The 72,089-nt window shown below is 37.7% G+C and overlaps 3 protein-coding genes across 6 annotated transcripts; 1 reads left to right on the top strand and 2 right to left on the bottom strand.

Moving 5' to 3' along the window:
- The first annotated feature begins 1,422 nt into the window (after window positions 1-1,422).
- Window positions 1,423-6,550, top strand: TUBB1 (tubulin beta 1 class VI). 4 transcript variants are annotated; one of them, XM_043986421.1, is made up of 4 exons: window positions 1,423-1,592; window positions 4,144-4,245; window positions 5,180-5,315; window positions 5,452-6,550. In XM_043986421.1, exons 1-4 carry the CDS (start codon window positions 1,536-1,538, stop codon window positions 6,519-6,521), a joined length of 1,365 nt encoding a protein of 454 aa, XP_043842356.1. In that variant the 5' UTR covers window positions 1,423-1,535; the 3' UTR covers window positions 6,522-6,550. The 4 variants fall into 4 exon arrangements, with proteins under 4 accessions (XP_043842356.1, XP_043842354.1, XP_043842358.1 ...); XM_043986419.1 differs by having other exon boundaries at window positions 4,144-4,252; window positions 5,205-5,315; XM_043986423.1 differs by lacking the exon at window positions 4,144-4,245 and having other exon boundaries at window positions 5,213-5,315.
- A 10,151-nt stretch (window positions 6,551-16,701) lies between these two features.
- On the bottom strand, window positions 16,702-23,340 carry ATP5F1E (ATP synthase F1 subunit epsilon). The gene is made up of 3 exons (XM_043986020.1): window positions 23,182-23,340; window positions 20,040-20,166; window positions 16,702-16,873 (listed from the first exon to the last, which is right to left on the bottom strand). Exons 1-2 carry the CDS (start codon window positions 23,211-23,213, stop codon window positions 20,043-20,045), a joined length of 156 nt encoding a protein of 51 aa, XP_043841955.1. The 5' UTR covers window positions 23,214-23,340; the 3' UTR covers window positions 16,702-16,873; window positions 20,040-20,042.
- Window positions 23,341-25,732: 2,392 nt separating this feature from the next.
- Window positions 25,733-45,953, bottom strand: PRELID3B (PRELI domain containing 3B). The gene is made up of 6 exons (XM_043987549.1): window positions 45,795-45,953; window positions 32,191-32,359; window positions 30,082-30,171; window positions 29,380-29,450; window positions 29,160-29,262; window positions 25,733-27,568 (listed from the first exon to the last, which is right to left on the bottom strand). The coding sequence occupies exons 1-6, from the start codon at window positions 45,824-45,826 to the stop codon at window positions 27,449-27,451; spliced, it is 585 nt and encodes a 194-aa protein (XP_043843484.1). The 5' UTR covers window positions 45,827-45,953; the 3' UTR covers window positions 25,733-27,448.
- Between the last annotated feature and the right edge of the window lie 26,136 nt (window positions 45,954-72,089).

The raw sequence follows: 72,089 nt of genomic DNA, 5'->3' as shown, positions 1-72,089 counted from the left end.
CCCAAAGCACATAGGGACCATTAATAGAATGAGAGAGACTGGGGATAGTGTGGCAGATTTGGATGTATAAGAAAGGCAGCCATAGTCATGATTGAGGAGCTCCTCAAATTGAAAAATGATAGGGGCAGCTGGGTGGTACAGTGGATAGAGCACTGGCCCTGGAGTCAGGAGGACCTGAGTTCAAATCCGGCCTCAGACACTTAACAATTACTAGCTGTGTGACCCTGGGCAAGTCATTTAACCCCAATTGCCCCACAAAAACAAAAACAAAATTGAAAAATGATTTAAATTTGCAATTGAAATTTAAGGCCAGATATTCACCTGTTGTTGGATAGGAAGATATACTATGGAAAGGTAAGAAAATGGGCAAGACAATGATATTCCTTTTACGATGTCTATTTCTACCCACTCTATCCTGACCCTGAGAGTGCTTGGGAAACATTGAAACAAGGAAATGCTGGTAGTGATTTTATTGCATCATAGACTTGGCCCATTTTGCCACACATGAAGAAACAATTCAAAAGGTCACTTTCCCATAGTCCTAAGTGGCACAGGGGGGCTTTGCACTCACATTCTCTGACATCAAACCCTATGCTCTTTCTACTGTATCACCTCCTTGTTCATTCACCTTTTATCCTTCAGGGTCAGAGCACACATGAATTACAATTCTCTCTAGAATTACTGGTTTTCCCACACGCAAAAATATTTCTTTGCCCCAAACCAGGCCTCTTTCTACTCCTTTCCACTCTCCATTTCCTTATATAATAAGTTACTGTTGTGAGCCCAGGTTCCATCCTCACTAAATGTCAATAAAACAGAACATAAGAAACCCAAATAAAAATCTCACCTCAAGCTAGAAATTGAAACTTGGGTTTGTAATCAATCTGACCTTTTGTTAATTTATTTAGTAGAGACAGCAGATGCAATGAAAGAGGTTTAGAGGCTGAGGAACTTTTTTTTTTTTAAATCCCTTTATCCAAGCAAAATAGGGCAAAATCCTCCACCCCCTTTCAAAATTGTTTTCTAACTGGGTTCAGTAGCAAAATCAATGAAATCTGCAGATAAAGCTTGTCCATCTAAAGCCACTAGAGGAAAGTCACAATAATTTCATACCACATCAGTAAGCATCCTTCAAATTGTAGTCTGGGAGATAAAACCCAACATCAATGCTTCAAAACAGCTATGGCCTCCATACAACTACCAGTACTGATGCAAGTAATGGTATACATCGAAGCATTTTGCTTTAGACTGGGAAATGACTGGACAATATTGAGTGTAACAGTAAGCAACAGAAAAGGAAAAAACACCCCCTTCTCAAAGAAAGATAGGCAGAAAAGGAGGGGGGTTGAGGGGGATTCGGAACTGGTCACACCCTTGGTGCTAGTTTTGGAAGGCTAGTTTGGTCACTACAAAACACTCATTGGAAATGACTCTCGTTGCTTCTGACAGATGAGTTTGGGAAGAGTAGTTCTCCCGGAATTTGTAGATTTCATTAGAATCTCATAACTTTGGTACAAGACCAAAAAAACCCAAACATGCGTGAAATTGTACATATTCAGATTGGCCAATGTGGGAACCAGATCGGATCCAAGGTAAGTTGAGTTTGATTATGTATACTCTCTTTCTATGATTGATGAATAGTATGCAAAGAATGTGAGCCCAGCACTGCTGCATAATATTTACTGATTAGGCCAGTTAGGAACATATCCAGGATGTGAAAAAAAGAAAAAATGTAAGACTGGGTTAAAAAAAAAAAAAGCTTGACAATTAGGCTAATTTAATTTGTGCCTAAATTTGTGTAACATGCACATACATGATACAATACATTTTATATTAAACCTTCTGTTATATTGATGCCTCAACAGGTAGTATAGTTTTTTTTCTCACATTTGAAAAGTAATTTATCTCAAAATCAGTTTCTGAAAGTTGGTGGAGAAAGTATGCCAATCTGAAACACAAATTTTGCTGAACAATACCTGAATTAGTGTTTTACTGTAGTAGATTTTGGAAGACAATTTTCATTCTTTTTCTCCTAACAAATTTCACCAATATTTTTTCTATTTAGTTTACTAATATTCAGCACCAAAAAAACAGGCTCAAATGTCAAATGTTACATTTTAAGATGGCTGATTCTAATGAGTACCACCTGGTACATTCATTTTTGTTTTTACTTAAGTGATTTGAGCACAGAATATTTGAAGGTTTGCTTTTTATTTCTGTGACCCTTTGAGCCAAGTGCACTTTAAAAATGGAGCAAAGAATTTTCCTGTTAATAAAAGTCTGAATTATAGGGCCGACTCATAGGACATTTAACACTAAAATACAGACACAGGCGGGTGGGGCTGCCTTAACCTCACAGTTCTGAGGTTCAAAGATAAGGGGACAGAGGACCACAAGGGAGTGGAAGCTCTAGATATGGCCTTGTTTCTTTTTCTAGAGCAGCACTGTGGTCTAATGGTCAGTGCACTAAAGAATGGGTATTATTTTGATTCTATTAAAAAAGGGTAAATGCACATTTATTTTGTGGTACTTATATAATTCATACTCCTTTTTAGCCTTCTCCAAGGAACAGTATGATAACTTGATATCTTATCAAAAATACAGCTTTATAATTAGAATTATTGTTATTTTGGAAAGAGCATAGATTTGGAATCAGAAAACCACCAATGTTCTATCACTTTGTAGCTATGTGACTTTGAACAAATGAATTAACTTCCACTGACCTTAGTTTCTTCACCTACTTTTTTTTAAATGGTCACTGGCACAAACAAAACCAATGCAAACAAGATTAGAAGGAAAGCAGAAAACTGGGAAACAATTTTTACAGTGCTTTGGATAAAGGCCTCATATCCAAAATATATAGAGAATTGAATTAAATATATAAAAATACAAGTCATTCCCCAAATGAGAAATGGTCAAAGGATATGAACAGGCAATTTTCAGATGATGAAATTAAAACTACAGCCATATGAAAAAATGTTCTCAATCACTACTGATTAGAGAAATGCAAATTAAAACTACTCGTAGGGACTACCTCACACCAATTCAATTGGCTAATATGACAAAAAAGGAAAATGATAAATGTTGGAGAAAATGTGGGAAAATTGGAACACTAATGCACTATTGGTGGAGCTGTGAACTGATCCAACCATTCTGGAGAACAATTTGGAACCATGCCCTTTGTGCATGTGCATACGCATTGATCCTTCAATACCACTACTAGGTCTATATCCCAAAGAGATCATAAAAAAGGAAAAAAGACCCACATGTACAAAAATATTTATAGCTGCTTTTTTGTGGTAGCAAAGAATTGGAAATTGAGGGGATGCCCATCAATGGAGGAATGGCTAGACAAGTTGTGGTATATGAATATAATGGAACACTACTGTGCTATAAGAAATGATAAGCAGATGGATTTCAGAAAACCTGGAAAGACTTACCTGAATTGATGCTGAGTGAAATGAGAAGAACCGAGAGAACATTGTACACAATATCAACAAAGAGATGGTGGGAGAAAAATTTGGAACTCAAAAATTATCTTTATATGTAATTGAGAAAAATAAAATAAAAAATAAATAGATAAATGTATAAATAAATGAGTAGATGGACAAGTAAATAGAGGAATGGATGAATAAATGAATGAATGGATGACTAAAAAAATAGATAGAGAAAGAAAGAAAGGAAGGAAGGAAGAAAGGAATAAAGAAAGAAAGAAAGGCATTGGGCTAGATCAGGGCCTGAGAAATTTTTATGCAACGCCAGGTATAGGTATATAAAATAGGTATGCATAACCTTTTTCTGCTGCCAAATTTTTTGCAACCCCCACATTCAGTTACTTGACCCCATATGGGGTTGTAACCCACATTTTAAGAAGCCAGGGATTAGATGATCTTTAAGGTTCCTTTGAGCCTTAATACACTATAAGAGAGCAAGGGCTTCAACATGTAAAGATCAGGGAGGAAGGATAGTCCAGGAACAGAGGGAAGCCTATGCAAAGGCCAAGAGGATGAAGATGGAATGTTGTGCTCTGGGAAACATAATTAGGACAAATGGGATGAACCTGGAGCATATGGGATGGGGGTAGGGAGAATAATGTGAAATACTTTGGAGTCATGAGTGCATCTATCATCTTTCTTCTTTCAGTTCTGGGAAGTGATTGGTGATGAGCATGGGATTGATGCCACTGGGAGCTACCATGGAGACTCAGCCCTGCAGCTTGAGAGAATCAATGTTTACTACAATGAAGCCTATGGTATGCTACTGCCATTCATTTCCACTAACCTCCTTCCTCCCAGGGGTCAGGCAAAGGCAGATAAAGGAAAAAGCAAACATGCTACAGTATAAACTCAAAGGATACCTAAATGACAAGTCAATCAATTGACAAGCACTTATTAAGTGTTAACAATGGCTAGGCAGGCAGATTTCCAAAACAATAAAACCAAATCCCAAGCCCATAGGAAGGACTGGGAGAGAAGTATCTGAAACTACCTTGCATATAGTAGGCACTTAATAAATGTTTGTTCAATTGGAGACAAAGCCCAAAAGTATGCTTAAGATATTTGAGCACTGTCACTTTTTTATGAATTGGTTAAATATTAGAAAGTTTTCCATGAAGAGGTAATCATATCCCCTGAATTGGAAATGCTAGAGAATGGAAAAGGAAATCATTGGAAAATGATAATTTTTGGTAGAGAGGCAGTGTTGTATGTAAAACAAAAACTACTAGATTTGGAGTCCAAAGGTCTTGACCTAATTAAAATGGCACCTCTGATGCTTACTTTACTAGCTATAGAGCACTGGGCCAGTCTTCTCTGATTTTTAAGCGTCTAAGACAAGACTTATGTACCAAGTTAGAATCTGGTTGGGATCTGCCTTGATGATGGAGTTCCCACACTGATGAAATGACATACCATTTTAGAGATTTTAAGCAATTTTGTTTTATAGAAAAGAATAATAGGGATGACTCTGAAATCTCTTCCTATATAGTTTTCTGGAGTCCTGTGATCCCAAGTAGACTAAACTCAAGGGCAGGGATTAGTTTTGTCTTTTTCCCCCCCTTTGGTATCCTCAGGGCTTAGCATCATTCATGACACAGAGTAGGGGTTTACTAAATGCTTGTTGATTGGTTATCTACATAAACATCAAATGGATCTAAGCTAACAAAAACAATAACCTTTAGAACTGTTTTTCTCTTTCCAAACCAGCTAAAAAGTACGTGCCCCGAGCTGTCTTAGTGGATCTGGAACCTGGTACCATGGATAGCATTCGGTCTAGCCGATTAGGATCCCTCTTTCAACCTGACAGTTTTGTTCATGGTAGGTGTTGCCAAGGCGTAGACTAGAATAAATGTAAATGTCCCCGAATGCTTAATAATACTGCCATCTTCTTTTCACTTGAATTTTCTTATGCCTATCTTGGGCGTAGTAACTCTGAAAATTTCTTTTGCTGCAGGTAATTCGGGAGCTGGCAACAATTGGGCAAAGGGACATTATACTGAAGGAGCTGAACTGATTGAAAATGTGATGGATGTGGTCAGGAATGAGAGTGAGAGCTGTGACTGCCTCCAGGGTTTTCAGCTTGTCCACTCGCTGGGGGGAGGGACTGGATCCGGGATGGGTACTCTCCTGATGAATAAGATCAGAGAAGAATATCCAGACCGGATTTTGAATTCCTTTAGTATCATGCCTTCCCCTAAAGTCTCCGACACAGTTGTAGAGCCGTATAATGCTGTTCTTTCCATACACCAGCTCATTGAGAACACTGACGCATGCTTCTGTATCGATAATGAAGCTCTCTATGATATATGCTTCAGAACCCTGAAGTTGACAACTCCCACCTACGGTGACCTCAACCACTTGGTGTCCTTGACAATGAGTGGGATCACCACGTCCCTCCGCTTTCCTGGTCAACTTAACGCTGACCTGAGAAAGCTGGCGGTGAACATGGTTCCCTTCCCCCGGCTCCACTTTTTTATGCCTGGCTTTGCCCCATTGACTGCCCGTGGCAGTCAGCAGTACAGAGCTCTCTCAGTCTCTGAGCTCACCCAGCAGATGTTTGATGCCCGCAACATGATGGCTGCCTGTGACCCTCGCCATGGCCGCTACTTAACCGTAGCCTGTATTTTTCGAGGCAAGATGTCCACCAAGGAAGTGGACGAGCAGTTGCTCATGATACAGACCAGAAATAGCGGTTATTTTGTGGAGTGGATTCCCAACAATGTCAAGGTCGCTGTGTGTGACATCCCACCACGGGGGCTAAACATGGCTGCCACCTTTATAGGGAATAACACTGCAATTCAGGAGCTATTTATCAGGGTTTCTGAGCAGTTCTCAGCTATGTTCAAAAGGAAGGCTTTTGTCCACTGGTACACTGGTGAAGGGATGGATATAAGTGAATTTGGAGAAGCAGAAGGTAACATCCATGACTTGGTATCAGAATATCAACAATACCAAGATGCCAAAGCAATCCTGGAGAAGCATGAAGAGGCAGAGGAAGTTGAGATAGAACCAGAAGAACAGTAAACAGTGGAATAAGAGAAAAAATGCTTAAATGTGAGGTAACCACTATATCAAAGATATAATAAAGAATTTTGCTTAGCATAATTTTTGTTATTTTAAAAAATCCTTTTTGCTTTGTGTTCCAAATATAGTGAAGAAAGGACATCAATTATTCTTTTCTTTGATGGGGGTTGAGGTGGGGTGGGGAATGAAGATGGAAAACAAATAGACTAAGGCATTGAATTCCTAGCACTAGCATTTACCGCATCTAGGAGCTTATAGTTTAACTACAAATTAATATGGTAAATTTGTTGATAAACATTATAACTATTCTTTTAATATTTACCAAATGCCTACTATATACAATGTGCTGTGTTAGGCAGCAGTGGGGCTGGGGGTGGGGGCCAGACCAGAGTCTGGCAGGGAATCATTGCAGTTTGTATCAACTCCAAAATTCTTTGGGGATATAAATTCTAATCTACAAGAGGTGTATTGGGATTCTTGCTGTTCACCCTGAGGTAGTCTACCTTGAACCTTCTGCTAACTCAGCTTTGTCTTTTTTTACCTTTCTGATGACTACCTGAAACCTCAAAGGAAATAAGACAACCTAATTGTTAGGTTTCATTACAATTAAGTAAATATGTATTGAAAGTGTATTTAAATGGACACTATTGGTAAATCTGATTTGTAAAAATCATGTGTGCTGGCTGAAAAAAAATTTGAGAAAATAAAAAGACTACCTCTAAAGCACAGGTAGCCCCCTTCAAGGCATTTAAATAGTCTTAGATTACTAAGTAGTTTTTAGATTTTTAAAAAATATTTTGGTCATGATAGAGTAGATTCATTAGAATGCTCCATGCATTTTAAAAAAATTCTTGATCTACTTTTATTTATACTCAGAAAATGTTTTGCAATCAGTTTGACTTTAGAAAAAGGAAATAAATCTACAGACACACACAAATGTAGCAACTACTGAAATTTAGGAATTAAGCAATTGCCTAACATTATAATGTACTTCTCAGGAGCTGAAAACATAATCTCTCATTAGGGAACCTTTACACTTAATTGCCGAGATTGCCACAAATGGCAGCAGTCTGAGATACTTTTAACTATAACACAGTTTTAATCTGCTCATATTATAATAGGACTAAATCCACTAGAGCAAAATCAGGTAACTTAAAACCTTTTAATTACATTTAGCTGTCTCTTCCAAAGACAACTGCAACAACCACTCCTTTCCATACTATAAAGACCATAAGTTTTTCAACATTACCACTTAATTATGCTACTTGATTCATGGACAGCTGATGATTTTTAAAAAAAGACTCTCTAATCTTTCTTACACTGAAAATGTATGATTTGCTTTTGTAATTGTCTAGAATAAATATAGGAACAGCAGGAAGTAGAGGGGTGAGTGAGTGGTGCAATCTGACAAAAATGGTTTTTTTTTGTTGTTTTTCTAAAATAAGACACCATGGTAACACCAAGGCAAAGGAAGTCACGAAAAAGCTTGCCAAGCAAGTAAGACTGACCATCAGCATTACTAATATCATCAGTATTTACAGAAGTCAAATCTAGTGACTTTATTTTTTTTCCCTTTTTTTGGCAGGGAAATGAGGGTTAAGTGACTTGCCGAGGGTCACACAGCTAGTAAGTGTCTGAGGCCAGATTTGAACTCAAGTCCTCCTGAATCCAGGGCTGGTGCTTTATCCACTGTGCCACCTAGCTGCCCCTCAAATCTAGTGACTTTAAATCATTTTCTATTTGTAGAGGAAACATTGTAGACACAATGTAGAGGAAACATCGAATTAAATTCAATAAATTAAAGGATTCACCGTCCAGATTATTGTTAGAAACTAAGGGAGATAAAAAAAAATAAATTAGACAAAGTCCCTTACCCTCAAAATCTCACAATCTAATAGTGAACTTCAAATGTATAAAAGTAATTGGTGCCAAATGTATTATTAAAAATGTCTAAGGGATGTACAATGTGCTTATGTACAACGTTCAGAAGAGGAAAAGGTGACATGTTCTGTCAGGGTTAGGAAAAGCTTTATGGAGAAGGTAGAATCTGACCTGAACATTGAAGAATGGATAGGAGGTGGATATTAGGGTGAGAAGAAAGAAAAGGTGGGGGGAGGGAGTCAAGGAAATTTCAGGCATTGGCATAGGGAACAGCAGAAGCAGAGGCATAAAAAACCAATCCCTTAGAATATGTTTAAAATTGTCAAGTTTGGTTGGGTCATAATAGATGAAGTAAAGTACTAAGATAAGGATGAAAAGAGAAGTTAATGTCACATTTTAGGGGACTTTGTGTAGCAAGGTAAGGAGTTCATTGACGAGGCATATGATGGGGAGTTGTGGAGACTCTTTAGCCTCAGAGGGTGAACATAAGGAATAAAATGGCAGTAATAGTTAAGGATGGGTCTAGGTGGAAAGGGCCTAGAGTCAGTAAATCTGCTTAGGAAGCTATATTATAGTCCAGACAAGAGGTAAGGAGGACATAGATATGGCTGATAGTCTAAACTGAAAGGATAAAAATGGACAAGCTGGGATGAAAAGCAATTATTTAACATTCACCGTGTGTCAAGCACCGTGTAGCATGTTAGGTATACAAATACAAGAGTAAGGTGGCCCCTGCCTTCAAAGAGCTTATTTACAGGGACACAAAACTTACAGGAAAGATTTGTTCAGGGAGGGTGCTTTGGCCTGGGGATGCACAGAAATATTGAATGAAGCAGTAGGGCAGTCCATTAATACCCCCTTTCCCTGTGCAATTATATTTATCTGATTATGGTTCCCAGAACGTGATATGGGTGGCAAGATGATTGGAGTGAACGTCTGGGTGAGATGTATGATAGGGTTTGTGGGATGACTGGATTGGATAGAAAGCATGAGTTTTGTAGAATTAATAGTACTTCCAATGGGTTAGACGGGAAAGGGGTAAAAGATGACTAAGCACGGGTGACTAAGAAAAGAGCAGTTATTAATAGCAACAGGGAAGTCAAGAGGAAACAATGGTAGAATTTAGTGAGAACCTGTTAACATATAGCTGTTAGGGTGGGCTCATTCCTTATACCTTAAAGATAAGTTTGATTTTATTGAAAAATTATACACGTGCTTGAGAACTTTCGAAGCAAAAGATGAAGAAGCAACTAGCTATGTGTTGTGTAGTAGAATGTTGCATTTCAAGTCTGGAGAGACCTGAATTCAAATGTCCTTCTAGACTTTAAGAGCTGTGTGACCTCATCTGAAAAATTAGTATACTACCTAGGGTATCTATAAGTTGTTGTATCAATGGAGAAAGTGAGTATAATTCTTTGAAACCTCAAAGTGTGATATAAATGCCAGCTATTATCAACATGGAACTATATGAATATATTAAAAGTATTTTTGCTGACTTAAAATTGTTGTATTTGTGTCTATGAACAAGAATAAAAGTAAAAGGAAATAAAAAATTTAAATGATTTACGTTCATTTATTTTCTTTTAAATAATTAAAAGTATATTTTAAAAAGTATATATAAAACTCCTTTTTTCTTTTTGCGGGGCAATGGGGGTTAAGTGACTTGCCCAGGGTCACACAGCTAGTAAGTGTCAAGTGTCTGAGGCTGGATTTGAACTCAGGTCCTCCTGAATCCAGGGCCGGTGCTTTATCCACTGTGCCACCTAGCCACCCCCAAAACTCCTGTTTTCTAAACCCTGTCATTCAAACTGATTCTTCATTTGAATATTCAAAAATACTCCAGAATAAGTCACTTTCCTACTTTATGTTATAGCAATAGGTTTAAAAGGAAAACAAATTTTAAACTGAACATTTTTCTTCTTAGTTTGGAAAATTGTTCCTTCTACATTTCTAAGATGACCTAAAGGTGTGTGAGGTAGTATTGTAGAATTTAGAGCCAAAAAGATCATTTAATTAAACACTTTTATTATACAGAGGAAGAAATACACCCAGAAAGACTGTAAATTTGCCTTAGTTCACTCAGCTAGTAAATGACAAAACCAGTACTAGAATTTTTTTTTTTTAGTGAGGCAATTGGGGTTAAGTGACTTGCCCAGGGTCACACAGCTAGTAAGTATTAAGTGTCTGAGACCGAATTTGAACTCAGGTACTCCTGACTCCAGGGCCAGTGCTCTATTCACTGCGCCATCTAGCTGCCCCTGTACTAGAATTTTTAATACCAACCCCCCAAAATAAACATCATCTTGATCCAAAAAACTTCAAGAAGTTTTTTTGGTTTTTTTTTTGCTTCTGGATCAGAGGTTCTAAGAACTAAGAACTGCTACTCTGGATCAACTCTGGCATTAAAGCCCTTTATAACTAGCTCCAGCTTAATTATACATTACCTCCCTTCCTGCACATTCAGGTCCAGCCACATTGGCTTTCTGACATTCTGCTTGCACAATACTCCATTTTTGATTTTGCGCCTTTGCACTGGTTGGCCCCAGGCCTTGCATTCATTTCCTGCTCAGCTCACCCCCAACTCTTAAGTTTTCTTCCTCTGAGGAGGTGAAGGGCCAACTCCTTTCCCAATCCTCAAGTACAGGTGCAACCACCTGCCCCAATACTCTTTTTCTTGGTGCCTACATATGTGCAAATTCTACTCATCATCCTCCTCCCTTCCCTCCCCTCCCCCCCCAACCAGACACTTTAAGTTCCTTAAGGGCAAGGGTTGTTTATGTTTCTGATCCTGATTAGCACCTAGTTTTTTTTTAAGTGAGGCAACTGGGGTTAAGTGACTTGCCCAGGGTCACACAGCTACTAAGTGTTAAGTGTCTGAGGCCGGATTTGAACTCAGGTACTCCTGAATCCAGGGCCAGTGCTCTATCCACTGTACCACCTGGCTGCCCCCTAGTTGGTTTTTAATAAGCACTTGTTGATTTAACCAAAAAAGACTCTTTTGAAGAAAAGTACTTTTAAGGATTCAATCAAAACAGACTTACTAAGCACTTAATAGTGCCAGGCAATGGGAAAATAAAAGACAAAGTATAATAGTTCTTTTTTTGAGAAGCCTGCAGCTCAGCTTGTTGGCCTATGGATCCCTGTGCCTGAAGTCAGAAAGACCTGATCAAACCAAGCCTCAGACACTTTATAGCTGTGTGGCCCTGGTAAGTCTCTTGACCTCTGCCTCAGTTTCCTCATCTTTAAAATGGAGATAATAATAGCACCTACCTCCCAAGGTTGTTGTGAGAATCAAATGAGACAATATTTGTTAAGCCCTTAGCACCACGCCTGGCACATAGTTCTAGATAAATGTTAATTATTATTATTATTTGTTATTATTCTTTTGGGGGAAAACATGAACATATGTACACAGATACAAAATATATGCAGAATAATTTCTTGGGGAGTGTAAGGGGCTAAAATTCTAGCTATACTATCTAAAATCTAATGAGTGGTCACCAATAAATTATAAGCTTTAGCAAGAGTATTTAAATGTTTAAGTATTTATTAAAGAGCATTAGGATCAGAGAGAAAAGTAAAAATCTAACTATTTCTAAGAGACCCTATCATCCAACCCACAGTGTCGAGGTCAGGAACCAAAAGAGACAGCACCCCTCCACCAGCTTCTGCTTCCTACTTCGTGTCTTCCTCCCAGAAATGGGAGGCTCCTCAAGTTGATTGGCTGGTAGCCTTGATAGACAGGACCCATGAGCAAATGTCACTTCCTGACACAAAGGACCTTGACCACATGGCTTGCCCTCAGAGGCCTTCATCTCATGGCGGAGCTCTTCTACAGTAAGTCTCCAGCAGGTGGCGTCATTCCAATCGTTACTGGAGGGAAGAGGTCTAGTGAGGAGCTGGGGGGCAGCTAGGTGGTGCTGTGGATAAAGCACCAGCCCTGGATTCAGGAATACCTGAGTTCAAATCCAACCTCAAACACTTGACACTTACTAGCTATGTGACCCTACGCAAGTCACTTAACCCTCATTGCCCTGCAGAAAAGAAAGAAGGAAAGAAAGAAGGAAAGAAAGAAAGAAAGAAAGAAAGAAAGAAAGAAAGAAAGAAAGAAAGAAAGAAAGAAAGAAAGAAAGAAAGAGAAGGAGCTGACGTGGATTACAACCTTTTCTAAAAAAGCATTTCAAAATATATCATTCTCCTCTTCAGGAAAGTAACACAATAAAATAGGAAAAACACTGGTTGAGAAGTCAGGAGTCCTGGTTTCTAGTACTTGCTGTCACTAAAGGCCAATATGACTTTGGGAAAGTCAATCAAACTTCAATGGGCCCCATCTATAAAATAAGGAGATTGGAATAAATGGATAGAACAGAGAATAAACAAGCAACAAATTTTACATGCAACTTTTCTTTATGTAGATAACCAACAAAGAGTATTTCGGCCTTGCCTTGCCAGTCTAACAGCTGTGTGAGAGGGCCCTTTGCTTTAAGTAACAGGAAGCTGTAGGCATCCTTTCATTTCTAATTTTTGCCATTCCCCTCCTTCCTTCCCCCCTCCCCACTTGTAAGTATAGCTTGGGGTTTAAGCTCCTTCAAAGTCACAATTCTGGTAGTGAAAGCATGGACTCAGTCTTTCTCTGTTGAGAGTCACATCTGGGAGCAAAAGGGAAGAAGGAGCAGATAAGGGGAAGAAAGCAGGGGAGAGGAACCAACAGCATTTCAGACTATTTGGTGGAAGAAGTTGAATGCTCAAATTAATGTGAACTGTCAGATTTTAAGTGGGGAAAAAATTCTCAGTATGCTGGGGATTTCTATGACAGGGTTTCCTAGGGACCATGAGCAAAGATGTAAGAAAATCCCTCCAGGTAAACTGGGATCCCTTCTGCCTTCAAAGTCTTTGACTCAAATCTTGTGTGATTTATTATCTCATTCGGTCCTCAAAACAACTAAATGGGGTAACGGAGATTATTAATCCCATTTTACAGAATGAAGAAACTCAAAGGTAGGACATAAACAAGAATTAGCTTGGTTGAATTTTGTTTCTGTTACTTACCTGTATGACTTTGAACAAGTCACTGAACATCTCTGGTCCCAATTTCCTTATGTGTAAGGCAAGGGACATGAACTAAGTCTTCTTTTTCATGTTAAAAAAAACCCTCACTTAGTCTCAAATTCCCTCAGTTCTCTCCCTCATCTCTGTTCTTGGCTGCCTTCAAATCCCAGCTAAAATTCCACCTTCTGCAAGAAGCCTTTCCTAGCCTCCTTAGTGCATTCCCTCTGATATACAATTTATTTATCCAACAAAGTACCTAATTTATCATACACATATATGTTGTGTGTATATCTATATACACAACTCTGTCTTTTGTACATAGTTGTTAGCATGTTTGTTTTTTTCATTAGATTGTAAACTCCTTGAGGGCAGGGTTTGGTTGTTGTGTATCTCCAGTGCTTAGCACTGGAAAATTATATTTATGTATATAAGTATAATTATATTTATGTATCTCAAAAACAGCGTTTAAAAGTCATGGGGGCAGCTAGGTGGCGCAGTGGATAAAGCACCGGCCCTGGATTCAGGAGTTCCTGAGTTAAAATCCGGCCTCAGACACTTGACACTTATTAGCTGTGTGACCCCATTGCCCCGCAAAAAAAAAAATAAATAAAAGTCATGTTTTATTCCATCATGTTTCCTTATTACAAAGAAAACTAACACTTCTGCTCTATTTATTCACCAGCATCAAACTGTCAAACCGTGGTTGAATTATCAAAGCCCAGAAATGGCGGCCAGGAATCCTGGCGCTTGGTTTCAGCTCAGCCAAATCACCAAACATTACTAAAGATAATTGCTTGCAGTTTATCTCAGATACCATCTATATCATCATAAGGGTAAAAAGGCTTCATTTCAGTTTAAAAAAGTATAAAATATCATAAATGTCCATGTTAATTTAGGACAAAATTATCACTACTGACATTATCTTCCTCTCTCCCTTTCTTTTCCGGGGCCCTGACTAGAGCCCATCTCTTTGTCAAAGTTCACCTCTCTACATGTGCACTTGATCCCATTCCAACAGATTGCATTCTCACTCATTTCCCCTTTCAAATCAACTGTTTCCTTCTGACTTGAAACGCATCCATCTCCTCCATCCTTAAAAAAACATATACCAAGATGATGTATCCTTAAAGCTGTCAACCCATAACTCTTTCAGTTCAGCTCCTTGAAAAAATTATCTATTTTTACTGTGTTCATTTCCCTCTCCTCTCTCCTTAACCCTCTAAAATCTAGCTTTTGGTTTCATTCCAAAGAGACTACTCTCTCCCTAGTTATCAATGATCTTTTTTATTTTTGTGAATTAACAAGCATTTATCTTCTTTTTCACTACTTAACAAAACTTGTAAATTTAGTCTATAAAATTCCTACATAAGCAAGATTCTGGATCTTCTATCTGTCACTCTTCAAGCAAGAGTGCCAAGGGTGACATTCCTCATCCTGTCCTTAGGAATCATGGTTGGTCATGGTGTTAATCAGTTATTGTATTTTTCAAAGCTGTTTTTACATCGAGTGCAAATTCTTTTGCTAGTTCTGCTCATTTCACTTCTGTATTTCCCTCAGTTCACAGAAGTCTCAGGTTTTTCTGAAACCTTCTTGTTTGTCCTATCTTAGCATACAATCTCAAGTAATCTCTTCTCCAACCATCTGGTACATTTGACCCTGTTGATCATCATCTCTGTATTGGATTCTCACTCCTTTCTGGATGACACTACACTCTTCCTGTTCATCCCCTCCTTTCTGTTCCCTCTTGAGTCTTCTTTGCTGGCTCATCACCCACATCACCCCTCCTCCCTAACTGTGGTTATTATCCAAGGATCTGTTCTGGGTTCCTGCCTCTCTTCCTTTATACATACTTTTCTTGGTCACTTTGTTAACATGCCCCCCCCCCCTTTTTAACTGTCATCTTTACCCAGTCTCTCACAATTGTCTATAGAACATTTCAAACTAGATGTCCAGGAGGCATGTCTAAACCTGAACTCATTACCTTTCCCCCTAAACCATTCCCTCTTCCAAATTTCCCTGTTTCTACTGCAGACCCCCCACCATCCTTCCAGTGTCCCAGGTTCATAATCTTTGCATTACCATTGACCCTTCATTCTCACTTATATCCAATCAATTGCCAAATCCTTCCATTTCTACTCTTACATCTCTTGCATCAGACCCCTTCTCTCCACTTGGTCCCTTATCACCTCATCTAGATTATAGCAACAATCCTCTAATCGGTGTCTGCCTCAAGTGCCTCACTGCCAAAGTAATTTTCCTTAAATACAAACCTGACCATGTGATTTCCCTATTCAGGAAACTCCTCAGGCTTCCTAGATAATATTCCTCTAGAATATGAATTATTTAGCTTTAAAAATTCTACAAGGAAGGGCAGCTAGGTGGTATAGTGGATAAAGCACCAGCCCTGGATTCAGGAGGACCTGAGTTCAAATCCAGCCTCAGACACTTGACACTAGCTGTGACCCTAGGCAAGTCACTTAATCCTCATTGCCCCTCAAAAACACAAGTTCTACACAACCTGGCCCTAACTTTACTTCCTATACTCAATAGACATTGCTCTCTCCTACACTTTGCAATCCAGCCAAACTGGCCTACTGTGTTTCACTCAGACATTTCATTTCCTTTGAACTTCTGTCCCCACACCATGCCTTGAATACAAATGATTTACCTCCACTTCAGAGCCCTTCCCTTCCTCGAAGGCACCATCTTCTGCATGAAGTTTTTTCTGTAACCCCTAATTGTGAGAGTCAGGCCTCCCAAGCTACCTTTTATTTAACTATTTTGTGACTGAATATATTTTATTTTTATGCTGAATATGTACTTGTCTCCCCATTAGAAGCTAAGTTCAACTGTGAATAGGGATTGTTGCATTCTTTCTAATTGTATCCCCTGTAGCAAGTACATTGAGGGCACTAAATAAATAGGTATTGAACAACTGCTTCAGTCAGTCATTTGAGAAAGACTACTTAGTGGCACTGCTTTCCTAAGTAAAAGGATGAGAATATGGCATAATTTCTAGTTGTGATACACCCTCTGAAATAGAGATAAGGGACAATTATAGTGACAACAGATAGTTTCTCAATTTTCTATTTTGAGGTATTTCCCAATTTTGTTTTGTTTTTTTTTTCCGGCCTGTGTAACTTGTTTTTCTAGATACTACTTCTATTCTATATGGAACCCTCATGCCTTTAGTCATAATCCTGTAGAAATACACAAAACTGGCTAGTTGGCTATAAATAAAAACAATCAGTTATAATGAACCAGGTCTCAGTTTATTGGCATGTCAATCTACACAGGCAGGTGTTTTCCTCTCAGTAGCAAAATACGAAGTGAAACAGTTTCCAATCTGCCATAACATGTAACTGAAAAGCTTCACCTTGAAGCTTGTGGCTTCACCTTGAAAACGTAGCATTAGTCAGATTCTAAAGGAGAAAAAGAGAAAGCAAGAGTTGCAAGTTATTTTTTCCTAAAAATTTGATAATTTAAGGTATTTATTTCATATTTTGAACCACAAAAAATTTTACTTTTTGTTTCAATTCACACACTAAGAAAATGTTGTATTTCCTGTTTTTAACTGTACTAGCATCTCTCATCTATTTTGGCCACAGGATGGCACTGTTGAGTTTAAAAAGTGACACTTTTCTCGAAGAAGTGAAACTGTCCTAGTCAATGATTTTTATTCTAAAATGGCATAAATCTTCAAAAGCTGGGGTCTTGACATATACAACTTAGAACAGAGATAAAGGCTTTGAGGTTGTTGTTTTTTAACCAGACCTGTGATTTTATCAGTATAGGGTACTCCTAAATGAGGAAACCTTCAGGTCAGCTCCAGCTCCTAAGTTTAACAGTGTGAGAGCTACCTAGAGCAAGAGGTTAAATGCCTTCACTGTGTTAATATAACCCAAATGTCAGAGATGGGATTTGAACCCAGGTCCTTCTAACTCCAAGGCAAACTCTATTCACTGCCTCTCACATAGATGAATTATGGCTTTAAAACAAAAAATAATGAAAGGAATAGCACTATCACGTAACGAGAAGGACACTAGACTGAATCAAGTGAATTGTGTTCCAAGTCTGGCTCTGCTAATTGCCTCTGCTTCCAAGCACTAGTGATTTCTTTTTTTTTTTCCCTGAAGCAATCACCTAGTTACCCCATGCTAGTGATTTGGGGGGTGGGGAGAGACAACAAGGGTTAAGTGACTTGCCCAGGGTCATGAAGTTAGTGAGTGTCAAGTGTTTGAGGCTGCATTTGAACTCAGGTCCTCCTGAATCCCGGGCCACCTAGCTGTCCCACATGTTAGTGATTTTTTTTTTTTGGTGAGGCAATTGGGGTTAAGTGACTTGCCCAGGGTCACACAGCTAGTAAGTGTTAAGTGTCTGAAGCCGAATTTGAACTCAGGTCCTCCTGAATGCAGGGCCAGTGCTCTATCCACTGTGCCACCTAGCTGCCTTGCTAGTGATTTTTAAAGACAGGTTACCCATATTGTAAAGTTATCTAAAGTTAAGCACTAAAAAAAACCAAACCAAAACCAAACCAAACCAAACCAAACCAAAAACGGGGCGGCTAGGTGGCACAGTGGATAAAGCACTGGCCCTGGATTCAGGAGTACCTGAGTTCAAATCTGGCCTCAGACACTTGACACTTACTAGCTGTGTGACCCTGGGCAAGTCACTTAATCCCCACTGCCCTGCAAAAAAACCAAACATAAATAAAGAAATAAAGAAAGTTAAGCACTATATCTCTGGACTCCTAAGAATAAATTGTTAAAGGATTAACATCTGTTACACTGCATTAGCTTCTATTATGAGGTTTAAAAACTGTTTCAAGTCCCCACTCCTAGGTCTTTAATCATTTGTTTTGCTTGTCTTATGACACAGGGATGCCATTTTTATATCCGAATACTGACACCATCTTAAAGGTAGATGCATATGAAAAGTTTACAGAAAGCCTTGAGAGAGATTTTTTTCATTTGGCACTTATGACAATCCAAAGAAGCAGGAAGTGCAAATACTGTTATCGCCATTTTAGAGATGAGGAAACTGAGTCTCAAAGCGGGTCAAGAAATTTGCCCAAGACTATAGAACTCATGTAAAAGCTGGGATCAGAACTCAGTTCTCCTGAGCCCTACTGTGACACTTTCTATTGCTCCACATTGCCTTACTTTTCAGAGCAAATATAACTATCTAATTATGGACAGATGATTAAAGTACATTAAGAAAACCAAGTAGGGGCAGCTAGATGGCTCGGTGGATAAAGCACCGGCCCTGGATTCAGGAGTACCTGAGTTCAAATTCGGCCTCAGACACTTAACACTTACTAGCTGTGTGACCCTGGGCAAGTCACTTAACCCCAATTGCCTCACCAAAAAAAAAAAAAAAAAAAAAAAAATGGAAAGAAAGAAAACCAAGTATTCCTTGAAAAGTTTTTCATTGATCAAAGCATAAATGTACCTATTTCAGCAGTGAGGAATAAAACTTTCAGCCCCTATATAAAAAAGTACAAAAAACATTAAAGAGATGTGAGGAAATAGCAATACTAATGCCTGATATTTTCCTCATGAAACTTCTGTTGCAACCTAGAGGTTGAAAATGAAAAAATACAGACTTCAGCCTCTGCACACAAGCAAAACAAAGTATTAAAGTCCTATAAACAAAGTTTCAAAATCCTATAATCATTCAGTGCCAGAAAGATTGCTAAATCAAGATTCCAATACTTTGATCTGACTTTCCTGAACTGCATTCCTGAGTAGCAATGGAACATAAGCCAAGAAAACCTGGGTTTGACTCCCACCTCTGACACCTCCCAGCTCTGTGACCATGGGCAAGTGCCATCATCTTGAGCTGCTTTCTCATCTATAAAATGGGGAGAACTGTAGTGGCACCTGTTTCACAGAGTGATTATGGAGAACAAATCAGAGAAGTGTATGTAAAACACCTTGAAAATTTTAAAGCAGGGAACAGCAAGAAGGTCAGTTTGCTTAAAACAGAGAGTAACTGAAGGGAATAATGTATACTATGCCTAGAGGGGTGGATTGGAGCTAGGCCATAAAGGGCTTTAAGTGTCAACCAGAAGAGTTCAGTTGATGCTATGAGCAATAGGAAGCCATTGAAGATCACTAAGCAGGAGAGTAACATTTGTATTAAAAGGGGGGAAGACCAATTAGGAGGTTACTGAAATATCTGGGGGGGAAGGGAGGGCCTGAATTAAGATGGTAGCAATGTGGGTATACTTAAAGGAACTGAGAAATGTGGTGAAGTGGTGAAAGAAAAATCAGCAGGACTGGGCAACTGTCTTGGTACATTGGGTGAAGGCAGAACTGAGTGAGAGTCCAAAGGTTGGGAAGCTGGGTATCTGGAAGGGTATCTTTCCTAAGACTCAGCCTGCATAAGGATTCCATTATCTCTCAGTCCTAGTTAAGTCCAATTTCACTATGCTTTATTTCACATACTTTAAGCTATTATGGCATTAAATTTCTAAACGTACTTCAACCCAGACCAACAAGAAAGAAATCTGAAAAAATTAAAAACTGATTTTCAAAGCATGTTATGAAAAGCATATTAACAGTTCCATAAAAATCAGTTACTTACACATTACTCCTTTTTAACTTTCACTATTTTTACACTGCTGCCAGAAGCTTTTTCAGCATTTGCTTTGAATTCAGTCTTCAGCGCATCTCTTACTGCTTTTGCACAAATCTGGGAATATCGGATATAGCTGGAAAAAAAGGAAAGTGGGAACAATGGCAAATTATGAATCATTGATAGGGACAAATCGGCAAAATAAAGAAGCTATGTTTGTTTCAAAACTGTTTTTGAATATATTTTTTTAAATACTACCAATGGAAAATGTCTCTTCTAACAAGCTATCCCAATGGCTTCATTAGAAATACAGAATCCCTCCCCCCCTCCCGCCAATATCATATTAAAACTTGTTTCAAATCCTACATTAAAATGAAAAGTTCTTAAGTGAACAAAAACCAAAAAGTCTCTGATCTCCAGTTAACATTCTGGGGTTTTGAGGGAGGGGAACAGTATATACACAATATAATTCAAGGTAAACTCAAGAGCTTAAGAACTCGAGTTAGACTTCAAAGGAGCCACCTGAGCTTTGCCTTGTAGGAGGAACAGGATTCTAAAAGTCAAGAGATGAGAATGCTTCAAGTTTTGAGTTCATGGAAAAGCTAAGAACAGTTTACTTGGAACAGTTTGTTTGAAGAGGTATGATAGGAGCAAGACTGAAAAAGCAAGTTAAGAGCTATATTGTAGATAGTATATTTTATCGTAGAAGCAAGTTTTTGAGAAGGGGAATGGCATGGTCAGACCTATACCTTACAAAGATTATTCTGGCAACTGAGACTGAATCAGAGACAGACTGGAAACATAGTGAGCACTTAGGAAGTCATTATGGTAGTCAAGGCAAGAGGTAACACGGTGGTGGTCCAGTAACTGCATGGGGACAGGGAGATGGATTAGCATCCCTCAAAAGTGGATGATACTGTGGTCAGGAGAGAAAGTGGTAGCTTAGAGGCTGGGAAGATTGGAAAAGAATTTATTTAGATACAGAAAAAGCAACTACCATTTGAATGTGTTGAATTTGAAACCCCTATAGGGCATGCAGGAGGAAAAGTAAGTAGCTGATGTTAAACTGGAATCCAAGAGAGATTAGGACTAAATATTTAAATATGGAAGATAGAGAAATATAAATAATGGAATCCATGAAATCAGATGAGATCATCAAGGGAGAATAAAAGAAGGTGAAAAGACACAGCCCTGAGAGGCAGCTAGGTGGTGCAGTGGATCAAGCACCCGCCCTGGATTCAGGGGGACCTGAGTTCAAATTCAACCTCAGACACTTGACACCAGCTGTGTGACCCTGGGCAAGTCACTTTACCCTCATTGGGCCACCAAAAAAACCCCCACCAAAAAACAAAGAAAAGACACATCCTTGTAGGATACACACAATCTATGTTCAAGAGATGGAACATAAAAGCAGCTAGGGATACAAAGAATAGCAAAGGACAGTCTCTACTCTCAAAGAGCTCAGTCGAATGGGGGACATCATGTGTAAAAAAATGTACGAACAAGATATATACATGAGAAATTAGAAATAATCAACAGAGGAAAGACATTAGCATTAAAGAAGATCATTAAAAGTCCTGGCTTCTGCAGGACTTTAGCTGAGATAGGAAGGAAGTCAGGAGGTAGGGGAGAATTTCAGGCACAGGGAACAGTCAAGTGAAAATACCAGATGTCCAAGGGGCAACTAGGTGGCACAGTAGATAAAGCACTGGCCCTGGATTCAGGAGGACCTGAGTCAGGTCCAGCCTCAGACACTTGACACTAGCTGTGTGACCCTAGGCAAGTCATTTAACCCTCACTGAGGGAGGGAAGGAAGGAAGGAAAGAAAAGAAAAAGAGAGAAAGGATGGACCAGATGTCTGGAGATGAAGTGTCTTGTTCAAGGAACAGCAAGAAGGCCAGTGTGACTAGAATGCAGAGTATATGGGGGCGCGGGGCAGGAAGGTATAAGAAAAACGGAAAGGTAGGAGTGGGCCACAAAGGGCCTTGATGGTCAAAGAGAGGACTTTATACTTGATCTGGAGATGATAGAAAGTCATTTGAGGGGCAGCTAGGTGGCACAGTGGATAGAGCACCGGCCCTGGAGTCAGGAGTACCTGAGTTCAAATCCGGCCTCAGACACTTGACACTTACTAGCTGTGTGACCCTAGGCAAGTCACTTAACCCCAATTGCCTCACCAAAAAAAAAAAAGTCATTTGAGGTAAACTGAGTAGACTGCAGAGTCAGACCTATGCTTTAGGAAAATCACTTTGGCGGCAGAAAGAGGATGGATTGGAGAAGGGAAGAGACTTGAGGCAGGGAGACCAGTCAGCAGGATACTCCAATAGTCCAAGTATAAGGTGATAAAGGCCTGCAGCAGGGTGGTAGAAGCGTCAGAGGAGATGCCCTGAAGGTCAACAGATAGGACTTAGAAAATAATGACCAATAGGATCGAGCGTCCAGAACGCCAAGGATTGAGAAAGGGTCATTTTAAGAGACCACTAGCAAAGTGAAGCCTCGAAGTGGTGCAGTAGGTATCACTCTGGCCCTGTACTCTGGAACGCCTGAGTTAACTCAGACCTCAGATACTAGTTGTGTGACCTTGGGCAAGTCATTTAATCTCTCTCACCTACCCCTCAGGGTTGTGGCGAGGATAAGATGAAACACTGCTTGACAATCTAAAATGCTTTACCGACCTAAAATGCTATTATTATAGGTAGGTGCGAGTCAGTCTGAGCTGTTTTTTCGAATGGACATGGAACGTTGTTGCAGCCGAGCGACCCCGGAGGAGATCGCAAATTCAGTGCAATAAATATTTGATAAATATTAATTGGGTTGAACTGAATCACAACGCACGAAGCCGTAGTGGACGCGGTCCGGGTGATGTGGCTTCTTGCAGGGGCTCAAGAGGGCAAGAGTGGATAGAGGATGGTAGAGGGTGGGAAGCTGCCGGAAAGGGGGGACAGGGGGGAACACGGCCAGGGGCAGCCAGTGCCCCGGGGGTGTGGGGTCAGCCGCGGCTGGAGGCTGCCGGCCGGGCCCAGGCCCAGCTGGGCAGTCTCTCAGGCAGGCCCCGCCTTCCCAAACCAGCCGAGGAAATCTGAAGAGACCCGGCTTCCGAGCCATCCTCCGGAGCCTCAGAGCAAATCGTCCAGACCACCCCTGGGCCTACCTGAGTCCAGCCTGTCTCCAATAGGCCACCATGGCTGCAGAGAAGACGAGTGAGCGACCGAAGGAGAGAGAAGTCAACCGGCTCCAGAAGGTCACGAGACGGAAGGGGAAGAGGCGGAGACCGCCTCTAGCCTGCCACTCTTGCCTGCGCTCTCATCGCCTACACTCGCTCTCCTAATAACCAATAGCAAAGGGTGTCTTATAGGAAGGTTAGACGACGTCCAATCAGAGTGCTCAGTTTCCGTTCTGCAAGCCCTGCGCGCGGACGTCTGCTCACGTGTGGTTGGGCCGGGCTTTTTTGTGACCGCTGCTTCTTCCTTCTTAAACTAACGTGCTTTTTTTCCACCTCTATTATCGTTCCCCGCGCAGTGCTGGGTGTGGTGTGAATTAAGTAGATTAAAAACAAAACCCGTAACTTCATTTAAGCAGAATTTACCCACTATCAGTTTTGCACAAAATGTTCAGTTTGGTAATGACATTGATTTTCGTTTTAAGAAAGAACATTTGCAAGGGTTGCCCCTCATCCCTGGAATGAATGAATGAATGAATGGATGCTCTCCCTTCTCGTCTCCGTACTTTGCAACTCCTGGATCCCTTGAGATTTGGCTCAAGGGCCACCTCCTACAAAAAGGCCCTAAGTTTGTTTGTGTGTGTGTGTGTGTGTGTGTTGTCGTTTTCATTCGTGTCCGACTCCTTATGACCCCATCTGGGGTTTTCTTGGCAGAGATAGAGAAGTGGTTTGCCATTTCCTTCTCCAGCTCATTTTACAAATGAGGAAACTGAGGCAAACAGGTTGTGTGTATGTGTAAGACAATGAATTACAGAGAAGGTGCCAGCCGTAATGGTAGCTGCAGTTCCCTGTATCATCCAAACACACACACACACACACACACACTACATATTTTGTATATATTTACATATAAATATATAGAAAGTACAAGGTGGGGGTTGTTACTAACTGCAGGGGGACTCTGGGAAGGCCTTTTGTAAAAAGTGCTGGAGCTAAGTTTTCAAAGAAAGTGGGGATTCTAAAGTAGAGAAAGTGCAAAGGAGGAAGTGCAAAGCAAAGAGAAGATAAACTGTCAGGAGGGACAAGGCTAATTTCAATGAAGCATAGAATTTATGTGGAGGAGTAATTTATAGTAAAGGATGGGACCAGGGCTCTAAAGTGAAATAAAGGAACTTATATTTGATTCTAAAGGCACTAGGGAGCCATTGGAGTTTACACAGTAAGGGAGGGACTTATCTGCACTGAAGGAAAATCATTTTGTCAGTGGTGTGGCAGGTGGATTGGAGAGTAGAAAACCTGAAGGAAGCTATTGTAGTAGGTTCCAGACAGGAGAAGAGGGTCTGAACAAGGTTAGTGGCTAGTTGGGTACACATAAATGGACAAATGAGAGAGATATTGAGAAGTTAGAAGTGACAGGACTTGGTAACTGATCATGTAGGCTGAGGATAGCATGTGAAGGACAACACTAAGGTTGTAAACCCAGAAGCCTGGAAAAATGGTGGTGTGCTTGTCAGAAATATGGTAAGTTCTGAAAGAAGTGGGTAGGAAATGAGCAGTTTTGAACATCAACAGGTTGTGGTCTGTATTAGTGAAGGAAGTGTCCACAGTGGCAAAAGCCACAGTTCCTTTAAGTATATCGATGGCACTACCAAAAAGAGACAAATATGCACAGAAAAACATCTAATCAATAAAATCTCATTTGTACATTGGTAAGATTTCTGTTGAGAAATCTGCTCTGATGTCAGCTCTATGGATGACATATTTATTATTTCCATATAAGGTCCTCAGCCAGGGATTGTGGCATACCTCATTCCTGCTGCTGGGGAAGCTGAGGCTGCTAGATTACTTGGGTTTTGGAGTTATGGGCTGCAGTACACTAAGCATAAAATTCAATGTCTGCATTGAACCTGGCAACAATATGGTGTGCCCCTGGGGCCCAACCAGGGAGCCTAATGGGGGGCCTAAGTCAGAAATGAAGCAGGTCAGGTCTCATGCTGTGTTCAGCTGGGGGAGCAGGCCTATGGGACACCAGCTATACTTCAAGACTGGGCAAGATAGGGAACTCAAGTATTCCAAAAAGGAAATTCAGTTGGAAAATATATAAACTTAGTTATTGTAAAACTAATTCAAGCACTTGACTACACTGGCATGGTTAATCCATGACTAATATCCTTGATTTCTCTGTAAATTAGTTGTATTCTCCATTTCATGTAGTTGAATAAATGAATAAATAGCTAAATTAATAAATAAATGACTAAGATACATAAGGAAAAAAATCCTGATTTTTATGAATTTTGGGTTTTGACCTTTATTTGCATAATACAAAGACATAGTCTGAGGGATATTTTAATAGAAACAATGAAAAGGGTTTTGGTTTTTTTTGGATGGCAGCAAATCCTATTTTTAATGTGAAACGTGAAATTCTAAATTAAACCACTTAATTCTGCTTCTGTTCTCCAGAGGAAGAACACATTTTTGGCAACTACTGGACCATAGCAGATAAAAAGATAATTTGATTATTGACCAGAAAAAACACAGAACACCTTGTTTAGAAATATTTTATCCTTAGTGCATTACACCTTTTTCTGAACAAGTACAACTTACGGAAATTATACACAGCCAACTTTTATCAAGTATTAACATTTACTGTATTTTGTTTAGCTGAAATATTTCAGTTGTAAAAACAATCTCCTGTTACAAAAAATAATCACAAACCTTAATGGATTTTGAGAGTTGTTTTTACAAATGTACTAACAAAGTCTCAAGCTAAACCATATTTTAAATAGAAAAAATACTCATTTTTAAATAGTTTGGTAAACTTACATTTCTGTGGCTTATGTACATACATACTAGTTTTTTCTATAGGAAACCTTTACAGTGTAGGAAACCTTTACATTAGTTCCAACTTATATTAAGCATAGTTAAAGGCAAGATCTAACTTTCTTTTAAAATACTCCATATGCAATTTCGGTATTATAGAAATAATTACAAGAATCAGAAAATACTGTTTAGCAGTTAACAATTATCTGCTTTGAAATATTAAACAAAATATAACATTTTCTGGAATAGCTTTTCAGTATTCCAGTTGGCCCTCTGGTACCAAAAGGACTTCCCACAAATAAAAGCTTCAGTGCAATTTCTCTTAGTGGTTAGCTGTGGTTAAGTTCCTTCTTTTGGCAGTGGCACCATAGGATTATAAAGAGAGCTAAGTACCTAGGATTTATATTTCAAATCAGACTGGAAATTAAATCAAATGATCCATGGATATGCATTGTAAAAAAAAAAGACTTGTTTGTCGTCAATTACTACAATAAAAAGAAGCAATTAACTATTTTACAGTTAAATAATTTGACATATCATGCTACAGCAATTATTGATGCATGATTCAGTCACACGGCAATTTTTGTATCAGTTAATTAAGCATTATGTGAAATGCTTAAAAGATGCAAATAGTTGTTAGTTTAAATTTTATGATGCTCTTAAATTCAGGTAATAACTTTATTTTTTATTTTGGTTCCTCTTCAAATTTTGAAGTGAACATCACATGCCCACAATTCAGCATCCTAAATGATGCACATTTCTGCAAATGCAAAATCAAGATAGATCGTGTCTGTATTATATCACAAAATTTTGGCAAATCAATACAGTACTCTGTAATATAATGCAATCAAGTGTACATTGGGAGTTATTATCACTTTAATGACAGTATTCACTACAAAAATATCACTTAAGTACCAATTCAGAATGCCACAGTTTTTCAAAGCCAATTACTTTTGTACAAATAAAAAGGCCTGCATTTGGATATCAAGTAATATACTTTCTTTCCAAAGAAAGCTATTACAACATGAAAACTGCTTGAGAAATCATGCTAGAAAAGGTAGTTCTGCTTCATTTTGGAGTTGGTCCAAAACCAGGTAGTTTCATGAATTAAATGTTATAAAATTCAACTTTTTAGAGATTCAACATGCCAGTTTCTGGTCAAGGTATCCATTTGAAATATCCTTAAATCTTCAAATGTTGGAAACTTGATATTACATGGTATTTTTGGGTAGTGTTAATTCCAGTTGATCCCATATGTTGGGAAGCCCTGCACCTTCCCCTCTTTTTCCATCAAAAGTTGCAGCCTTTCTCCAAGCTAATCGAATACCTAGCTAATATACAGAAATGCCTCTTAAGTACCAAATATGAATAAATATTTTTGTCATCAGTCTGGAGAGACCCTGGTGGACCTAGTAATATTTCATATAAACAGCCATTATCATTTCTCTACAAATGCTGCTGCAGCCATAGGTGTCCTCATGCTTCCTCTTGCTGAAGCAGTCAACTCTTCAATCTCGGCGTTTAATTTGTTAATTACCCACTCCATTGCTTCTCGACCCTTAAAAACAATTCAGAACAAACATTCATCATCACTAAGTAATAACAAAGGTAACCATCATTACCTCTCACCAGCACTATTGCAATAAGCCTTCTAAATTGGTCTCTGTCTCAAATCTCTCCCGACTCCAATCGATTTTTCACTCAGCATCTGCCAAAAATGATTTTTCTAAAATGTAGGTCTGACCATATCACCTTTCTGCTCAATGAATGCCAGTGGCTCCTTATTACATCCAGGAATCAAAAATAACGTCTAATGTTAGGCATTACCTGACCCTTTCCTGCCCTTCTGGTCTTCTTACACTTTACTCCCCACACCTCCATCCACTCTATGAACCTGGTACATAGGCCTAACTGCAGTTCCTCAAACATGATGTTGCATCTCCCTTTGCACATGCTTCCTTATATCCACATCCTGGTTTCCTTGACTTTCTTTAAGATTGTATAAGCTCAAAACCCGCCTTCTGTACAAGTACTCTAAGTTGCCAATGCTCACCTGCTCTCTCAGATTAACTGCTTTTCTTTGACTCCCCAATGCTTAGCACAATACTTCGTACACAGTAAATGACTCATAAATGCTTGCTGACTGATTAAATTTCTCTTTAAAATGATTCCGTCAATATATGGTTTTTTTGGTGAGGCAACTGGGGTTAAGTGACTTGCCCAAGGTCACATAGCTAGTAAGTGTCAAGTGTCTGAGGCTGGATTTGAACTCGGGTCCTCCTGACCCCAGGGCTGGTGCTCTATCCACTGCACCACCTAGCTACCCTAATATATGTTTTTTGAGAGGTGGAGAGCATGTTGTATTTGCTGTCAGTGAGACATGTTTCAATCCCACTTCGAACTAGTTGTATGACCCCATGGCAAGTCACTTAACCTACTAGCCTCAGGTTCCTCATCTGTAAAAATGAGGATAATTACAGAGTACCTATCTCACAGGTTTGTTGTGAGAATCAAAAGGTATAAGAATATAAATATATGTAAAGTATTACATAACCATTAGCTATTATTACTTCTAATAATAAACAATTAGCTTGGATTATAATTGAAGTATTAACCAATTTCAATTGTGTATGCCTAAAATGTTCACAAAAAATACATAATGAAATCATGGTGTCACCTTTTATTATTAATAACATGCTCAACGTGGGATGGTAGAGGGTGAGGGAAGAGAGAAGAGTTAAAAATAATTTCTTTGTTACTATCATAATTTATTTTATTTTATTTTATATTTATTTATTTGTTTGTTTGTTTATTTGTGTTGGTGCCTCTTGTGGTGGACAAAAAGGTCAAGAGAACATATTTTTTTTTATACTTCTGTAGCCCTAGCACTAACTTGGCATGGTGGTTTGCACTTAGCAAATAAATTTATTTTTTATATTCAACACACATTTGTAAAAACATGAATTTACTTCAGATATAATAAATCATAAAGAGTTACAAAATACATTATGTTCCCCTTTCCCAAACTTTTTGCTTATTATATTGTTGTAGGTAATAGTAAACTAATAAGAGCACAGAGCTATTTTAGAAAAAGCAGCAAAAACCCAAAGAATGTAAAAGTCAAGAAAAGAAAATACAGTATAACTTACTTTATTAGCATTAGATGATATTGTACTTTCCATCAGTCCTTCTAGATAACTGCTCAGGCTCACTCCTTTTACAGTGATTATGGCTTCTTGAGTCAAAATGGTCCTAAAGCAAAATACATTTAAACAGTTTAAGTATGCCCATTTCCCTCACTATTAGGAACATCTAGAATAATTTAAAAATCTAGCAAAGCATTAGATTTCCCAAAAAAGTTTTACTTACTTTCCTGGTTCTTGAGGATGTGGTTTATATATAAGTCTCTCATCTACTGAAACCATATTTGTAAATGAAATCTAAAAAACAAAACCCCCAAATTATCTATTAATAAGTTATTAAAACGGAAATAAATTCAAAAATCATTTTCCAAGTACTATCATATTAGAGTTTATCTTCTACCAGTCATAAATTTCTTGCTCTCTTATACTGAGGCCACCAACTTAGAAAATACAAAATAAGCAAATTTCTTTTGTCTCCTCTGCTACTTAGAAATACTCAAGATTATTAAAACAGTACAAGTCAGGGACAGAGTATAAAACATGGAAGAAACAATGCTAAAGGAGCATTCACTTCTTAGATCACCAAAATAGCCAACATTTACATAGTGCTTATTATGTGACAGGCACTATGCTAAATGCTTTATAATTGTTATCTTATTTGATGATCACAACAACTCTGGGAAGGAGGTGCTCTTAATTACCCCCATTATACAGTTGAGGAAATTGAGGCAGACAAGGGTTAAAAGACTTGCCCAAGACCACACAGCTACAAAGTGTCTGGGTTTGAACTAAAGTCTTCTCAACTCTAGGCCTGGTGTTGTATCCTAGCTGTCTCATAAAAACTGTTTATCCCCATATGCATGAGCTAAACAGAAACAAATACCATTTCAATACTGAAAATAAAAGGGAGTAAAAAAAAATCACTTACATTAGAGGATTTAAGCTCCATTGTTTTCTCTATGGGATCAACTACAGAATGTTCCTGCACGTATGTTTTGGTTCTTGCTGCTCCGATAAGCTAAGAGAAATATTAAAAATTAGTAACCATATTTTCTTTTTCTTTTTTTTTTTTTAGTGAGGCAATTGGGGTTAAGTGACTTGCCCAGGGTCACACAGCTAGTAAGTGTCAAGTGTCTGAGGCCAGATTTGAACTCAGGTACTCCTGAATCCAGGGCCGGTGCTTTAACCACTGCGCCATCTAGCTGCCCCGTAACCATATTTTCAACAAGCAATTATGACATTAGAATAAAAGTTCACATTCACAAAGTACTTACAAATTTACAACTGCTTTTCTCACAACAGTTTTGTGAGGTAGGTAGTGCAAGTGTAAAAAGAAACTAAGGCTCGGGGCAGCTAGGTGGCACAGTGGATAGAGCACTGGCCCTGGAATCAGGAGGACCTGAGTTCAAATCTGGCCTCAGACACTTAACACTTACTAGCTGTGTGACCCTGGGCAAGTCACTTAACCCCAATTGCCTCACTAAAAAAAAAAAAAAAGAAAAAAAAAAGAAAGAAACTAAGGCTCAAGAGAGGCGCTGACTCATCTATAAGTATCAGAGCTGGGACTGGAACCCAGAGTCTGATGCTATGTCACATTCCTCTGAGAGCATCTGTATATTATTTTGAAAATATGAAGCTCATTTCAAAACAAAAACATCAACATCTCTTTGATCTTAAAAACAAGATGAGACAAAGGTTGGAAGAGAAATGCTTCTGTGAGGTTAAGAGGAATCAGCACTAGATTCTGAAATATTCCCAGAGGTGATTAAAAATCAGGTAAATGATAGAAATCAAAATGTAAGGAGTATTGTTTCTTTTGTTCTTAAAGAGGGTGCTATCTTGACTTGAGAATGAACTGGATTTAACTGAGGCAGAGCTGTGCAAAGTCATCAGCATCACTCTCATCAATCTAGTGGTAAGACATAAGACAACTGGCCACGGCCCAGGATGCCAGTGGGAGACACGGCCTTTTAAGCTAAGGTCTTTAGCTTGTGTTTGTCTGGCAAAGCCCATTCAGTGATTAAGAGATAGGTAAGAACACAGACAAAAAAAAAAAAAAAGGCTTAGTTTGCCATCACAAAAGAATCAATCTAGGAGGGGAAGAACTGCAGAGTTTCTGGCCAGAACAGAAAACAACTGCTGTTTACTCAGAGCCATCAAAACCCAAAAAATGAGTAAGAGAGGCCTGAGCTGGGATGGATTATTGGCCAATCAAAGCCAGCCAGCATGATCTCAGTTTAAAGACATGGTCAGGCACCTCCATTTCAACCACAATAGGCCTTTGTTTTTTTTTTTTTTACAATGATCAATTTATTAGTAAGGATAGTAATTGCCAATAAATGGGACCGAAGGCTCCTCAGCTGCCAGAGATCCTCTGACAGGCAGAGCAACTCTTTCATACAGTTGGTGATGTAAGCTAAACTAAGACCATGACTGATCACACAAAGACAAAGGGTGGGCTTTGCTTGGCTTCACTCAGAGAGGGCATTTCCATTACCCAGGGCAACAGGGAAAAACACAAAAGTTGACTCACACCCCCTGGAAAGACTCCATGGTAGGTAAACATCCTACAACCAAGTTGATTGTCTTCCCTTTCTCCTTCCTCTCTTCCAAAAACTTACACATTTCGAGTCTTTGTGGTCAGGTTGTAGCCCAGAGGAATTTATATTCTTACAAATTCTATCATTGAAGACCAATGGGCCTTTTCAAAGCCTGTTTTTTCAGAGCTATATTTCAAGAAATCAGAAATGAAAACTACAGGAGACAAAAGAATTAACTGTCCCAGCTTTTTAGTATTTGTCAGTGGCACCAGTACTTAACGGAGAAATTCTAATTCTGGTTTATTCAAACAGATATAAAAAAAGAGATGATTCGTCATCAATATAGGAATACTAAGTTTGTGCAAAAAACCAAACTCCCTTCACTCTGATTCTGTACCTTTAGATCTGCCATTTGATTTTCTGAGTGATGAGGGGAAAGGAATGGGGATGGGACATGGTCAGGAATCAGGAGCTCTATGGGGCATAGACATACTTACCGATTTTACAATAGAGGGCATTCCCCACTCTGTGCTGAGAAGTCTATGGCTATGCAATTTCCCAGTGGGATCTATATGTCTGTCTAACACATCAACTCCAACTACACTTGGATTCATAGGATTTGGATATTTCTGCATAGCAGCTGTTGTAACTGTTTCCCATGGGTGACTGTCAAAAAAAAAAAAATTTGAGGTGTGCATGAATATTCTGAAATATCTAAAATTTAAAAATATCATTCTTTAGAATTCAAGTTGCATGAACTTATTGGAAGAATGGGGATATTTTCTGAGTCTGATATTGCATTACCAACTTCAATTTTTTCTTTAAAGTATAAGTATCAATAATCACATCTGCCCAATTCACCTATTATATAATTTAATTATAGAGGCAGTATAGTACAGTACACTGAATTTGAAGTCAAAGTACTGGGATCTGAATCTTAGCTCTGCTAGTTACTATCTATGTAACTATGGGCAAGTCTTTGGGCTTTATTTACGCCTCTGTGAAAATGAGGGGCTTGGATTAGATGGCCCCTAAGATGTTTTTCAGCTTCACCTTTGATCCTATTAGTGAATCTATTTAATTACACACACATTCATTCTTCCCCTCCCCCAAAAGAATCTCACACATATACTACGCATGCAAATAATTTTATTAATTAATGAAATTATAAATCTGGACCAAGAATAATTGGATACAAAAACCCCTCAGATCTAAGAATATAATAATTACTTCATATTGCTTTTAGAACCTCTAAAAGTAAGTATGGATCATCTGGCTGAATTAAATTATTAGAACAGAAAATATCCAGCTCCAGGCTCTGAAGTTCAAGAAAATCAAGCATTTTTATTTGTGAACCTACTATAATAATGGACAAATATTTCTATGAAAAATGTTTAAACATATGAAAGCTAATTTTTACTATCTTGACCTATATAAAATATACAAAAACCCTTATTTAAAAGTTATAACTCATAGAAACAAGCAGACAAATTTATGTTGTTATACTGTTCATTTGCCTTTTCCATTCAATTCTTGAAGCTAAAATATGAAATGTATAAAAGTATGTTGAGCTTTGAATTTAATTTTCAAAATACAACCTAAAATCTTTTTATTTTGCTATCTGTTGAGCTCAGACTCATAAATATTTCAATTCTAACTTCAAAGAAACCATGCTGACTGGGCACCACCAAATTTGTTACATAGTCTCAACTGGACTCTTGCTGCAGCATGGCAATCATTTTTCATCTACCTTATCATCTCTTCTCCCGTCCACACTCTGCCTGCCCCGTCCCTGCTTTCACCAGCCCCTGACCTTGCCTCACATTTCACAAAAAAAAAAAAAAATAATAATTGAGGCCATTTGCAGAAAACTCTCTTCTCCTCGTATGTCACCTTACATGTTTTCTGCAACTATCTCTTCCTTTACCCATTTCACATAAAGAGGTGGCCCTTCTCTTTGCTAGAGCAAAACCCTCTACTAGTCAATAAACTCCAGTGACTTCTTAGGACTTTCAGCACCAAATAAAATTGTTTGGTTTAGCCCTTCATAATCTAGCCCCTTTCTTCTTCCAGTCTTTTTACACCTTACTCTCTTCCATATACTCCAATGATACCTTACCTCCTAGTAGGTTCTTTAATAGACACTTAGCTCCAGTCTGAGGATTTTCACTAGCTGTTGCCCATGCCTGGAACTTTCTCTGTATCTCTGCACCCTAGCTTCCCTAGCTTTCTCCAAGTCTCAGGTAAAGTCTCACTTTTTGCATTCATTTTTATTTAGTATTTTATTTCCCCCCAATTACATGTAAAACCAATTTTAACATTCATCTTTAAGATTTTGAGTTCTAAATACTTTCACCACACCATTGAGAAGGCAAGCAATTCAATGTTATATGTGTAGTCATGCAAAACATTTCCAAATTAGTCATGTTGTGAAAGAAAGCACCAAAAACCTCAAGAAAAACAATGTTTAAAAAATTATGCTTCAATCTGTATTCAGACATCTTCAGTTCTTTCTCTGCATTTTTCATCATAAGTCCTTCAGAGTTCTTTTGGATCACTGTATTGCTGAGAGTAACTAAGTCATTCACAGCTGATCATCTTACAATATTGCTGTTACTTTGTACAAAATACATTTCCCTTTGTGTCAGTTCATGTAAGTCTTTGCAGGTTTTTCTGAGAGCATCTTGCTCATCATTTCTTATAGTACAATAGTATTCCATCATAATCACATACTACAATTTGTTCAGCCATTCCCCAATTGATGGTTATCCCCTCAATTTTCAATTCTTTAAACCAGAAAAAAGCTGATATAAATACTTTTTTATATGTAGGTCCTTTTCTTTTTTGATTTTTATCTCTTTTTTGGATGTAGGCCTAGTATTGCTAGGTCAAAGGGTATGCATGGTTTTATAGCCCTTTGGGAATAGTTCCAAATTGCTCTACAGAATGGCTTAATCACTTTACAACTCCACCAACAGGACATTAATGTTTCATTTTCCCCACATCCCCTCCAATATTTATCTTTTTCTTCTGTTCTATTAGATAATCTAATAGGTATGAGATAATACCCAGAATTATTTTGATTTGCATTTCTCAAATCAATAGTGTTAGGTTTTTTTTTTTCCATATGGCTGTAGATAACTTCATCTTGTAATGATTGGAATGACGCCACCTACTGGAGACTTACTATAGGAAAGTTCTGCCATGAAGTGAAGGTCTTTGAGGGCAAGACCAGGAGTCTTTTCTTTGACGTCAGGAAGTGACATTTGCTTGTGGGAGGAAGAAGGGGGGAGCCTGGCGCTGTGACTGGGGCTTTTTCCTGAGGATGCTGGTAGAGAAGGGAGCTAGAAATGTGCTCTCCCTTTAATAGATGAATGTAGGCCTTTTTCTCTCTGTTTACCAAATTCTTATTCTCCTTAATAAATGCTTAAAAGTCTAACTCTTGCTAAAGCTTATAATTTATTGGTGACCACTCATTAGATTTTAGACAGTCTAGATAGAATTTTAGGCTTAACAATCTGAAAACTGTTCATATTTTTTGATCTTTCACCAATTGGGAAATGGCTTTTATTTTTTACAAATTTGACTCAGTTCTCTATATGTTTGAGAAATGAGACCTTTATCAGAGAAATTTGCTTCAAAAAAACTTTTTTCAATTATCATTGTTAACTATTTCCCTCCATTCAACCTCCAACTTCCTTGGGGCAACTAGATGGTGCAGTGGATAGAACACTGGCCCTGAATTTGGGAGGACCTAAGTTCAAATCTCATCTCAGACACTTATTAGCTGTGTGACCCTTGGCAAGTCACTTAACCCCAACAGCCTTAAAACATCCAGGGCTATCTCCAGTTGGTCCTGATATATACATTGCTACTGGACCCAGGTGACTCTGGAGGAGTGAGGTTGGTGACCTTTTATAGCCCTGCCTCAAGCAAATCCAATTCAGTGCAAGTCATGACATCACCCAAATGTCATGGTCCTTTTTTAGAAGGATGGACAAACAAGCCCCCCCTTTATTCCATTCTCTCTCTCCTTTCATCTTCCCCCAATATTCCCCTCCCTTCTATCAGCCCCCCCCCCCATTTTCTTGTCCCTTTTCCCTCCCACTTTCCTGCAGGATAAGATAGGTTTCTAAACCCAATCGAGTGTGTATGTTATTCTCTCTTTGAGCCAATTCTGATGAGAATAAGGTTCCCTCACCTCCCCATCTATCCTTCCCTGTAAAAGCTTTTTCTTGCCTCTTTTATGAGATAATTTACCCTGTCCTATCTCTCCCTTTCCTTTTTTTAAAAAAAGATATCATTCCTGGGCAGCTAGGTGGTGCAGTGGATAAAGCACCGGCCCTGGATTCAAGAGGACCTGAGTTCAAATCTGGCCTCAGACAGTTGACACTTACTAGCTGTGTGATCCCGGGCAAGTCACTTAACCCTCATTGCCCTGCAAAAAAAACCCCAACCAAACAAAAAACAAAAATGAAAAAGATATCATTCCTTCATATTCAACTCACATCTATGCCCTCTGTCTATATCTACTCCTTCCAACTGACCTAATAATTAGAAAGTTCCTAAGAGTTACAAGTATTATCTCCCCATGTAGGAATGTAAACAGTTTAACCTTATAAAATCCCTTATGATTTCCTTTTTCTGTTTACCTTTTTATACTTAAGTACTGTATTTGAAAGTAAAATTTTCTATTCAGCTCCAGTCTTTTCATCAATGCCTGAAAGTCCTTTCTTTCATTGAAAACCCATTTTCCTCCCTGAAGTATTATACCCAGTTTTGTTGGGTAGATATTCTTGGTTATAATCCCAGTTCCTATGCCTTCTGGAATATCATATTCCAAGCCATTCAATCCTTTTAATGTAGAAGCTGCTAAACTTTGTGTTATCTTGACTGTGGCTCCATGATACTTGAACTGTTTCTTTCTGGCTGCTTGCAATATTTTCTCTTAGACCTGAGAGCTCTGGAATTTGGCTATAACATTCCCGGGAGTTTTAATTTGGGGATCTTTTTCAGAAGATGATCAGTAGAGTCTTTCAATTTCTATTTTATCCTCTGGTTCTAGAATATCAGGGCACTTTTCTTTGACAATTTCTTGAAAGAAGATGTTTAGGCTCTTTTTTTTTTAAATCATGGCTTTCAGGTAGGTTCAATTTTCCAGGTCAGTTGTTTTTCTATTGAGATATTTCACATTAACCTCTATTATTTTTCATTATTTTGGTTTTGTTTTATTGTTTCTTGATTTCTCACAGTTATTGGCTTCCATCTGCTCAATCCTAATTTTTAAGGAATTTTTTTCTTCAGTGAGCTTTTGTAATTACTTTTCCATTTGGCTAATTCTACTTTTTAAGGAGTGTTTTCTTTCAGTGAATTTTTGTGCCTCTTTCTCCATTTGGCCAATTCTGCCTTCAAAGCAGTCTTCTCCTCCATTGGCTTTTTGTACCCCTTTTACCATTTGGCCTAATCTCTGTGTGTGTGTGTGTGTTTTTTTGTGGGGGCAATGAGGGTTAAGTGACTTGCCCAGGGTCACACAGATATTAAGTGTCAAGTGTCTGAGGCAGGATTTGAACTCAGGTCCCCCTGAATCCAGGGCTAGTGCTTTATCCACTGTGAAACCTAGCTGATTCCTAGTCTGTTTTTTAAGGTGCTATTTTCTTCAGTATTTTTTGTGTCTTTTACCAAGCTATTGACACTTTTGTCATGATTTTCTTACATCACTCATTTCTCTTCCCAATTTTTCCTCTACTTCTCTTACTTGATGTTCAAAATCCTTTTTGAGCTTTTCCATGGCCTGAGAGCAATTCATATTTTTCTTGGAGGCTTTGGATTATAAAGAATCAATTGTTATTTGAGGTTTTTATGATCCCTTCTTTTGGCTAGAATTAAAAAAAACAAAAACCTTGGTGCGTGCACTGGCCTCTGGGGCTTTGCAAATGGCACGGTGCTCCACCCACTGGTTGTAGCTGTTGCCATGGCACTGGCACCTCACGTCATCACTACTTGCTGATGCCTACATGTGCCTGGCAAAATTATAATGATTAGAAGCCTAGTGAGGGCAGTCATGTGACTGTCAGAGTGGCCAGTCAATTGGCTGGGGGCTGTGTTTGGTCAGCCTGGGGTCTGCTGGGAAGAAGGGAGTTTTTCCAGCATTCTAGCTTGAAGCTGGAAGGTGACAAGATGCTGCTGTGTGTTCTCACCTGATTCCTGGGTGGTGGTGGTGTTCAGGTTGTATAATTTCCCTTTCCCCATTTTATTTCCTTTCCCTTAATCCTACTGATCCTGTTTGTGTTTTTTTAAGTTAGTTCTTGTTAAATAAATCCTGCTCTGTTTTGAGGGAGGCTGTTTCCTTCCTTGCCCCAATATTGTGGCGAGCCGCTTAGCTAACATTCCCCAATTAAAAATTGGTCCCCACAGGATATAGGAGCTTTGACTTTGTTATCTTCTTCTATGTGTGTTTTTTGATCTTCTCTGTCACTATAATAACTTTCTATGGTCAGAATTTTTTTTCCTGTTGTTTGCTTATTTCCCCAGCCTATTTCTTGACTTAAGACATTGTTAAAATAGGGTTCAGCTTCCTGGGTGGAGGGCACACTGTCCCAAGCTTAAGGGGTTCTGTGCAGCCATTTTCTTCCTTTCTTTTTTTTTTGGTGAGGCAATTGGGGTTAAGTGACTTGCCTAGGGTCACACAGCTAGTAAGTGTCAAGTGTCTGAGGCCAGATTTGAACTCAGGTCCTCCTGACTCCAGGGCCAGTACTCTATCCACTGCGCCACCTAGCTGCTCCTCTGTGCAGTAATTTTCAGATACTTCTAGGGACTTGTAAGTTTTCAGTTCTTCCAAGGTGATATAATCTAAGGTGTGTTTACTACTCTCCTGGTCTATACTCTGGTCTGAGAGAGACTACAAATACTTTTTTCTGCCTGAAACTGTGAAGAGGGTCTCTGCTCCATTGTAGATGCAGACTCTGGAATGTTAGTAGTACTCCAAGTCCTGGGACTGTCATTCAGGACTACAACCTGGATCTGAGTATGAGCGAAGCAACAGAATTCTGTCTCAGTGCTAGCAAAGAGACCCCTTGTAATCTCCTTCTGACCAATTGTTCAACCCCCTTACTGTCTATGGGCTAAGAGCTCTGGAAGCAGCTGCTAATGATTCAATGGCTCCTAAGGCCCAGTCTATGCTGGCCCACTCTCACCCAGACCTTTCCTTCAACCCTCTGTTATCTTTGGCTCAAAAATTATTTCACCCTGTCCTTTTGTGGGTTCTGGTATTCCAGGAATTGTCTTATGGCATAAATTTTTTTTTAAGTGAGGCAATTGGGGTTAAGTGACTTGCCCAGGGTCACACAGCTAGTAAGTGTTAAGTGTCTTGAGGCCGAATTTGAACTCGGGTACTCCTGACTCCAGAGCCGATGCTCTATTCACTTTATGGCGTTATTTAAAGGTATATGGAGGGGTTTTGAGAGCTCAGGCGAGTTGCTGCATTTTCTCCTCCATCTTAGCTCCACCCCCTTCAAAGTCTCACTTTCTACAAGAAGCCTATCCCAGTCCTCTTCAATCTCAGTGAACTCTTAAGACTGGCACCAATTTATTGTGTGTGTGTGTGTGTGTGTGTGTGTGTGTGTGTGTGTAGTTGTTTCATGTTGTTTCCTTTATTGGATTGTGAGCTCTTAAGAACAGGGACTTTTTCCCCCTTTCCTTGAATCCCCTGCACTTAGCAGTGTCTAACACAAGGTAGATACTTAAATGCTTCTTAACTTTACATCCTCTCCAGCTGACTGCCTTCTCCATCATCCCTATTCTCATATGTGATGACTGCTTTCCTACTGCCTATAAATATGCTATCTCTCCCATCCTCAGAAATCCCTCACTTGATGATCCATACATTCCTACTACCTATCATCTCCTATATATCTTCTTATGGCTAAATTCCTTGAGAAGGACATCTAGAATCAATGCTTCCTTCCACTTCCCTTCTTTTCTTGTATTTCTGTTGTCTGGGCACTTGCTGCTCACATCTGTTTGTTGTTGTTGTTGTTGTTGTTGTTGTTGTTTTTTGTAGGAATGTTTTAAATATTTTTCTTTTATTTAACTCCATTTTTTTCATTGAGGTTTGTGGGGTGTCATCCTGGGTTGCATCTTGAACTCCTTCATTTTCTGAAACAAATTATTCAATTCCGTTTTGTGGTTTCTGATGGGTGCAGAATAGGCTTGTGTTACTCAAATTTTCTTTAAGTTTTAATTCAAAGTTTTCCTACTGGTCATTTGCAAAATTAGTTGTCATCAGAATCATTCAATTCAACCATTAAATGTGTCTCGGAGTTTGCAGAATAACATTTTTTTCTTTCCCCTGGAGGTGATCTGTGGATTCTTTCAACTGAGATTCTGGGCAGTTTTCTTGTATTACTGCTTGCGTCATAATGTTCAGTATTTTTTCAGGGTGACATACTTCTTAACCTGTCTCAACTCATGTCTTCAAGATGAATATGTTTGGCTTGTATGAAGATCATGCTTTCTTTTAATGTTAACACTTCTGTCAGATTGTTCTTCACTTTTGTGAACTTGCTTTTGCAATCAGTTCCTTTCTCTTTTGTTTTTAATTTTGGTGAAGTTGGCCATGGTCAATTAAAATTTTTCTAGTTTTCAGATTATTTCTACTCTGCAGGCCCTAAATTCTGTTTTCATAATTCTTATTTCTTATACCATTTGGGAACATGGTTTTCTTTTGGGAATTCACAGGATCCTCTGCTTTGTATCAGATTTGAAATAATTTTCCTTTGTCTTGAAATATTTATCGAGATGTTTAGATAATGTAAAAGATATTTTCCCTTCTGTTATTGATATCTTCCTGTTGGTTTATCATCTTATGCTCAAGGTTGATAACTGAGTTTTCTTTCTAAGATCTTGAGTAATTTTGATCTTTTTTCTTCCTCATAGTCACCCATCATTCACTTTCTGATTCCTTTCCTTTTGATGGATTGGATCTCAAATCTGTTTCTATCTCCTCCTATTGGCCTCAGCCAACTAAACTGCCAAGCATTCAAACTCTACTGCAGACAGTTTCTGTCCAATTTCCTGCTTCCTTTTGTGTGATGCCTCCCCCTTTATATTGAAAGTTCCTTGAAGGCAGGTTCTATTTTTTTTTAAATTAATTGTATCCCCAGTATTTAGCACAATATCTGGCACATGGTAGGCACTAATAAATGTTTACTGGATTAGATTGAATCTCAATTTACACTGTATAACTTCTAAAGAAAAACTTCTGTCCTCACCATCAAGTTTGTTATCAAGGTCACATTTTCATATGTGTGCTATGCCTCTTTTGCCAGATAGAATTCTAGTTTTCTCTCATGTTATGGTCCTGGGACCTTCCATTTGAATTATCTTAGCAAGATTCTGAAGATCATCTGGCAGAGAAAGGTACCAGACATTGAGGTCTTTTCTTGAACTAAACTGCCAAGCATTCAGACTCTACTGCAGAAAGCACAATTCCAATGGGCTGATCATGTTGTTTGAATGCCAAACACACTCCAAAAGATTATTTCACTCCATAGACCAAAATAAGGTCAAGATGGGTACATGACTTAGACATGAAGGGTGATATCATAGGTAAATTAGGAGAGAAAGGAATAATTTACCTCTCAGACCTATGAACAGCAGAACAATTGACCAAATCATGAAATGCAAAATGGATCATTTTGATTATATTAAATTAAAAAGGTTTTGTACAAACAGAAGCAATGCAGCCAAAATTAGAAGGGAAGCAGAAAGATGAGAAACAATTTTTATAGCCAGTGTTTCTGATAAAGGTCTCATTTCTAAAATACATAGGGAATTAAATCAAATTTATAAGAATGCAAGTCATTCCCAATTGAGAAATGGTCAAAGGATATGAACAGACAATTTTCAGATAAAGAAATCAAAGCTATTGCTATATGAAAAAAATGCTTTAAATCATTACTGATTAGAGAAATGTGAATTAAAACAACTCTGAAGTACCACTTCACACCTCTCAGATTGGTTAATATGACAAAAAAGGAAAATAATAAATGTTGGAGAAGCTGTGGAAAAATTGGAACCCTAATGCATTGTTGGTGGAGTTGTGAGCAGACCCAACCATTCTGGAGAGCAATTTGCAACTATGCCCAAAGTGCTATGGGACTGTGCATACCCTTTTACCCAGGAATACCAATACTAGGTCTGTATCCCAAAGAAATCATAGAAAAGGGAAAAGGACCCACATGTACAAAAATATTTATAGCAGCTCTCTTTGCGGTGGCAAAGAATTGGAAATTGAGGGAATGCCCATCAATTGGAGAATGGCTGAACAAGTTGTGACATATGAATGTAATAGAATACTATTATGCTGTAAGAAATAATGAGCAAGGGGCAGCTAGGTGGCGCAGTGGATAAAGCACCAGCCCTGGATTCAGGAGGACCTGAGTTCAAATCTGGTCTCAGACATTTGACACTTACTAGCTGTGTGACTCTGGGCAAGTCACTTAACCCTCACTGCTCTGCAAAAAAAAAGAAAAAAGAAAAGAAAAGAAAAGAAATAATGAGCAGGTAGATTTCAGAAAAACCTGGAAAGACTTAAGTGGACTGAAGCTGAGTGAAGTGAGCAGAATCAGGAGAACATTGTACATAGTAACAGCAACAATGTATGATCATCAACTGTGATAGACTTGGCTCCTCCAAGACAATTCCAAAGAACTCATGATGGAAAAATTCCCACATCCAGAAAAAAGAACTGTGGATTCTGAATGTAGATTGAATCATACTGTTTCTATTTCTTGGTTGGTTTTTTTATTTCTTTATTGAGGTTTTTCCTTTGTGTTCTGATTCTTCTTTCACAACATCACTAATACAGAAATATGTTTAATGTGATTGTACATATATAACCTATATCAGATTGCTTTCTGTCTTGGGGAGGAGGGAGGGAAAAAAATTTGGAACTAAAAATCTTATGAAACAAATGTTGAAAATTATCTTTACATGTAACTGGAAAATTAATAAAATACTTTTATGATAAAAAAGATCATATCACTGAAAATTCACACAAGGCAAGTGCTCACACGAAGGTCAGAAGAAACGATATGAGGACACTCTCAAGGTTTCTCTGAAGAACTTTTGAATTGTGTGACACTGGCACAGGACCGACTAGCATGGAGTGCCCTCATCAAGAAGGCGCTATGCTCTATGAGCAAAGCAGAACTGAAGTAGCTCAAAAGAAATGTGAGATGCCCAAATTTAGAGAATCCAACCCAAATGTTTATATGGACTATGTGTGCCTAAACTGTAATAGAGCATTCTTAGCTGGACACACTGTAACTTGACTCTAACATAATGATGTTATTTTGGTTCTATTTTGAGAATGAAGGACGAAAGTCAAACAACTAGTTCTTTGCTACAACAAAAAACTGTTGCTATGAAATTTTATACATATGGATACTTTTCCCTCTTTCCTCAATATTCTCTGAGGCATAAGGTCTCTGCCCTCAAGGAACTTAGAGGAAAAAGATCCTATGGTTTCTGGATATGCTATTCCAAAAAATCTTACTGTGCTTATGAATTTCTTTTTGGGAAAAAAAATTACCACTCATTATTCACATTCCTAACATTTATTACACTATAACCTCAGAAGAATAAAAATTATAAGTAAATCAATGAGCAATGGAAAGAGATAAGGGAAATGTAAATATGGTAAAGCATGTTACTAACTTCAGTAAATCTGTAGTAAGAAGTAATAGGATAAAAGATATCACTGATCATATGTATAGGTGGTAGACTGATCATAGAACAAGAATGAGAAACAACAGATGGATAATCTGAGTAAGCATTTCTCTATTCTCTAAATATAACATACATTGTGAGAATTTCAGAGATGAAAACTGTTTTCATTTTGGTAACCCAGGCACCTAAGTGGCACAGAACAACAAATAGAAGGATGAACCTGTCTGGAGTCAGGAAGTTCAAATCCAGCCTCAGATACTAATTAGCTCTGTGATTCTAGACAAGTTACTTAATCTGTTTAGTTTCCTCATCTGTAAAATGCGGATGTTAAGAGTACCTACTTCCCTAGACCTGTTGTGAGAGTAAGTTGAAATCATATTTGTAAAGCTATTTTTAATACTGGGGGGAAAAACAAAAAGGAAGGTCTCACATACACACCTATTCTAGGACCCTTTCAAAGCTTCTAAAGCTCTTTTTTATCTACCAATTAACAACTGATCTAAGATTTGCTTAAAGAACAAGATGAGGTGATGAGTAGTGATTTTACCAGTGGAACTGGTGCCAACTAGCAATATCATGGAACCTCTGAAGATTTCCCATACTTAAAATTCTCCACAAACACATCAAGATTGGTTCATTTTATGGCCTCAAGTTCTACTTTTCATCCAAGCAAGGGTTACCAAAATGAAAACAGTTTTCATCTCTGAAATTCTCACAATGTATGTTATATTTAGAGAATAGAGAAATGCTTGTAGAACTCTTGAGTTCTACAAAAAAAAGGAATACATCCTTTTACAGTTTTGGTAGTGGCTACTGCATATTTGCCAAAGACCTAGTTGATCTGAAGGTTATTTTTGCCATCAAAAATCCTCTACCCTTAACCAAGTGGCACTAACCAACTTAACTCTAAGGGTATTTCTGCCTACCTAACAGAAAAACATAATGTTCCCCAAAAGGGCCTCTGCTAACTCTCATCTTCAGAAATGCAAACGGGCTATGAAAGAACATTTTAAAAATAGTTGATGCACACTAAATATTTCAATCACATTTACAATTTAAAAACTGATCTTTTATTTTTTACATTACCTTTTTTTTGGGGGGGGGGAAGCAGGGCAATGAGGGTTAAGTGACTTGCCCAGGGTTACACAGCTAGTGTCAAGTATCCGAGGCCGGATTTGAACTCAGGTCCTCCTGAATCCAGGGCCAGTGCTTTATCCACTGCACCACCTAGCTGCCCCCTACATTACTTTTATTTAAAAAAATAACCCTCCTCTCTCCCAAACCAAGGGAACTATCTCTTGAGACAAAAATGTTAAAAGGGGGGAAAATGATGTTCAGAAAAACAATCACAAACACATCAATCAAGTCTAACAGTTAAATGCATACTACCCCACTTCTGTCAAAAAAAAAAAAGAATTTTCTGCTAGACTTCTAATGAACAGTGGTGGAAAAGAAGAAGAAAAGTTACAGTCTGTAGCTTTGGAGGCGATGGTGCTAGTAGACTGGGGGTTGCGGAGAGGGAATAGATTACACTTCCTTGTCCAATATATGCAATGATGAAATCTCTTGCTTTTGCAGGTAGATCATCAGTTCATTAGGTGGAGTTAAGTCAACAGGAAGACGAAATTGTTTTCCTCCTTGTCACACCTCCTTATGTCACACCAAACCAAAGTGTTGTTTTCAGCAATAAGGATCCTTTCCTGGGTGTGGACGAACTGCCTATGGAACTCACTAACAAGTTTTGCTAGCGCTCGAGTTTTGCGGCGACAAGCTTCTCTCCTGACTCCCCCATCTTTGACCCGAACCAACTCCACGCCAAGACCAACCATCCCGCCCGAAATCTCAAAGGACACTTTGGAGGGATGCATTGTTAACAGAGCCATAAGTCGGGGCGGTCCTGGGAGCAGCATAAACTTCTCGGGAACACAATGTCCTGGCCCAGGGTACCGGGCTGTTGCCACTCCCAATCCTCTCCGAGGCGAAATGCCGCCTCCACCCCCTCGAAACCCAAGTCCGGGCGCCTGGGGCCCGGGGTTCCTCCAGGAGAGAGACAGCAGAACCCTCAGTCAGGGATAAGAGAACGGAAGGGGACTTTTCGAGGGAAGGCTAAACCGGAAGCCCACCACCTGCAGTGACCTTGACAGCTTCCACACTTCTCTCGCGGAGATTCGGGGCTCGCACCCCCTCCGCGGCGCGTGGGCCGTGGCTCCTGCTCCCGTTCCCTCTCAGAGGCGCGCCCCAGAGCCCGACGCCTGGAAGGTTCCCGAGGAGGCCGGTTCACTTTTTGGCACTCCCTCATTCTCACTCGGTTTCCCCTCCTGGTCCCCCACTTTCCACTTCTCTGACTACTATACGGGAGCCCCAAACTTACTCGAAAACGTGCTCTGACGTCCAAATCTTCATGGTGCTAGCGACCAGCACGATGTCCGGGCGGCGCTAAGAGACACTAGGGGAAAAGAGGTTACACCACCCCGCTTCCACTTGCCGGCAACAGAACGCGCAGGCGCCGAGAAGGGAAGCGTGGAGCGACGTCCCTGACGTAGTTCCTCGGCCCTACGCTCTGAACCGGGTTAGATACCAATGCGCAGGCGCCTTGAGGACAACACACTCTCGGGAAGGCCTACCGCGCAGGCGCAGCTGCTGTCAGTTGGCTCACAGCCCTCTTCCTGGAATTGTGTAAAGGAAATCTGTGACCTCTGTTAGGATTTGGCTTTTACCCAGCTGGTAGGACGGGCAGATAAGGATTCCCCTCTGGAGGCACTTACCCCTGGATAACTAAGGTGCCGCCCTCTCCCGCGGGCCCAAATGACTGGAACGAGTGGCCTTCCAGCTGTCTACAGCACCTACATAGCACCTGAAATCAGCCAGGGTGGTGGGCTTCCTCAGGGCGATAGAACAGAAGCCGCTCTCTGGGATCTCTGTCCGGCGGGGTCTTTCAAACCTACCGCACAGCGATTCTGCTATTTGAACAGGAAAAACCTGTTCTGACAAATTGGCTTGTTAGGTGGGCCTGAAGCGTCTTTTAAGCGTCCCTTACTCCTTAGCAAAGCATTTTACTAAAAACACTATCTATCCTTCTTTAAAAAGCCAATTTTATGGGGGCTGGGACTAGTCGATTAAGTAGGCTGGGAAGTAATGGAAATTGACTTTGAAAGACTGTAACCATGGCGTCAATTTTAAGCATTTTATTGAAACCCAAGAAGTGTTACCAACTAAAGAACTTGCCGCCCTGTTCAAGAAGACAAAGCATTGATAAATAAAAATTAAATAACAAATTAAGAAAATAAATTAAGGAATAATATGGTCATGATCTCTACAGGATTTCATAGTGAGAGCCAACTGGAAAGGTATGCAATATTAGAGCATGAGCTGAATGGGAAACAGGATAGTGGGGCAAGACGGAGAAAAGGCATCCCAATTAAATTCATTTATTGAGCACCTACAATTTGCAAGGCATTGGATTGCCAAGAAGAACAAAGGTAAAAAACAACAACCCACTATCAAAGGTTTACAGAGTAGGGAGGGTATGTGGTATAGACAGTGTGGAAAAACTGTATGGGTTGACATTTCAGGTAATTTCCCATATGTACTTTATTCCTAATGTACTATTAAAAAAAATAGTTGTGTTAGCAGGAATGCTACATATAAAACAAGATTTTTACAGTTATTTCTTTTATGTACAGGGTGAGCCAAAAGTCTCAAAGGGGTTTTGATATTTAATAAGTCCTTTATTTTTTGTTTTTAATTTACAATACCGTAGCATCACCTACAATATATCTAGGAAATGAATTTACATTATATATGAAAAATCAAATGTCATAAATGGTGAAAAATGAAGGGTAATTTTCAAAAAGGTATTAAAATAGCATGACTTTTGGTTTACTCTGTACAAATATATATGTATATGTATATATATTTTTTAACCTCATGTTTACACATTTTGCTACTTGCCACTTGTGTCTTTAAAATTCTGTGTACTTAGAAATTTATAACTTCTCTATAATATGGTATAAATTTAGAGGACATGGAATAAGTTTTATTTAAACTTTGGGGGGGGGGCAGCTAGATGGTGCAGTGGATAAAGCACCGGCCCTGGATTCAGGAGTACCTGAGTTCAAATCCGTCCTCAGACACTTAACACTAGCTGCGTGATCCTGGGCAAGTCACTTAACCTCAATTGCCTCACACCCTCCCCCTCCAAAAAAAAAAAAAACCACAAGAAAATTAAGGGGGCAGCTAGGTGGCGCAGTGGATAAAGCACCGGCCCTGGATTCGGGAGGACTTGAGTTCAAATTTGACCTCAGACACTTAACACTTACCGGTGGTGTGACCCTGGGCAAGTTACTTAACCCCAATTGCCTCACCAAAAATAAACAAACAAACAAAAAACCCTTTTCCCCCCAGGATTCAACACATTCTTGTTTGTAGCTCAATTTGTCAAATAAAAGTTTTAAATTTTTCTATAGAAACAAGAAAACTCTCAGACAGGGAGTTTAAAAAATGTACTATTTATAATAAGCAATCTGATTGGATGGTCTGTAGATCATTATAGTGGTTTGTGATCTTTATTTATAATAATAGATGACATAAAGGTTTGTTAAGTACTGTATTTAATCTATCCAGTGAGTTAAAGTATGTAATGCACTTTGCAAACCTTAAAAGAGCTCTATTCTTTTATTATTTTTGTATTTCTGATGTGTTTCCTTGCTCAGTTTATATTATCATAATTAAAAAAATTTTTTTTGCAACAAACATTTATTTTATTTTTTTCCAGTTACATGAAAGAGTAGTTTTCAACATTCATTTTCATTTTGATAAGATTTAGAGTTCCAAATTTTTCTCCCTCTCTCCCTTTCCTCCCCACTCCACAAGACAGCAACCAATCTGGTATAGGTTATATATGTACAATCCACAAGTACTCTTTTTATCAGTTTTTTTTTTTTTCAGGGCAATGGGGGTTAAGTGATTTGCCCAGGGTCACACAGCTAGTAAGTGTCAAGTGTCTGAGGCCAGATTTGAACTCAGATCCTCCTGAATCCAGGGCTGGTGCTCTATCCACTGTGCCACCTAGCTGCCCCCTTGTGTCTCTTTTTATTAACCTTCTTTCTCAGGTGAAACTTGGGCTGGGGGGGGCGCCCCAATTTGAGAGGGAGGGGCAACTCTGATTACACAGAGAAAAACCCTGAGGGCCTAAGGCTTTTCAATCTCAGCCCAAAGGCAGGGGTTCCAAATCACAATAAATTCCCACAAAGGATAGCCACTATTTACAGAGAACTGGCTGATCCTCACCTATTCCCCATTCACAGGCCAAGGAATTGCCTGCGGCTGACCAATCTTTGTCAATTCCAGACTCTTGATTGTTTTATGGATCTAACAAACAAACTATCCCCTTCCCAAAGATTCCCAGACTTACTTCCTGAACTTTGGATAATTATGCAAACAGATTCATTTAGAGTTAAGTAGTTTCTATTTGTGAGAAACTTACATAACCTAGCCCCCTTTGTTCTGTTACCCTACATAAACCCAGTTCTCAGTCCCCATCTTTGGATATTCCTAGCAATATTGCTTTTTGATACTCCGCATTATAGCTCCTCTGACCCAATTAAAGACCTCATTTCTCCTATATTGATCATTTCATTAATTTTCGGGTTGACAGTATAATCACTTAAGTCTCTAAAAATAAGACTTCTACCTTTAGGTGAAGAGACTAAAGGGTACAGACTGGAATGGGAAGTTGACACCTTTTTACCTTATTTGTGCTTCCAGGAAATAAGGTAAATATATTGGGGGTAGGGGAGGGAGAGACTAGAGATTTAAAATACTTCCACAATGGATCACTGACTGTACCCACAAAAGCAACTGAAACCATCAGCTGGTTATTATACTGTGTGAGAAAATAATTATTAATAATGAATTTCTCGGGGGGACTTAGGGACCCAGTTTTAGTCGAGTTTCTCTTTGTGGTTGGTGCCATCTTGGAACACTCTCTTGGTCTGGACCTGCTGTTGGTTGGTGAGCACTCCCTTCTTAGGACAGGGTAAGCTGTTAGGACATGTGCTCTCTTAGAAATAAGACGCTGGGGGCAGCTAGGTGGCGCAGTGGATGGAGCACCAGCTCTGGAGTCAGGAGTACCTGAGTTCAAATCCGGCCTCAGATACTTAACACTTACTAGCTATGTGACCCTGGGCAAGTCACTTAACCCCAATTGCCTCACTAAAAAAAAAAAAATAGAAATATGACGCTGGGAGTTTTTCTACTTGAGTTAAATGCCACTTGGTCAGTAATAATATTCAGTATTAATAATAAATGATTATTGCCAAAATGGGTGCAATAGCCATTAATATATGTAGCAAATAATTTAGAAAACCCAACTGACTAATTGAATGAATGCATAGTTCAACTTGTTTCTAACACTCTAATCAACAAATACTTATTGAGTGATTCTGCTAGGCACCATGCCTTAAATAAATTAAAAACTGTTTACAATCCTCTTGAGTGATAGCTTAAGAGCAATTACAAAAGAATTAATTGCCTACCTCTATTGCACTGGCTTTAATTGCAATAGGGGATTCAGGGAAGGGTGAGATTTTTGTTGGTTGAAGTAATCTAGGGAAGTTACATGGATAAGGTGGAATTTGAATCGAAGTTTGGAGGCCAGGATTTGTATTGAGGGCAAGGAGGGGATAGACAAAGAAGAGCAATATATATTATAGGGAAGTAGTGTGGTAAAAGAAGGGAACAAGTATTTATTATGTGCAAGTAACTGTGCTAAGCACTTTATAAACACCTCATTTGAATCTTTACAACAGTCCTATGATGCAAATGCTATTATTATCATCCCCATTTTACAGTTGAGGGAACTGAGGCAGGTTAAGTGACTTGCTCAGCTAGTGTCTGAAGCTGGACTTGAATCCAGGTCTTCCTGACTCCAGGGTCCAGACTATTGACTGTGCCATCTAACTTTCTCTAAAGTAAAAAGCCCTGGAATCAGGGGAGCCCTAAGTAAGAATCTTGGTTATTCCTAGGTGTGTGATCATGGGCATCTTACCATAGTTTCCTCATCTGTGAAATGGGGACAACTACTTGTAGTGCCAACCTGATGGAGTTGTTATGAGGGTTAAGTGAAATGTTGTGTATTTAAGTATATAAACATTGGCAGTTATTATTGGAAACATTGAGGAGAGACCTTTCTGGTTGGAGTCTCAGGTATATGTTGTTGTAGTAGTAGTGAGAAATAAGCTTGAATTAGTTGGAAGGAGCCAAACTCTTTGGGTGGGACTGGGGAAGGAAAGGGAGAGGGAAAGGCTTGAAACCCATCAATTTAGGGGGCAAGATGATATAAGTTTTTCAAAAGGAGAATGGCATAATGAAAGCTGTATAGTGCTTGGAAAGATGAATCTCACAGTATAGATTATGGGAACAAAAACATCCATTAAGTACCTACTTAGTGCTAGGCACTTGCCCTTAAGGAGCTTTATTCTGTTAGGATAATATACTCATACACAAATAAAGACAAGATATGTAAAAAGTAAACAGTGATTTGTGGTTGCCACTCACCTCTAGGGGAATCTCAAAAGGACTCTAAAAGGCTTTAGCACTAGAACTGAGCCTTGAAGAGAGCTGGTGTTCCAGAAGGCAGAGATGCAAAAGCAAATGATGGAATATTATGCATGGAGAACTACAAGTAGGCCAGTTTGGCTGAAGGAGAGTGTGTGATGCAGAGCAATGTATAATTGTCCTAGAAGGATAAATTGGAGCCAGATTGCAAAGGACTTTAAATGGCAAAAAGAGGTGGTTTGTATTTTATACTAAAGGCTCTGACTAGCCACTGAAGTTGAAGTGGGAGAGGGTGTCACATATACTTGCTTTTTAGGAATAACAATTTGGCAAGTTATGTGGAAGGTGGATTGTGAAGGAGTACAGGGACACCAATTAGGAGGTTACTGCAATAAACTAGGTAACAGGTAATAAGCACCTGGATTAGAGTAATTTTGGGGTGAGTAAAGCAGAAAGATATGAGTGATGTTCAGGAAGCAGAATGGATAAGACATGGAAACTAATTGGATGTAGAGGTTGAGGAAGAGTGAAAAATCCAGATTTACAAAAACATATATTGTTTACTCTGACACTGCTGGGTTCTGGAGCTACAATGACAAAAATGAAACCATCTTTGCCCTCAGTGAGCTTATAGTCTACTGGGAGAGATCACATGTATAAATGTAAATATCACACAAAATAGTAATTTAGGGGGAAGGATGCTAAAAGAGAATTGAGCTGAGTTTTGAAGGAACCCTAAGGAATTTTTGTGGTGAGGAGGGCCATTTCAGGCATGGAGGACAGCTTGAGAAAAGAAAGAGATGGGAGTGTAGTGCGTGAGACAGAGTGACTATCCATAAAGTTAATGAGAGGAAGCATTTATAATAAGGGTAGGAATGTAATGTGGGTTCAGGTTGTTGAAGGGCTTTAAATGCCAGAGGATTTTATACACACGGAGTCACTAGAATTTATTGAATGGAGGATGGTGACATGGTGAAATCTGTGCTTTAGGGAAATCACTTTGGCAGCTGAGTGGAGGATGGTTGGAGTAAGGAGAGACTTGAGGCAGGAAGACCTACTAGGAGGCTATGGCCATTGTCCAGGAAAGAGGTGATAAGAGTAAGAATTAAGGGGAGTAGAGAGAGGGATGGCAGTGAGAAATATTACAACTTCTAGGTTTCAAATCTGGGTGACTGGAAGTATCATGGGACCCTTGACAGAAGTAGTTAAGTTAGGAGAAGTGGTAGGTTTAGGGTAAAGTAAATGAGACATGTTTTGGATATGTTGAGTTTGAGATGATCATGGGACATCCAAGTTAAGATGTCAAACAGGCAGCTGGAGATTCAGGACTAGAGTTCAGAAAAGAGATGAGGGCTGGATATATGTATGTATGTGTATGTATATAGATATAAATTGATATAGATTTGGGAGTCATCTGGAGAAGATAGTTGAATCCACGAAAGCCAATGAGATCATCAAGAGACAGAATGTAGAGAGAAAAGGAGAGGACTCAGAACAGAGCCCTAGGGTATACCCCAGTCATAGTGGGAAATGGATGAACTTGCAAAGCTAGGTGAGAAGAATGGCATAGCTAAGCACTGTCAAAAACACAGGGAGAAGAATATCCAGGAAAAGGGGGTGGGCCACAGTGACATATACATCAGAGAGAGCAAAAAGCTTGAGTACTAGAAAACATTTGGGGGACCATTGAGAAAGTTGTAGTAATTTAGGTATGAGGTATTGAGGGCCCAGGGATAAGTGTAGATAAGATGTTGACTGCCTTGCACTCATTTTAGCAATGAAAGAAACTAGATGATATCTAGAAAAGATAGTAGTGATTGTCAGGGAAATCTAAGTTTGAATGTTGAAGTCCACTGGAGTTAGTAACACCAAAGATTCCTACAAATAGGGCATAAATATGGGAACAAGGCCTCAGGAGATGGAATATAAAGCCTAGGTGGAAGTTTGGAGATTACAGGGAGTTATGAGACACAAAGAGACAGTGCTAAGGCTAACACTAAGCAAAACTTGTGTTCAGGCCTCCAATCCGGTTTAGGAGAGACTTAGATAAAATGCATTTATATAACATATAATTGATAAAAAAAATTATTTCTAAGGATATAGGTACTTTAACAGGGTATGAAAAGTCTTTAACTAATAGCTGAGGCTTTTACCCAGTCATTCTAGGCAACTTGATTTGGATGAGCCCTGATAGGCTCACATAGGGATGTAGTGTGGTAATATGGAATAATTTCAATAAGTATTGATTAAGCACAATGTGCAAAGACACTGTGTTAGGCATTAGGAAAATATGATCACATTTCAGCAGTTTTATTTGATAGAATGCAAATTTTTTCTATGGATTAAGTTAAAATTTTTTTTGGTGAATTCCACGGGTATTTACAGATGGAGTAAAGCTTAGCTGGGACAGAGTGATACAGGAAATCTTTGAGCTGTTTTCTTACTACTGGGGTTTAACCTCATTCAGTAATGAGCCTGATGTATTCGGTTAAATACCAAAGAGCACCCTGTCCATATTCTCTTAACCAAGAGACACCTTGTGGAAAAGACCGTGGGAATCTTTCTTATTTTGTCGTCAGAAACTTGCCAGAAACTTTCAGAAATGCCAGTGACTTATCAGTTACTCCAGGATCTCGATTCCTATTGATATGGGGGGAAATGGGGTACGGGTTTGGGGTAGGGGTTGGGGTTCTTGGGAATTCCTCTTTAAAGAATTATACCCTCTTGCACACAGAAGTAGTTAGAATAAGGTGGTAGTTTATTTAGGAGCAAGGGAAGGGAAGTGTGGGGGAGGGAAACCATGAAAGAAATCCTTGGACTTTTCATGGGGAGATTGGCATAAAGCACATGGCTCAGAGGTACCAAATCTCCTCGAACAGGAGACTGGAAGGTACTTTTATAGAGGACTGATGGGGGTGGACCATCTGCCCGTGAAAAGTTCCTTTAGTGAGGGAGGACCATCCCCCACTGGGGGTAGCTGGGGGAATTGGGTGAGGAGTGGAGGAGCATCCCCCACTGGTAGTGACTAGAGGAATTGGGTGAGGGGTAGCTACTGATCCCTCTTCAGAACACAAAGGCCGCAGCCACACCCAAATTTATCTCCCCAGGATAAGGGAGACCAGAATGAAGGGTAGGAATCCCAAGCTAGCTCAGTGCCATTTGGTTCAGCTTATCTCTCTAGGCGTTATCTGTCCTCTGGTTTAGTTTCTCAAGGAGAAGCTTCCTTGATGTGCCCCAGAGAACTTCTGGGGCACTCTGCACCCCATGACACTATCATGTTCTTTCTACTAGATTATAAAACATCAGAAAAATACTTGTTTTCTTTGCACCATAAGGTTTGGATATAAAAATCAGTATAGTACTTTTGTCTACACTAACCCAACTTCCTAATGTTATTCATTTCAAATAATGCCAGGTCAGATGTAGCATTCTAGGCACATCATAGAAATAGCGAATTAAATTTACAGACGTTTCAGGCACAGTAGACTTTCTATGTAATAACTTTTAAAGTCCATTCCACTCTATTGTAATATATTATATATAATTTTGCCCCATTTTTATTTATAAGAAAGAAAGTGGAAGTTGGAGGGAGGTTTTCATAGCAATATAAGATTCTAGGACTTGAGAGTTCTAAGTGACAATAATATTTGAGAAACTTAAGCCCTATAGAAAAGAGCTCTTATGTGCTATAGCCAATTTTTCTTTTGGACTAAATATGTAACTTTATTGTTATTGGGTACTCTTGGTAAAGAAATTCCCTCTACCAATATGGACTAATATCTGACTTATAATTTGAATATAAAGAATTCTGCCTGGGGCACTGGGAAGTTAAGTGACTTGTTCAGGTTCACAAAACCTTCTTTGTCAAGGGCCAGAGTTGAAGCTAGGTCTCTTCTGTGGCCAACTTTCTTTCACTACACTGTTTCACTGTTGGTTATTTTATAGCCAGTTTCATATCTTGCAGATGTTTCAACACTCACTGAGTACATGAGACACTATAAGATTACAGAACATGGTGAGTCGTTTAAATTTAATGGGGGTAGCGCTGTAATTTTAATAAGTGTAGTTATATCTCATGACAATGATTGGAAAAAATTTCTGTGCTAGGTGGATTAAATGGTTTTGTTACTTACTAGTTTTGTAATATTTCTACAACTAAGAGTAACTTGGTTCCAAGTTTATCTAGCCAATAGAATGTTATAGAATATAGAATAAAGGTTAATTACGCAAAATACCAGTGGATATAGAATAAGGAAGTATTAGGGTCCTAACAATGGCCCAGGAGAATAAACCCACTCCAAAGAGATCCCAAGGTAATACTTGTGGGGAGTGTTGGACTAAAAGTAGTAGAGCTATTGTGTTAGAAGTACTTTCAAAGACCTTTTATTTTGTATTAAGCATGCGTAGCATTTTTAAGTGTGGTGCCATATACAAAGGCTATGAGCTATGATTTCATCAGTATATGAATTTCCTAGATGAGGACCCTCCTTCTACCAGTGAGGGTGAGCACTTTCTTTTTAATTTAGAGTTGTAGAGAGTTATCTAGAGAACTGATAAGTTAAGGGACTTGCCCAGGGTCATAACCTAAGTGACCATGTCTTAGTTCCAAGGCCAACTCTTTATCTATGCTGCTTCTCTGCTATATAGAAAAGGAATATTTGGCTTCAAACTTACAGTCTAATTATGGGGTTAGTAGTAACATGAAAGTCAAGAATATTTACATAAGCATACTCCATGTGAGGTTTTTGGAAGGTCCTACAGAAATAGGAAATACACAAAAAATGACATCAATGCATTTATTGCATTGATTTTCAAAACAGCCTCATTTTAATTTTGGTCAGTAGGGGGGGCACTAATGCTGCAAATATTAATCAAATACTAAAGGTAAGAATCATATTCTCCATCTAGTATTTTTGCGTCTTGACACCCCCAATTTGTTTTGTTATTCAGTTGAGAAATATTTTATAGGTACAGGTTTCAAAACTGGTTTTAAAGTTTTATATTTTTGTTAGGAACACCTTGGTTTGAATCCTACCATTGGGCATATTGATTTTTTTTTTTTAAATACAAGAGAACACAGCAAAATTTCATTTAAAAATGCCAATGAGAGGGAAAAATGAACTTATATATGAATAATTTTGGTGGGTCTTGTGAGAGACAAAGGAAATCATATGGTAAATACTGGGGTTGAGACAATATTATTTAGTAAGTAGTGATGATTATAGAGGAGATTAAAGTCTTAAATGTGGGGAAACAGCCTAATAATTAGCTCTAGCTTCTCACCTATGTCAGTAAGGCCTAGAATACCATTTTGTCTGGGCAATTTTGCGAGGATGTCTTTAATACTAATATATATATATATATATATATATATATATATATATATATATATATATATATATATATAAATAAATACTAAAAAAAAAAAAAAACCTGTGTGGGGAGATATTTGGAGAGGCAGCATGGGGTAGGAATTCTTAACCTGGGGTACTTGAATTTCAATTGGGAAAAAATTGCTTCTTTATTTTCACTATAAATTGTTTCCTTTATAATTCTATTTATTTAATGCATTTGAAACATTCTTTTGAGAAGTGGCTTACCAGAAGGTCAAAAGGGCCTAAAATACACAGAAAGGTTAAGAACCCTTGGTGTAGTGAAAAAAAGACTGGACTAGGAGTTAGGAAGACCTGGGTTTCAGTTCTACCTCTGACACAAGTTGTATGACTATGAACAAGTTATTTGTATCACTTCACTTCTCTAAGTTTTGACTTAACTTTCTTATCTATAAAATGGGAATAACACTTGTGGCTCCTACCTCACAAAGTTTTTGTAAGGATCAAATGAGACTCTCTCTTTCTCTCTCACTCTCTCTCTATTATATATATATATATATACACACACACACATATATATATATATACATAAGATGCTTTGCAAAGTTTAATAATCATCATCTAAATGCCAGTTTGTAGTAGTAGGATGATGATAATTAAAAAAAAAAACCTAGAGTGGTCCAAACGGGGAGAAAACATGCACCTAAACAATAAGATATAACTATTTATAATAGGCATATTTTCTATATTTTATGCATTTTTTTCTTCCTGAAGGATAGACATAGAAATAGTACAAGACAGGAAAAATAGAAATGTGGCCTAAAAATGGTTTAATACAATTAAATACAGGCAGTTAGAGAATTCAAGTTCATAATCTTCCCCAATATTTCATGCTACTATAACACAGAAACTACAAATATGGAAACTTTTAGCTAATTTCTTTGTTTGTCATTTCCAGGCTGGTAGTTGGCCATAGAGATGTTTGGCAACTTTATGAATATAGGCTGCTGAACAAAGATATAATCTGTTTAAATTGTTTTGTACAATTCTCTGGGTATATAATATTTGCAATTTGATGATGGTGATTGAATCAGAAGGGATCTGGGGGGAAATATGACAGAAGAAGAAAAGGGAAAAGGAATTAGGCACTGTAGATGTAAGATCAGGAATGATGGGAATTAATCACTAGGCTTAACCTATGTTGGGTAGCTAGGTGGCACAGTAGATGGTGTGCCAGGCCTGGAGTCAGGAAGCCTCATCTTGAGTTCAAATATGGCCACAGACACTTAGTAGCATTGTGACCCTGAGCAAGTCAATTAACCCTGTTTGCCTCAGTTTCCTCATCTATAAAATGAGCTGGAGAAGGAAATGATGAACCACTCCGATATCTTTGCCAAGAAGATCCCAAATGGGGTCACAAAGAGTTGGACATAACTAAAAAATGACTGAACAATAAGACCTATCTTGAAACTCTATCAAAATGATGCTACAGAAAAAAAATTAATCCATAAAGGAGAGTTCTATGATGTAATATAATAAAAATGAGTTACACTTTATGTGACAAAAGGCATAATGTTAAAAACAAAAATACAATAAAAATTGCCAGAAACATTTAAAAATAGAGAGTTGAGGGGCAGCTAGGTGGCAAAATGGATAGAATACTGGCCCTGGAGTCAGGAGGACCTGAGTTCAAGTCCGGCCTCAGACACTTGACACTTACTAGCTGTGTGACCCTGGGCAAGTCACTTAACCCCAGTTGCCTCACCAAAAAAAAAAAAAAAGAGAGAGAGAGTTGAATGTACTTACCATTTTAATCCAATAATAACACAATTACCAAAAAAGAGTGAAGAGGGAGACACTTTATGCATTGAATTAATTAATTCAAGCTAAATTCCTCACATCTCCTGTATGGCAAAAGATGTATTTTGACGAGTTCTCAGTGAAAACAGTGTACCTTCCTGTATTATTAGGTGCCATACTATACTCATTAATTTTTTTAAGCATTCATTCCTAAAGCTGTCAGATTTAACCTTCCAACTCCCCAAATATATATATGTATGTGGTTTATAATTATATAACATGTCTGGACTAGAATAATCTACATTGATGAGTATTAAAATGTCAGTAAACTCTTAGATTATATGTAGTAGGTTCAACCTAACCAAGGAAACTATTGATTTTATAAAAATATATATACTCAATTCGTATTTCAGTAATACCAAAGAGCAATACATTGTTTTAAAAAATTATTATTAGGTGCAGCTAGGTGGTGCAGTGGATAAAGTACTGGCCCTGGATTCAGGAGGATCTGAGTTCAAATCGGGCCTCAGACACTTGACACTTACTAGCTGTGTGGCCTTGGGCAAGTCACTTAACCCCCATTGCCCCCCCTCCCTAAAAAGACATGGAAGGAAACACTTCTGGCAGCTAGGTGGCACAGTGGATAAAGCACTGGCCCTGTATTCAGGAGTACCTGAGTTCAAATCCAGCCTCAGACACTTGATACTTACTAGCTGTGTGACCCTGGGCAAGTCACTTAACCCTCATTGCCCAGCAAAAAAAAAAATTATTAAAAATAAAGGTATTAGACACTCCAGTATTTTTCTTTAGCAGATTAATGCCCCTCTATGTTCTTTTGATCTGTCTATGGGTTTTACATTATGACAATGTAATTCCATTCATACCTTGGGTTTATATGTGCAATTCCAGAGCTTATAGTTTAAGATGGTAGGAATCTTAAAAGAGTTGATGATATGTGGGTTGAAAAGGGTAGGAGCCTGGGGCAGCTAGATGGTGCAGTGGATAGAGCACCGGCCCTGGAGTCAGGAGTACCTGAGTTCAAATCTGGCCTCAGACACTTAACACTTACTAGCTGTGTGACCCTGGGCAAGTCACTTAACCCCAATTGCCTCACTAAAAAAAAAAAAAAAAGGTAGGAGCAGCTAGAAAGTAAAACAGGCCACAGTGGCATCAGGGCTAAATGTAGCAAGAGGCTTCCTCTTGGGTTCCCAAGACCTTAGCACTGCCCAGCCTAGAGTGCTATGCCAAGTAATCAACATTCTCCAGAGCCATGGGCACTAAGTTAACACCCTGTCATGGATTAATTGATGTTCTTTGGAGACAAATTAACAGATAAAATGCAGGGAACAGTTGAGGTGGTAGTCATTTGGGAATAGGTTCTGAAAGCCTTTAAAAATTGATAAAGTTCTGTGTTATCACTTTGCCATTCTATTTTTTATTAAATGTCTTAGATTTGAATTCATGTCATTGAACTTATTCTTGTACAAAGAAATTTATTGATGGGGGCATCAACTAAAGAATGATTTGTGGAAATTTCTCCAAGATTGATTCTACTTCATGTAAACCCAGAGTTTGGTGCTCTGCACCATGGTTTCCATTTGGATGTCTTTCGTGTTTGTGTGTATAAATTCATAGAAAATTAGGCACCAATAACATTGATGAATGAGTCTATAAACTATTTAATCACAGTAGTATTTGAATAATATCAAAGATTGAACTTTGTATTTCAAACTTTTCTGGTTAATATACACTATTATTTAATAAATGTTAAATAAGTATTGACCTATTTGTAACTTTAAATGCTAAACCATTTTTTCAACTTTCAATAATAAAATATTCATTTAAGAATCCCACAGTGTTAGGGCAGGAGTAGATCTTAGAAATCATCTAGTCCAAGCCCTACTGATGAGAAGAATGGTTACTATTCTGTTTAAATGGTTCACCATTATTTAGACTGTAAGTCTAAAAACAGACCCTTGACTATTCAAGCAAGAAAAATGTAAAAAATGAAAATAGGTTTTTTATACTACACAGAAACACTAAAGTCAATAGTTTAAAAATGTAAGTCTTAGATGGAATATTTTCAAACTGATTCTTTTTATACGAAGTTGAACATGCTCTTTAAAAATATGACATATGGTCTTAATAAAATAAATAGTAAAAATAAAAAAATATACAATTAGTCTCAAATCCTCTTGGGAACTTCTTTCTAGTGGCATTCACAAAATTTGGGATAAAGAATCAAGTCTAATGGTCCCTATGGTGAATATATAAGGCATACTTAATCTTCCTAATTCATTTTAGCTTATATCTATTTTATTGATTGGACAAAATTCTTCAAGAAACACTGTTGTTTAATTAAAAGTTGAAAAGGATACAAAAAGTACACATATTTTATTTCATCCACATACTACAAACTGCATAGTTTCATAGGATCACAGATCATAAATTTAAAGCTGGAAAGGATGTTAGAAGGTATTTAGTCCAACCCTCTTATTTTATGGGTAAGAAAAGAGGCTTAGGGAAGGGACTTGCCTAGGGATACACAACTAGAAAGTGTCAGAGGCAGAACTTGAACCCATGTCCTCCTGATTCTAAATCTAGCACTGTATCCATTATACCATGCTGCCTCTTCATTTAACTGTATAAATGAGCAACAAGGATACCTCATTAGCTATTTATGTCTGTTATTTTATATAATCCCAATAATTTACTTCTATTAAACTGAGGCTAAAGTTAATTAATCATAAGAGAAAAAGAATCCTGCTTCATTTGCACACAGCACTGATATACAAAAGAAATGCAAATGATATGGCCTACAAAAGGAAAATAAAGTGGAAATATAAGATTTCAGGCCAAAAAAGTTTTTTTTAATAACTAGGGGTATGTAAAAAAACAACAACAAAGAATGTAATTGCACCAAGTTACAAGTTTAAAATAACCACCAAATTTATTTTATGAGATTCTAGGAGCATAGGAACAGGCATAGGAATTCAGAAGAAATATGATTCTATTGAATAAATCAATAGTATACATTAGTGTATAAGTATCATTGTCCCCTTCTAAAAGGATACTGAAGCAAAGGCAAACAAGTAGCTATTGTGTAATGAAAGGAAACAGGGTCTCCAAAGTAACATAAAAATTTGTATTGTCTTGATAAGGCAAAGAATTATATTTAGAATAGTTAAAAAGAAAAAGAAACCATCTTAAGTACAATCTTGCTTTCTTGTCAAGCAATACATCATTAGGAAATTAATTCTGTATGCCTGGACAATACAAGAAAAACTACAGGCATTAGTCTGTCAAAGACATCAGTTTGGTCTCAAAATACAATATACAACAAATTACATGTCCTATCCCCACTAAAGCAACAGATTATTAAGTGTTACTTAACTTCAAAAGTACAAAACATGAATCAGAAATACTTTAAGAAATATTTTTATTTGAGTTTTAAACTGTTCCAGAAGGACTCCCTCTGTTTTTTTTTTTATTTAAACAAAACAACACAACATAATAGCTTTTGATCTAGTCTCTTTTTCAATTACTTGAAAATATTATTTTGGAATCCTCTTGACCTTCTTAACTAATCACTAACATCCGCTATAAATAAAGCAGTAATAAAAATTACTTGGAATCCTTAAAAGATGAGGTTTTTGTTTTTTTTCAAATTTCTAGCTTATATAACTTTTACTGAAGTACTAAGATCTTAAATATGTAGATGAAAACTGACATTCAGTAAAATCATCAATCAGCACATTTTTACTGACCACCTATTGTGTGCTTAGCACTATGTAGCATTTGGAACCAACCGTTTTACTAATTTTACAGCTTGAAGAGAAAAGGAGGAGCAAAAACGATTTCTAAGAGATGTATTTCCATCTCAGATCTTCTGACCTACTCCTGTCTTCAGATTCAACTTAACTTCCATTAAATCATCATACTTCCAACAAAGTATAATACTAATATGATATTGCCATGTGAAAGTGACTCAAGATTCTTGAAGGCTGTGCCAATGGAACAAAAACTTTAGCAGGCCTTACTACCCTAAATAAGCTTGGAGAGTTAGGCTGCAGGGTGAATTTTTCAACCACTGAAACTCGTGAAAACCATCTATCAAATTAGTGTCAGTGGAGGGAGTACCCACACCAAAGAAACCACAGATTCTTGAAGTGTTGGATTATAGGCAACATGCAGTTTAACACTAAAAGGTATCTTAGAAATAATTTAGGTGAATGTCCTCATTTTTCAGATGAGAATACTGAGACCTTGAGAAATAGAGCTGCCCATGCACATCATACGTAGCATATCCACTAGTCAAACTTATGTTCACTGACTATAAAAAATTCTGTGCTCTTTCCACTATGATCCCAACTCCTAGTATAAATTTGTAAAGAAAGGAAATGGAAGGAGGAGAAAAAGGAGAAAGGGATGTTCTGCTTGACAAATAAAAAAATGCTCTGATGCATTCAAACCTCAAAAAATTGGGGAAAAGATATTTCAATTACCATTACCACCTCAGAAATGAAGCAATGGTTGATTTCTTCATTTACTGTTTTCATTAGTTAGTCAAATCAAAGAAACTTGAATAACACTTTTCCTTAAATGATTTCTGATGAACATTTAATAATTCTAAAAACCTAGCCATTTCAGGTCATGTTTTGTTGAAGTATCATACAAAGAGAAAATAATATGTACTTTCACACAAACATTTTCTTCTATCTAATGTGGAAAGATAATGAACTTTTCCTTTAATTTTAAAAGTATGTTTATTTACTTGGTTTGCAATTAGCTGCAATTTTTTCTTCATTCTTTCAATTTTTTGAGTTTTCAAAAGTGCCTACTGATGCCACCTTCAAGGTAAATGTTGTCATTACTGCTGGAAGTCTAGGATGCTGACTCTCTACAAACTGTTTCACTGGCATACAATAGAAATGAATTTGAGTCTTTCCCATTTTCCCTAAATAGCTTCTTGAATAAATCTTCACATAAAGAAATCCAGTGCAAAGGATTAATGAGTACTGAACTTTTAAAGCAGATAAACACATGACTTCTTTTGCAGTTAAGTAGTAAATAAAAATTATTTACCTAACGAAAAGTACTAAATACAATATTTTATGAAAACAAATGACTGAGAACAATTTATAAATTCTCCAATCTGATCTTTTGTCAATAATTTCTAGCTTGACAATAATTCTAAATAAGTTGCAGAAATATACTACTGATATGAACACTTGGATTTACAAAATAGATCAATTGGGGTGATTATCTGCTTTACAAAAGATTATAGAATTTTATTCAATAGCAGGTTCCACTTGTAAATTTAAAATGTAATCCCATTAACAAACATTTTAATTATGTATTCCTTCAGTAACATAACAACTGTACCTATGTCATCAGAATATCAAGACATATTTCCTGTGTTCCAACTACATGCCTTGTCCTGTCAGTGATATTGTAGACATTGGTATTGTACAAAATGCTCTGAGATGTGCTCCTTGCCTTCAAGAAGTTTATAATCCAATTCAGGAGACAAAAATAACACAAATGAAGTCATTAGAGAATATTGTAATCAAACTTTAAATTATATACCATTAATAATGGAAATTAAGAGGAAAAAGATGACAGGCCAGTTAAGTGTGGAAAGCTTATATAAATCTGGTAGAATTTTAGCTGGGTTCAAGGTGAGGAGAAATGTGGATAGAGAATCACCCAAAATGGAGATGGCTTAACATTAAGCTGAGCCAGGAATGAAAAGGACATATAGATGGCAGTAAGGAATATCATTCCTTCTGGAAATTAAGAATTGTGTCTTGGTGTAAAGATAACTATATCTTTACATTTTGTTTAGGATCTATCAATGGTGAATTGAACAATAAGCATTTGTTGAATTGATAAGGCAAAACTAAGTAAGGAGAGGGAGAAAGAAAGAAAATAAGTTCTGTTCTGGACATGTCAGCTTTCAGTAATATTGACCAAGATAACCAGAAAGATTAAAAGTATCCATGCACATAGGTGCATATGCACATATATGTATATACATGCATATTTATTTAATTACTGATAAATCTACATCAAATAAAGGAATATTTGTTATGTAATTGCTGCATGTACTTTTCTCTCTATATATTTCTTTTCCTAAATTTCTGGTTCCTTTAGGCTTTAGACAAGAATCAGCATAAAATTCACAACATCAGATATTAATCACTAGTGACATTCCAAAATACAAAGGAATTGTTTTTAAAAATTGGATTCTAATTTTATGTAGTTTTTAAGTGTATGTTTTGTTCCTGTATTTTTCTGATATTACTTAATAGTCTCTTCCAAATAGGTTTTTGGTAAGTGTTCAGATTTTTCTTATATCTAGATCCTCAAGGACTTTAAATTTTAGTCCTTAAAATGATTTTTTTTTAAATGAATAGAATTTTATTTTCCAAAATATATGTAAAAACAAATTTTAACATCAATTTAAAAAAAAATTGTTCCAACTTCTCTTCCTCCTCCATTCCTACCCCCCACCCACTAGAACTCAAGCATTTCAAAATAAGTTGTACATGAGTAGTCATGGAAAACATTCCCACATTAGCTAGGTTGTGAGAGAAAACAGTCAAAAAACTCCCATAACTTCAGACTGAGGAATTGTCAAAGAGAAAAAAATTTTTTTTTAAAAAATGTGTTTCCAGGGGCAGCTAGGTGGTGCAGCGGACAGAGCACCGGCCCTGGAACCAGGAGCACCCAAGACCAAATCCGGCCCCAGACACCCAACACCCACTAGCCGCATGACCCCGTGCAAGCCACCCAACCCCAATTGCCTCACCAAAAAAGAAAAAAAAAAAGAAAAGGAAAAAAAATGTGTTTCCATCTATTTTCAGATACTATCACTTCTTTCTCGGTAGATGGGTTGCCATTTTCATAAGTCCTTCAGGGTTATATTGGACCATTGCCTTGCTGAAAATAACCACATGCTTCCCAGCAGATCATCTTACACTATTGCTGTTATTTTGTATGCAGATTTCTTTACATTAGCATATAAAAGAAAAATAGGGTTTAAATTGCATTTGACATATCTATCAACTAATAAGCATCAGAGTGTATTATAAAGTATTGTATTCAACATTCCTAAAACCTTTTTCTTGTTTTGGGAGGCTCAGTTGGCAAACACAAAAAGACAGGTAACATATCAGCTAAACAACAATTTAAATTGGAATAGAAGTGGGAACAAACATGAAAAGGAACCAGTAACTCTAATAATATAAAAGTTGAAATAAAAGGTAGCATTGAAGATTCTGCAATTTATAGAAAATTGATAAATCTTATAAGTGTTAGATACAAGCAACTTACTATATAACAGATTCAATTCAAAATATACAGTCAAGACATACTTAACTACTATATACAAAACAATACTGAGATCAAATTAAAATTATGCTTTTATCTATTTGAAGGATTGTTTCTTAGTATAAAGATAAGTAACAAATGAGAAATAACTGAGATAATTCCTGACATACCTATTATTTACCGCATCAGGAAAGGATAGACACTTAGCTTTGGGAACTTTCAAGCAATCTGGTTTCTATATTAAGATACTTCTAGGATACTCATATCAGCAGGTCTCTCTCTCATTGAAGAAGTTCAATATCAATTTTGCTTCAAGATACAATGAAGAGAATTAATCCTGAACTTTAAGCCCAAAAAACTGTGTGTCTGCTTTCATGATAACCTTTGGTCTGAGAAAGATGGCCAAATGACCATCCTTTTATTAATAACCTGCTGGCTTTGTTAATAAAATGATGAAATTACCTAGAAACCATGTCTCTCAATTTTTAATCATTGCATGGCCCTTTAGGGCGAAACAAGTTATCTACCCTCATTTCATAGAACTTTTTTATAGTTATCAGCAAATATTTTTTAAGTGAATGTAATGCATGAATTTTTTAGGAGCACAGAGATGCTCATGTTTACAACTATAGAAAGAAATAATTATTTCGTATGTGATTTCCTTACCAGGCAAAGGTGTTTACATTTTTCTACTACACTAGGTATCTATTAAATTTTTTAAAAAAGATTCATTTCCCTAAGTGAGGTATCTGTCAAAATAAAAGTAGCACTTCATTCTGAATTATATGCATGTGTCAGCAACAACACTACAGTAAAAGTGAGAGATCCAGGCTGAAGATAAAGATTTAAGGGTCATTTACATAAAAGGGATACCTGGAACAATAAGAGTAGTTTAAGATCTCTTAGGAAGAGATTGCAGAAAAGTAAGAGGCCAAGGCCAAAGAACTAAGTTATATTGGGGGGTGAGAAAAGGGAGAGGAACCAAGAATACAGATAACTACTAGTTAGAGTAATTGGTGAAACATGGTAGTAGCATTACAAAATCCAAAGGAGGAGAAAATTTCAAGAAGTGGGGAAGAGAAGGTTGGCAACAACAATAAATACCAAATGCTTATAGCATTTGACCTCCTTGTAGGAGGTCAATGCTACAGAAGGGGAAAGGAGATTCAGGACTGACAAAAGATGTTAGATTTGATTGGACTAGTAATCTCTGAATATGGTTTCAATTGAAAGGTGTTACAGAAAAAGTAGTAAGGAAATTGAGCAGGTGAAGACCCCTGTGAAAAAATTGGGCAATGAAAAAAATTTTTAAATAGGTCAATAGAGAGACAGCAGGACTGAATAAAAGAAATGAAAGTCCTGAAAAAATTCCAGGAGAATTTTAAGAGAGAATCCAAGAAACATCTAAAATCCAAGAAACATCTAAAGATCTTTCAAGTCAAACTCAACTAATTGTCCAGACCTGGTGTAAAGTGTTTCCATTTTGTAATAGGATCACAGAAGAAAATAGGTTACTTAGTCAAATACTTAAAAATAATTTATGAAAACTGGAAAATTTTGAAGATTTAAAAGTCATTTGTGACCATTCCTTGAATTTTTACAACTATTATTTTTAAATGTTAAGACATACTATGTACACTTTTACATAAATATATTCTGCTATGATTTTAGGTTCTGAATATCACACAAGTACTATTTTTATAAAATGATTAAGTTGATTTTCATATGCAGCTTATGTAATCACATCATTATAGTTTCATCTTGTATTTATATATTCAACTTTGTGTCTCAATCTATTATACACACAGTCTCACTGATTAATGTACATCTTCAAAGTAAAAATTAAATGTTTATTTTTGTGTGCTGACTCCAAATTATTCTAAAATTAAAATGTTTTTGGTAGTTAAATATTTAAAATTCAATAAGCTATTTAAACCATTATACATAATAAGAGAAAGTTGAGGTATAACTGTTCCAGCCTATCTAAACATAAACAATCATGTGAAATGAGTATGTCAATTAATAAGTACAACACACTCATAATTACACTTTAGCTTTTTGCATTCTTCTACTTTCCTATTTCTTTCGGTTGTCTTATTTTGATTTTCTGAATCTGTAAAACATGAAAATAATATTTAAGTTTTTTTCTTTCTTGATATTTTTGGGAGAAATGTCAATGCTACCTTTAAAAGAAGCTGAAAGTATAACTCACTTCTAAAAACAAAACCTTTCCTAGTAATAGACTTTTTCTAAATTTATGTCAACTGCATATTTCTATGAAACTCCTGAAATTTTCTTGACTTCAGCTCAATCTTCCAAGAATAAAAGGCTCATTAACTTACTATGACACTTGGCACTTGGTAATAAGCCTCGTTTATCACCAAATTGATTATGTTTTGAGGCATTACTAGGAAGAAGTAGTGATATAGGAGAGAATATAGTATAGCAAACAGAAATAAGATTCAATTATTTTCTCTAATGGTTTCCAAATGAAGCTTAAATCTATTGTTTTGGAGTACTAAATTAATATTTATTTTTAATACAATGCATATACTCTTTAAAAAATTATTTTCTTTTTTATTGTTTTTAATCTTTTTAAAAATTTTTTTGAGGGGCAATGAGGGTTAAGTGACTTGCTCAGGGTCACACAGCTAATAAGTGTCAAGTGTCTGAGGCCAGATTTGAACTCAGGTACTCCTGAATCCAGGGCCTGAGCTTTATCCACTGTGCCACCTAGCTGCCCCATCACAGTGTATATACTCTTGGTATAGTTTTCTATGCATTAGTGAGATTTTTCTCAAAATGAAGGCTCTGTCCTTGGCCCTCAGTTTTTTTGCTCTCTCAATATTCTTTTCCTTAACAATCTTAAATACTCCCTTAGCTTCTAATATCACTCCAATAAAAATGACTCCCAAGTCCAGCTCCAATCTCTCTCCTAAAGTCAAGTCCCATATTTATAATTGTTTCAGCAAGATAGCTCAATCTGGATTGTCTTGTCAACATCTAAAGAGGTGCAAAACCAAATTCATTGTCTTTTCCCTCAAACCTACTTTTCTTCCTAACTGCTATTTTTGAAAATGACAACAGCATTCTCCCAGTTCCGTCATCCAGTCTCAGAAATCTTGACTTCTTGCTCTCATTTGTGGCCCCCACCTAATCAATCATCTCATCATTTACAAAGTACTATCAGTGTTTTCGGGAAACCTTACTCTCTCTGTGCTTTCCTCATACTCCCCAAAACTGGAATATGGTGCTCACCTATAGAAACTGTACCTACCCTTCAAAAACCAGTTGAAATAGTAACTATTCAATAAAATTTCCTCTGATTCTCCCCCACTGGAAGTGATCTCTTTTCCTTTGATCTCCTATGGCATCATATCTCTTATATAACTATCATAGTTCAGTTTGTATCACATTTATCTATGTGTATTTGATCTCTCCTACTTCCTTGAGTTTGGGGCTATTTCTTACTTTTTCCTGCATGTGTTCAGCAGCTTGCAAAGTGAAGGCCATATGTGGAAAGTGGGCCAAAAATTTTCATTGAATTAAACTGAATATTTTAAAAAATCTAGACAAATTTTTTAAACATGCTATTGATATTAATGCTAACTGCTTCAAGGAAAAATTTGGACTGTTAAATAAGAATTCAGGTATTTATCAATTCTTCAAAAATATTTTTTAAAAGTTTAAACTTTCTAAAAAAGGTTTTTTATGTACAGATTAAATTATATATTCTAGGTAACTAGGCACATATTAAGAGTGATAAAATGTTTTTACAGTAGAAATAATACATTTCTTTAAGAATTTAAAGTATCTGGGGCGGCTAGGTGGCGCAGTGGATAAAGCACCGGCCCTGGATTCAGGAGTACCTGAGTTCAAATCCGGCCTCAGACACTTGACACTTACTAGCTGTGTGACCCTGGGCAAGTCATTTAACCCCCATTACCCCGCAAAAGAAAAAAAAAAGAATTTAAAGTATTTAACTTTAACTTTATTTTTTTATTTAACTTTAATGCAATTTAGGAAAGTTTTGAGAATATAAAAATCATTGAAATTATTTGTGAATTAAGGAATTCTTAGATCACTATAGTTGAAATGAAAAAGCAGTCTACATTTTGTTTCAGGATTCAAGAATAAATATAATCCCTTTTTTTAAAAAAAAAATAATCCTGGGCAGCTAGGTGGTGCAGTGGATAAAGCACTGGCCCTAGATTCAGGAGGACCTGAGTTCAAATCCGGCTTCAGACACTTGACACTTACTAGCTGTGTGACCCTGGGCAAGTCACTTAACCCCCACTGCCCCACCAAAATATATATATAAAATCCTTTTCAAAGCCAAATTCAAATGCCACCTCTTCTACAATGCCTTCCCCTGATCATTTCCCTCCCCCCTTCCTCTTCTGACTTCCTACACCATTTCTATACCTCTTTTATTCAAGTTACAGGGTCTCCTTGGTAGACCAATACATTTAAGTGTAGTAAAAATATAAAGAATAGGGGGCAGCTAGGTGGCACAGTGGATAAAGCACTGGCCCTGGATTCAAGAAGACCTGAGTTCAAATCTGGCCTCAGACACTTGACACTAGCTGTGTGACCCTGGGCAAGTTACTTAATAATCATTGCCCTGTAAAAAAAAACCCAAAACCAAAAAGAAAAAAAAACCCACCAAACACATTGGGGCAACTAGGTGGCACAGTGGATAAAGCACAGGTCCTGGATTCAGGAGGACCTAAGTTCAAATCCAGCCTCAGACATTTGACACTTACTAGCTGTGTGACCCTGGGCAAGTCACTTGACCCTCACTACCCCGCCTCTCCCCAACAAGAATTCTTTTTTTTTTTTTTTTTTTTGGACATCAGAACAGCTATGTCTAGAGTAGGCCTCGTGTGTATATGTGTGTGTGTGTGTGTGTGTGTGTGTGTGTGTGTATGTGGTGTATTTTGGCATTTTATTTAAAGTGACATTATAGTAAGAGTTTTTTACAGCATCTCTGTATATAGAACAGAAATCCAATAAATTCAGATCTCCTTATCTTCCCAATATTATTTTACTTTTCCAGAATTTATATGGATTAGCTCTGCAGATGGTCCTAAATTCACCAGGTACAACTTTGTTTTCTGCTACATTTACCTGATTTTTGCAGTGTACTGCATTACTTACCCCATATTAACTTTGTCAGCCAGGCTCCCAAAAAATAGAAGCCTACTATTCCAAAGTAACAAGATGTAAAAAACACCACCAATCCACTTTTGCTAAGGTTTTCTAGAAGTGGGTATGTCCAAATTCCTGATGTGTAATTTATCCATAGTATCCTAGAAATAACAAAACCACATACATATTTTTACCAAATGTTTACAAACTTAATCCTTGATATAGTATATTTTATATTTTGTTACCACAGAGGACTATCAAATTGCATGAAATCTCATTTTTTTAGTAGGAATAGGACTCATCAATTTTTATAAATAATTCTAATACGTTAGTTAGATTTGCTAGACTGACCAAATAAATTTTTACTAGCCCTTGTTTAGTGCATTCATTTCTTGGCCAAAAGCTGATTATTATTGTAGTTAAACTTGTGTTCCAGACATCAAAATTTTGTTTTCTGACACAATTTTGTTTAAGATTACAGAGGAAGCATTTTATTTCCTCAAATCCTTTGAAATACAGAAGCAACTAAGTGGTGCAGTGGACAGAGTCAGGAAAACCTGAGTCTGAAACCTGTCTCAAAACAGTGAATAGTTTTGTGATCCTGGGTAAATCATTGGATTGCTTTTAGCACCTGAACCTCCTTAAGTCCAAGTTTCCTTATCCAGAAAATGTGGATGATGACAATACCTACCTCACAGGGATGTTGTGGAATAGCATATATAAAGTGTTTTGCAAACTAGAAAACATTATTTTAGCTGTTATTATTATTATAAAGAATACAGAGTAAGTATTCAATATTGAAAATGGATAAAACCTCAAATAACAGGTAAGCTAATAAAGCCACTCTAAGATTGGGAATTGCTGACACTATGATATGCTTCTGTCTTTCTCCTTTCAGTTGATCATCATTACAATATTGCTGTTACTATGTACAATGCTCTCCTGGTTCTGCTCACTTCACTTTGCAGCAGTCTATATAGGTCTTCCCAGGTTTTTTTCTGAAACCATTCCTCCTCCCCCCATTTCTTAGAGCACAATAGTGTTCCATCACAATCACATGCCACAAATTTGTTTAGCCATTCCCCAATTGATGGTCATTTCCTTGATTTCCAATTCTCTGCCACCATAAAAACAGCTACTGTAACTATTTTTATACATAAAGGTTCTTCTCCTTTTTCTCTGATCTCTTTGGCATTTTTGTTTTTCAGTCATTTCAGTTGTGTCCAACTCTTTGTGATCCTATTTAGGGTTTTCTTGGCAAAGATACTGGAGTCATTTCCTTCTCCAGCTCATTTTACAAATGAGGAAACTGAGGCAAACAGGGTTATGTAATTTGTTCAGGGTCGCATAGCTAGTAAATGTCTGAGGCCAGATTTCATCTTGGGAAGATGAGTCTTCCTGATTCCAGGACCAGCACTCTATCCACTTTATTATCTAGCTGCCCCTTTCTTTGGGATAAAGACACAGTAATAGTGTTGCTAGGTCAAAAG

Source organism: Dromiciops gliroides, chromosome 2 (genome assembly GCF_019393635.1).
Source record: "Dromiciops gliroides isolate mDroGli1 chromosome 2, mDroGli1.pri, whole genome shotgun sequence".
NCBI classification, from domain to species: Eukaryota; Metazoa; Chordata; class Mammalia; order Microbiotheria; family Microbiotheriidae; genus Dromiciops; species Dromiciops gliroides.
This window is presented reverse-complemented; position numbering and strand designations above follow the sequence as displayed.

Excerpts from the sequence above, each read along its gene's own strand:
- PRELID3B (XM_043987549.1), bottom strand. The coding sequence starts at position 45,826 with ATGAAGATTTGGACGTCAGAGCACGTTTTCGA. Across the intron at positions 32,360-45,794 it reads ACGTCAGAGCACGTTTTCGA|TCACCCATGGGAAACAGTTA; the intron begins GTAAGTTTGGGG and ends TTTTTTTGACAG. Across the intron at positions 27,569-29,159 it reads TATCATCTAATGCTAATAAA|GGTCGAGAAGCAATGGAGTG; the intron begins GTAAGTTATACT and ends ATTGTTTTTAAG.
- ATP5F1E (XM_043986020.1), bottom strand. The coding sequence starts at position 23,213 with ATGGTGGCCTATTGGAGACAGGCTGGACTCAG. Across the intron at positions 20,167-23,181 it reads TGGAGACAGGCTGGACTCAG|CTATATCCGATATTCCCAGA; the intron begins GTAGGCCCAGGG and ends CTTTTTTTCCAG.
- TUBB1 (XM_043986421.1), top strand. The coding sequence starts at position 1,536 with ATGCGTGAAATTGTACATATTCAGATTGGCCAATGTGGGAACCAGATC. Across the intron at positions 4,246-5,179 it reads TCAATGTTTACTACAATGAA|AACTGTTTTTCTCTTTCCAA; the intron begins GCCTATGGTATG and ends AATAACCTTTAG. Across the intron at positions 5,316-5,451 it reads ACCTGACAGTTTTGTTCATG|GTAATTCGGGAGCTGGCAAC; the intron begins GTAGGTGTTGCC and ends CTTTTGCTGCAG.